Source organism: Quercus suber, unplaced genomic scaffold (assembly GCF_002906115.3).
Source record: "Quercus suber isolate HL8 unplaced genomic scaffold, Cork oak 2.0 scaffold_54, whole genome shotgun sequence".
Lineage (NCBI taxonomy): Eukaryota > Viridiplantae > Streptophyta > Magnoliopsida > Fagales > Fagaceae > Quercus > Quercus suber.
Window position 1 is genome coordinate 145,874 of NW_027069519.1, and position 72,089 is coordinate 217,962.

The following is a 72,089-nucleotide window of genomic DNA, read 5'->3' on the forward strand; positions in this document are numbered from 1 at the left end:
GCCCTGAAGAACTGAAGATTTCAATAAATAACAATGACAAACAAGAACAATGATACACTAAAAATATAGTTTACAAAGAGGAATTTAACAATCTCCCAAAGGTAAAAACAACTTCTAACATTTTCTTTTCATTAATATTATTGTTATCAAACATGCAAATTTCTTACAAAAACTTAGTACTTATATTGTAGATCCAATAGATACAAAATTCTAATGTAAAAAATTTGATACATGTAACTACAAGTCTCATTATAGCACAATTGGTGTGTTAGAAGAATTTTCATTGAGGAGTTATCATTTTATATTTGATTGTTGTTACACCAATACAATTTATTCCTTTTATTATTATATTATATAAATTTATGTTAGGACATATGTGTTTCACTTGTTAGGAACATATGTCACTATTTTATGTAATTGGCTAATCCTTTGACAAAACGCACTTTACTTGTATTTGGATAGATCTAGGATGTGTTTAATACTTCAAAAACCTTGTTTTAAGTTCAAGTGTTAAAGCCATGCAAGTTTGTCTAAGAATCAAGTGAGAAAGTGCTGAATTTTAAAACTCAATAGCTGCTCGACACCTCCTCGACACCTGGCTATCTGTCGAGCTCTTTAGCTGATTCTTATCACAATCTCGATAGCTTCTCGACAGCTGGTCGATCGATCGAGAAAGCTTCTGTCCCCCCGACACCTGCTCGACACCTCCTATCTATCAAGGTTATGGGAATTCAGATTTCTGATTTTCAGCCCATGTTGACATGTATGTGTAGGGTTTCTTTTCTCACAATCCTATACCTATATAAGGCTTATTTTAGAGGCCATCACATAAGTTAATACAAGGAGAACATGTGCAAAAGGTGACCGATGCCTTATTCTCTTTGAAAGAAGCTACTGTGTCTTTGCGCCTTAGGGTTTTGTAACCAAGTGATTCTTGATCTTCATTATTGATCAAGAATTATTGTGAAACTAGTTTTTTACTGTGAAACTAGTTTGTTTCATTGGTTTTCCTGGGTCATCATATCTTGTCTTATTTATTTTTCCGCTACATGATTTTGACATGATATTGATGTTTGTTTGTTTTAACAAGTTTTATTCATAATAAATCTAAAAAACAACTTGGGTTTAAAACTTGTTAATTCTTTCAACCGGGGTCTAAATTTCCCAACAATTTATAATAAAACCGTGCAACGCACGAGCCTTAAACTAGTATATATATATATATATATAAAGAAGCATTAACAAATAACAACACATAGAAGAAAATTGTTTAGTTTAGTTTTTTTTATTTTTAAATAAAATTTTGAATAGATTTGAGCTTTAAAAGAATATTAAGACAAGGGTCTATTTGGAATCCACTTATTTTGTTGAAACTGAAATTTTTTTACTAAAAATACTGTAGATAAAGATAAAAGTTATATGAAATAGTATAATGAGACTTATGAATAGAATCAAAAAATTCAGTGGGACCCATAAATAATAACAAAAATAAGTTAAATAGTAAAATAAGCTGACTTTTTAAGCGGGAGTTAAATGTAAACTTTGGTTACTGCTTCTTTTTTTTTTTTCTTTTTTTTTTTAAATTTTTATTTTTAAAAAGAACATATTAGAAAGAGACTTGGGCCCTTTGCCCCTGTGCCTTCGTTAAACGGCAAAAGCCTCATCTACGTTTTGGCATTATATATAAATAAATACATGAAAAATAGGAACATTGTCATTGTCATTATAAAAACGTTGAACAAAGTACAAATATAAAACAGTGAAAATGTCCAAAATTTTCTAAGTATGGTCCCCTCATATAACCTTCTGTCTTTCACTTTGATCTTATTGCATTTGTGAGCTATTATTTCATCCGTACACATGTGATGTGATTGTCATTCTATAAATATAAATACTTGTAAGGTGTAAAGAGTAAGGTGCAAAGAGTAAGGGCATCTTGAAGTCTCATCCCCCAATAGTATATACAAGTAAAACAAAAATTGAAGATTACACTTTCACCACCAACCCCTAGACTAATTCAAAATTTCAAAGCCGCCACAAGGCCCACAACTGTCTTCTTGGCACTCGCAGGCTTGAGTCAGTGACATATACATAAGGTTCTTCAATTAACATAGAAAAAATTTCATATATATATATATATATATATAAACATAGAAAAAATTTAGACCCTTCTTTTATGCAACCTTGCCACAACTCTGAGTTAACAAGTCGCGGAGAAAAAAAATGGTGAATTTATGCAACCAAAAAAAAAAAATTTAATAACAAAAACAAATTCACAATTTTTACTATAATTCTTCCTTGCGATTAATTAAAAATAGTAAAAAAAAAAAAAAAAAAGGTCGGTTAATGTAAAAGTGAGAGACAATTAATCACAATATGTCACGTAAGAAAGTTTTGGATTTACTTGTCACAAGAGCAATGCTATATCCACAACATTTTTACAACATTTTCATAACAAACCCAAATGACGGGTTATTACTGGTTGTTATTGTTGGAAACAAAAAGTAATCTCAGTAGTAGGTTTAAATTTGAATGAGTAACAACTAATTATCTATGATTTGTTGTGAAAATATTATGAAAATCTTGTGTACATACCACTTCACTAGTGACAAACAACCAGCATAGTATGCTTTATTGTGAAAAATTTTGGGTCCTAAAATTACTCAAATCCATATATTTTACCACAAGAGGTGCTACGTCTACAACATTTTCACAACAAATCATAGGTGGTTAGTTGTTATAGGTTCAAATTTGAACCTAACCGATAGGTAATTCCGTGATTTTAATAAAGTCGTCCATATTAGGCTAAAGCCGGTCCTAGTGAACTCGTCAGCCTCACTTGCACGTTCATAACCCAACAGCAATAGGATAAAGGCGACGGTTCCATTTCAAAGCTAACGACTGCACCTTGAGGTCAACCAACATTTGAATGAGATGACTAGAATATGTAGACGTGGTAAGAGGTTGACAGAAGGAGGCTGAAGAGGATAAGTGAACCCTTGACGAGGCTTACGTGGCCTCCCTTGGCCTCCACGCATAAGCATATAAGGAAATCTCTTGCGCCCCATGTTTAACTCTAATCAAGAGAGTCTTATAAGGAAAGCATCTCGTAAGATACACAAATTAAAGAACATCTCTCCCACAAGGAAAGATCTTCTAAGCCAAGGAACAAATGTCAACCCCATGCTACTATAAAAACCCCAAGACCCTCACAAACCAAAGTATGCATAATTGATCCCAACTCTAGCACTCTAAAGTTGTGAGAAGTTTTCTAACTTAACATTTGGAGGGTTTTTGGCCGGTACCACACTAGTACTCTCCTAGGGTTTTCTTTGTTTTTGTTTCACAAGTGTTGTCTCAAGCATGTGAGCACTGTGTGATTTACTGATGATTCTTAGCATCATCAGTTGGTGTTGTCTATGGGAAAACGAGTGATTAGCATATCACTTCTCCTAAGACAAAGAGTTGCATCGTCTAACGATTAATGGCTACCATCAACCAAGAGATCGAAAACCCGCCCAACACCTTGGAGAGTTGTTGGAGCAAAAGTTGGGCTAGTGGAATGAATAGTATTTGAACCATCGAAATGACGAATAGGGCAACAGCAAACGCAACAATGGCTGTCCCCCGATGGACAATCACTAAGAAAAGGACGACTAAGATGAAAGCATTTGAGTGGACCGACGAATACCAAAGAGCATTTAAGGAACTGAAGGCATACCTCGCATCTCCACCACTCCTCAATCCATCCAAACCCAATGAAGTGCTTTCCCTCTACTTGATCGTATCCCTCACGGTTGTTAGTTCAGCTCTCATCCAAAAGGAAGATCGCGTGCAATCACCCTTATGCTACACCAGTCGAGCGCTTAGGGGAGTAGAAGAAGGATATCCCTCTATGGAGAAGTTAGCCTCAGCTCAAGTATTAGCTGACTTCATCACAAAATTTATGACAAACAAGGCAGAAGGTAGGGAGGTAGCAGCCCCATGGAAGGTTTGAACGGAAGGATCATCCAACAGACATGCTAGAGGGATCGGGATAGTCCTACAATCTTTTGAAGAGGACATCATAGAGTGCACCATCCGACTCTAATTCCCAACGGCCAATAATGAAGCTAAGTATGAAGCTATACTAACGGGACTATCAATGAAGACTACAAAACCAAAGGAGAGCAAATGAAGTACCTTAGCGTTGTTAAAAGACAAACATATCCAAATTTTGTAGTAGAATTTGTAAAAGTACCAAGGGAAGAAAAGAACATGTTGATCGATTGGCCAAGGTTGCATCTACTGAACACAAGGCTATTGGTCGACACTAAGGAACTAGAAATACAAGTGATACCAGCAGGTATTGGTTGCACGATTCCAATCACCTTCTACCTTAAGAATGGGATGCTTCTAGAGGACTACAACGGATCCCGAAGGTTGAAAGTTTGAGCATCACGCGTCCCAGGGGCAGTGTACCAATGGCCTACCGTGTAAAAAGATGCCCAATCCTACGTAAAAGCATACAACAAATGCCAACACTTCTGCATGACCACATGGCTAAACACTACAAAAGGAAGCCAACAGGCACCTAATCCTCATCCCAATGGGATAGATCGACAACCAAAGGTGTTGATGATCAAGGATGCCAACGGCACCTGATTCTCATCCAAAATTAAGTCCTACCTACGGGTGGGGTGGATGTACGAACAAAGTCACCACCAAGTGCCTTGGTTAAAATTCTAAGTCTTCCGACCTACAAGTGGAAGAACGAACCAAGTCACCCACAAGTGCCTTGGTTAGAATTTTAATTTTTCCTACCTACAGGTGGGATGGATAGACGAACCAAGTCACTCACAAGTGCTTTGGTTAGAATTCTAAGTTTTTCGATCTACGGGTGGAAGGATGAACCAAGTCACCTACAAGTGCCTTGGTCAGAATTCTAAGTCTTCCTACCTACGGGTGGACGGACGAATCAAGTCACCCACAAGTACCTTAATACAAAATTTAAGTCCTACCTACTGGTGGAAGGACAAACCAAGCCACTCACGAGTGCCTTGGATAAAATTCCAAGTCTTCCTACCTACGGGTGGACAGACGAATCAAGTCAGCCACAAGTGCCTTGGTACAAAATTTAATTCCTACCTATGGGTGGAAGGATGAACCAAGCCACTTACAAATGCCTTGGACAAAATCTCCTGCCTACGGGTGGACGGACGAATCAAGTCACTCACGAGTGCCTTGGACAAAATTTTAAGTCTTCCTACCTATAGGTGGACAAACGAACCAAGTCACCCACAAGTGCCTTGGTTAAAATTCTAAGTTTTTCGACCTACGGGTGGAAGGACGAACCAAGTCACCCAAAAGTGCCTTGGTCAAAATTCTAAGTCTTTCGACCTAAGGGTGAAAGGACGAACCAAGTCACCCAGAAGTGCCTCGATCAAAATTCTAAGTCTTCCTACTAACGGGTGGACAGACGAATCAAGTCACCCATAAATGCCTTGGTAGAAAATTTAAGTCCTACCTATGGGTGGAAGGACAAACCAAGCCACTCACAAATGCCTTGGACAAAATCCTAAGCCTTCCTACCTATGGGTGGACGGACGAACCAAGTCACTCACGAGTGCCTTAGACAAAATTTTAAGTCTTCCTACCTATGGGTGGACGAACGAACCAAGTCACCCACAAGTGCCTTGTCAAATTCTAATTCTTCCTGCCTACGAGTGAATGGACGAACTAAGTCACCCATAAGTGCCTTAGTCAAAATTCTAACCTACACGTGGAAGGACGAACCAAGTCACCTAGAAGTGCCTCGATCAAAATTCTAAGTCTTCCTACCTACGAGTGGACAGGCGAACCAAGTCACTTATAAGTGCCTTGGTAAAAAGTTTTAAGTCCTACCTACAGGTTGAAGGATGAACCAAGCCACTCATGAGTGCCTTGGTCAAAATTCTAAGTCTTCTTACCTACGAGTGGAAGGACGAACCAAGCCACTCATAAGTGCCTTGGTAAAAAATTTTAAGTCTTACCTACGGGTGGATAGATGAACCAAGTTACCTATGAGTGCCTTGGTAAAAATATAAGTCTTCTACCTATGGAAGGATGAATGAACCAAGTCACTCATGAGTGCCTTGGTAAAATTTTTTTTTAAGTCCTCCTACCCACGAGTGAATGGACGAACCAAGCCACCTACAAGTGTTTTGGTAAAAAAGCTAATTCTTTCTACCTATGGGAGGATAGACGAACCAAGCCACTAATGAGTGCCTTGGTAAAAATGTAAGTCTTTTACATTCGGGTGGACGGATGAACCAAGCCACCCACGAGTGCCTTGGTCAAAAATCAAAATCTTCCTACCTACGGGTGGACAAATGAACTAAGCTACCAATGAGTGTCTTGGTCAAAAGTCTAAGTCTTCTTATCTACGGGAGGAAGGACGAACTAAGCCACTCTTGAGTGCCTTGGTCAAAAATCTAAATCCTTCTACTTAAGGGGTGGACGGACGAAACAAGCCACCTACGAGTACCTTGGTCAATAGTCCAAATCTTCCTACCTACTGGAGGACAGACAAACCAAGCCCTTCACAAGTGGCTTGGTAAAAAAATTCTTACCTACGGATGGACGGACGAACCAATCCACTAACAAGTACCTTGGTAAAAGATCCAAATCTTCCTACCTACAGGGCAATGAATGTTCCAAGTGACGAACGATCCAAGTGATCCTCCAAAGATGATTGACTCAAATAGAAATCATCCAACCAAGTCACCAAAGTGACAAACAACCCTCCAAAACTTTACCAAGTCCATGGAATGGGCGGATACAAACTATTATCCAAAAATTTACTAAATCCATAGAATGGATGGATACAAACTAGTATCCAATATTTACTAAGCCCATAGAACGGACGGATACAAACTAGTATAAAAAATTTATAAAATCCACAAAGTGGATGGATGCCAACTCATGCTATAAGTCCACAAGAAGGACGGATATATGAACTAAGTCCACAAAATAAATAGATGTGTCAAAAGGCATCCAAGTTTGTCCACAGGATGGACAGATACATTGACTAAGTCCACATGGTGGACGGATGAAAGTGATATAATAAAGTACATCTAATCCACTAGTGGACAGATACACCTGAAAAAGGTGTGAGACCTCCTTGAATGTATCCCTACTTGAATGAAGTACATATAATGAAAAATTGGTATATTAGCTTTCCAACAATTTTACAAGCTTGTGAAAGCATTATCCAGATGCTTAGGGGGCAATATGGCCATTACGTAGGCTATCATAGTGAAACAGTTTTTCATTATCTTGAAAGAGCAAAGGTAAACTCTTGAACGTGCAAGTTCGATGCCTTCAATAAAGCTTAAGGTGTGACTGTGTGTGTGTGTGTGTGGATGTTTATCTAGTTTAGCAAGAGTCCGCAAGAAGGACGGGTGAGGGATACTTGAATGTATCTACTAAATACTGGGTTCACGAGGCGGACAGATACACCCGAAAAATGTATCCACATTAACATCGTTGCTTGTTACCGTTACACATGCCATCTGGCTAGTTTGGCTTTATAGAAACTATGCATGCTTGATGCACTTTAAATGTAGTTAGTGAGTATCAAAAAAGTAACGAATGGTGCACACATTGTGCATCATTATGACATGGACGGAAAGTCTTGATTTTGTCGCGATAATTTCAGTTTATCGTACCAAGAGAAGTTTTTTTGTGGTTTGTCACTTGTGCACGTGTTTGGCTACTTTCCGGTTTCCACCGAATTCTCCAATCTCTAATCTATGGTGCCCTTTTCACGCTCAGTGATATGTTGTTGGCCATTTTCAACTCAAGTTTTGATTTGGACCACTAGGTCATCAAAATATAAAATCATTAATTTTTGGCTATGTGTTTTAATAGTTGTTGTATTATGCGAAGAGCCTTGGTCCTCCTAACATTTGAAAACAAAACATTCAACCTTTTAGGATTGAAAGCTTATCTAAAAGTGATGGGTTAACGATTCCCAAAAAAAGAAAAGAAAAAAAAAAAGAAAAAAAAGAAATGATGAACAAAGCTAAAAAAAAAAAAGGACGGATTAAATCAGTTACAAATTTTTCGTGAAATAAAAGAAAGAGGTCAAACACAAATATATAACATACAATGGCTACAATAATCTGTCACCCCATGAGTCCATTCAAGGTGAAATTGACGAATCCATGTGCTGAGGGGGCAGTTGATAACAGTAGACCTAAAAGCTAATGACATAACAAGACTGATGAATGCATTTTCGTGGGTAGACAGATCTGGAGGAAGTGAACCTTAGGCGGACAAACCCAATAAAGGGAGACGCACGATGCTCACGTGGCTCTCGTGTGGCTGGAAGTGCTCATCAAGAATTCTGATATGAAAAAGCCTTGCACTCTACACCCAACCATAATTGAGGGTCATTTACAAGGAAGACCATTCCGAAAAATCCAGAAATTTGATGGAGAGTTCTTCCCATAAGGAAATGCCTTCCTCCTCACAAAATTAAAGTCAAATCTACACCACTATATAACCCCCGAAACCCTCTCTCACAAAGGTACGCACAATTTCTCTAAAGCTCATATTCTCTAGCATTGTTGAAGCTCTCTTTTAACTTAACTTTCAGAGAGTTTTTGGCCAGTACCCCACCAGTGTTATTTGATTGGTTCTTCTCTTTTGTTCTTCAGGTGCACCCATTAACACGTGTGGACGATCAACTTACTGATAATTTTTTGTGCATCATCATTAACACTAAAATTACTTTTTTAACCCAACAATAACAACCGGTAACAATATAACACTTAGAATTTATTACAAAAATATTGTGAAGATATCACTTCTCCAAAATTATAACCTTACAACACTCATTGTGGTAAGTGTGCGTGACAGAGAAAAAGCGGTCACGTCCATGGAAGGAATATTCATGACATACCCCCGTTCTCAAATGTCATAAAACCCCACTCTCCTCGTTCAGGGCTTAACAGCTAGCAATCTCTCTCTCTCTCTCTCTCTCTCTCTCTCTCTCTAACCCATGGCCGCCGTTTTCTCAACCCCCAAGTTCTCCCCCACTCCCACAACTTCCATTTCCCCACTAACCCCATAACTCCACACTACCACCACCACCATTCTCCTCTTCATTTCTCCCCAAAACACTCATTCCCTTTCACCTTAAAAAAAACTGCCATCTCCTGTTCCCACCCCCAACAAACCCCATCAAACTCCGCACCCACACCTTCCCCCCGCCGCCACCCCAATTACATCCCCAACTGCATCTCGGACCCCAACTACGTCCGCATCTTCGACACCACTCTCCGTGACGGCGAGCAATCCCCCAGTGCCTCTCGAACCTCCAAGGAAAAACTCGACATTGCTAGGCAGCTCGCCAAGCTCAACGTCGACATCATCGAGGCCAGCTTCCCCGCCACCTCCAACGACGATTTTGAGGCCGTGAAGGCCATTGCCAAGGAGGTTGGCAATGCTGTCGATGTCGATGGGTACGTTCCGATCATCTGTGGCCTCTCTTGGTGCAAGGAGAAAGATATTCGGAGAGCCTGGGAAGCTGTCAAGTACACTAAAAGACCCAGGATTCATACCTTCATTGCCACCAATGCTATTCACATGGAATTCAAGTTGAGGAAGACCAAAGAACAGGTCATTGAGATTGCAAAGAGTATGGTGAGTTTTGCAAGGAGCTTGGGCTGCGATGACATCGAGTTTAGCCCCGAAGATGCTGGGAGGCAATAGCAGCGCCACATTCAGGTCAGGGTGTTCCCAGGAACACCCTGACTTGAAAAGAAAAAAAATTATATATAATAATTTAAATTTTTTTTATTTGTTAACCCTTAAAAAAAAAAATTAGGAACACCCTCAAGCAAAACCAGGAACACCCTCAAATAATTTTTTTTTTTTTACCCTTACAGCCATTGTTGAAGCTTTTCAACCACGGTGAGATGCTGGCAAACCATGAGCTTGCATCTCCATTTCTTCTTCTTCTTCTTTTTTTTCTTTCTCTCTCTCTCTCTCTTTCTTTCTTTCTTTCTTTTTTTTTTTCTTTTTTTTTTTTTCTGCATTTTTGCCGTTTCTGCATTTTTGCTCTTTCTGAAGTCTTTGCTATTCATTGCCCGTTTGCTGATGATGAAGACGAACTTTTTATTTTTCTATCAAGGTCTTCCACAAGTCAGTAAATGCTTGGCTGTCAAAGTGTAAAGGGTCAACACTTTCTTCTTTTACTTGTACCAGATGATTGGCTGTCAACCATTTACTTAGGCCTTGTATTAGTATTTATTATATAATTATTTTTTTTAGGGGGATTTAATTAATTTTTTAATGGGCAAATCTGCCACTCTTCCAGATTTCACACTATGTTTTTTTTTAAATTTAATAAATAGTTAACCATTTGAATGGACTTGGGCTGTTGGGCATAACTTAAGATTAATTTAAATATAGACTATATAAGTATGTGGGTCTTCTCTAAAATTAAAACAATTTCCATGATGTTATCAACTCCTTGATTAAGAAACTTTATATTTAATTCATGTTTGCTTATAATTTAGTATTTCTTATTTTTCTTATGAAAGTTATGATATAAAAAATATACTTGAAAAATAAATCTCAATATTTATTTTGACTATTTTAGTCAATTTTCCTACTTTTACTAATTAATGCATTTATTTATCTTTAAAAAAAATTCTTAAATTAATTATGATGTCATCATGGTTCATTAGTTTATTTTCTTATGAAGTTAGTTTTGACCCTTCTTGTCTCTACTGCAATAGTAGAAAGAAGTTTTTCAGCAATGAAATATACAAAGAATGAATTGTGCAATCGGATAAATGATTGCTTCGTTATGTATATTAAAAGAGATGTAGATTGTAGCATTGATAATGAGACTATTATACAACGATTTCAAAATATGAAAACCCGTAGAAGGTAATTATAAATTTTATGTATTTGCGTGTTTTTTTTATTGTTGTTGTTGTCAATATATGAATTTCTCTTTTTATTAGATTGTGTAATTTATGTTTTTTAAGGAACACCCTGATAAAAAATTCCTAGAGCTGCCACTGCTGGGAGGTTTGCTTTTCACCTTGCTTTTTCAGTTTTCTGAAATGGGTTTGTGACAAAAAGTGAGATTTTAAAATGCTAAGATATTGACTAATTGGTACTCTAGCTAAATGTGATAAAGTAGGGACTTGCTCTGCATTGCTGTAAAATTTGCAAATGGGTAACTTTTGTACTTATTTTGATGGAAATGGGAAACCATTTTCAATTAATGGTTGGTATTGGGGCAAAAAGAGTAGAACAGTATAATTGAAAAATGACTATGTTGTTTTTTCTTGGGACAGTCCTGTCAAGTTTAAGTGTTCAATCGCTTAGCTTGACTTTGTTTTCTACATACTTTCTCCACATGTTAGTTTATTGTGAATAAAAAGAAAGGTTGTACCTAGTGCACAAAACTCCCACTTTTGCATGGTCTGGGAGAGGCGATTGGTTGGCAATTGTGAATGGATTAGCTAAGAAAAAATGTTCAATGTGAATGGTTTTCATTTTGTACATGAGAGGTTTCCTGATTTCTCATTTTTTATTATTTTATTGAGAACTCTGATAGAGTTTGATGTGTTGCTATTTGTTGTGCTTTATTCTCAATAAGATTATAGACTTCTAGCAAACCAAAAAGAGAGAAAAATGAAAAAGCCTATTCTCGATGATGATTGTTCTCTATAGTTGGTCATTAGCTCATTTTTTTTATTGCCGAAATACACTGTTGGTCCTTAAATTTTAGGCTGTTTAGCCCATGATTGATTTTAGTCCCTATCAAACTTAAAGTGATTGCTTTTAGTCCCTCACAGGATGTGGCGTAACTGATGCATCATCATTCCATAAGGACTAAAAGTGATCACTTTAAGTTTGCAAAGACTAAATCCAATTACTTTAACTTTTTTAGGGACTAAAAATAATAACTTTAAATTTGTTAGGGACTAAAAGAGATTACTTTAAACTTCAAGTACTAAAATCGCTCATGAGCTAAATTTTAGGAACTAACAATGTATTTTGGCCTTTATTCTTCATTAGATTAGAAAACCTAACAATCTTTTGTTTCTTTGAATCTACCAGATCTGATAAGGAGTTCCTTTATGAAATATTGGGTGAAGTTATAAAGGCTGGTGCGACAACTCTAAACATACCTGACACTGTGGGCATTACTGTGCCAACTGAATTTGGGAAATTGATTTCTGATATAAAGGCCAATACCCCTGGAATCGAAAATGTTATTATTTCAACTCACTGCCAAAATGATCTTGGGCTTTCTACTGCTAACACTGTATCGGTATGGCCATCTTTTCTTTTGCTCTGTTGATTCATCGGGAAAAAAAAATTGCACTCATTTTTTGTTTCATCTGCTCGGGGGGCATGTGCTGGTGCGAGGCAGCTGGAAGTGACAATCAATGGCATTGGTGAAAGAGCTCGGAATGCTTCACTAGAGGAGGTAAGTACTGAATCATGTGACGTTCTGCAGAAAATGAATATCTAATTCTATGTGGCATGGATACTTGTAACAGGGAGACACATAAACTTATCCAATACTCCTAGCCAAATATATGATATTTTAGAATTGTGCATACTTAACTAGAGATTAAGATTATATCTATAACTGAATATATAAAATGGGTTCAAGATTCTTTATTTTTATTGGCAAATGATGGGCGTTGAAGCCATGACCACACCCTCAACCTTGCTCTTACAAAGGAAGGAGGTGTCATTTGAGTTAGAGTTCATTAGCTAAATTTTGACCAACTTTTAAATTAGGGGTACTTGAATGATAAAATTATTATTCCATAGAACTATAGAATATCAAACAATTTAACAAAAAATTGACATGCATATGAAACATTGTATTTATTGATTGGTGTGTCCTCTTGCCACATATGTATAATCTCTTTCCATATCCTGAATTTGTTTCTATGCTTCCTATGTGTGAATGCTATTACAAATAATTTATGAGAACATGATTCTTGTCGTATGCTAACCTAACACCAAATTATAATTGGTCATTACATGAGGTCACTTTCATTCCCATTAAAAAGGCCTTGCATATAAGCATTAGCGTCTCACATTGCAGCCTTAAGTAATTACTACCCTTCAGATGCCTCCAATATTATTATGGTGTGCCATAGAACATATGCTACTCACGTATGTCTGAAGATATTATAGGGACTTACAAGGCTTGTTTCTGATCCTGATTTCTGTATGTCCATGTTTATAAGTCTCTCTCTCTCCCCCCCTTGTTCTTCAAAAAATTCTTACTAATCAAGCATTTTGGATGCCGTTGTCAGTTAGAAATTTGATGCAGGAGATTTTAAGATCAACAAAAAAGAAAAGAAGGCCCATTAGTTCATTGTTTTTTATTTATCATTATGTCATTAGTATTTTAAAAGGTCATATGTCTTTTAATGAAGTTGGTTTGTTAGGATTAACTTGTTATATGTAAGATAAAAGGTTAGGATACTAGGGTTACTAAAGGCAATCATAAATAGCCTCTTTTGAGTCATTGTAGGAAACCTCTTCTTATCTGTGATTTGAATATTTGTTGAGCTCTCTGAGCCTATAAATTGATATTTGATTGTTCCAACTTCAATCTTATTATCTTTTTCTTTGCCTTAATCTTATTTGTTGTTGGAATTTCTCTTTGAAGCCTTCTCCTACACTAGATCTAGGTTCTCACCATCATCAAGTGGTATCAGAGCGAAATATTCCAGATCTAAGCCACATAATTTAGATTAGAGTCTAAGGTTGCAACTTTTTAACTATGGTTGGTCATGGTAGAGGTCTTGGGGGTAGACAAAATCAAGACCAACAGACGAAGATGGATGAGATAAGGCGTATGATTGAAAATTTGTCGTGAGTTGTACAAGTTCTTTGGCAATGAGAACCGGTGGGAACCAGTACAGAGATTCCAAAAGGTGACTGCAGAGACCAGAAGTTAGTCTCAAGGATGAGAACAATAATAAAAAACCAGCATCCACCAAGCAGCAACCCTGCAACTAGCAACCTTACAACCAGTAATCAAACCAGCACCAATCCAAGGAAGAGAAGGAGGGGTCAGTCACAAATGAAACTCTGACTGCATCAAGGAGGCACTAAGGGTTGCTAAAAGCCAGACATCTGTGCATGGTCTAAAGGGATAGGCTAGTGGACATGGCCTATTTTTGTAATTGGCAGACATGGCCTATTTTTTGGGTTTACTTTGATATTTTTGTAATTGGCAAACATGGCCTATTTTTTGATTTACTTTGGTTTACTTATTAATGCAGATTTGTGTATTGCAGTATATGTAGTGGTTGCAAAATTGTGAATTGCAGTATATGTTAATTGTGAATTGTAGTATATGCAGAATTGTGAATTGTGAATTGTAGTATATGCAGAACTATGAATTATGAATTGTGAACTGCAGAATTTGCATGTTTGGTAACCTGTTGTGTTGTGCATTGCAGATTTGGTAAACATAACTTGCAGATTTGGTAGTTCTGTTGTGTTGTGCGTTGTGCATTACAGATTTGGTAAACATAACTTGCAAATTTGGTAGTTTTGTTGTCTTGTGCATTGTAGATTTGGTAAACATAACTGGTGTATTGCAAAATTGGTAAACTTGGTAAACTAATTGCAGCACATAATTGGCCACAGTATGTGTATATCAATTTTGCAGGTTTGGTAAATTAACAATGATTAGCTTACCAATATTACAGATTTGGTAAATTATAATCTAATTGTAATCAAGTAAGATAATTAACAATGCCAACATTACAGACCAAATTAACACTGAACTCTGTCATTCTATATTTCATTCATTCTAAAATCAATGGGATACAACATCATCATCTACACCACTTGTCCTAACCCTGTCCTAACCCTGCCTACACCCATATTGTCTAAAACATGCTACACCATACCCCATCCATCTAACCCACCAAAGCTAGAATCACACAAAGACATATCCTACACAGTAGCAGTGCCAATATTAAACACACTGTCAAAAACTTCTCCCTCTTCTTGCATGTTGAAACCTCGGCTTGGAGTCTGAGAATTCTCTACCTCATCTCTGGGATAAGCACCTTCCCACACTCACAAATCTTATCATCAACCCATTGGAAGAACTTGCACTTCTTACCAATCTGAAATTAAACCCAAATTCTAAACAAAATGAACAAACAACAAACCCAAGTGAACAAAATGAACAAAATGAACAAACTTAACTTGCACTTCACTTACCCAGTAATTGGGACACCCATAGAACCTTTTTCCTGAATTGTTATTTGTCCAGGAAACCACTAGCATGGGCTTCTGAGGGGAGAGGCAGTAACATATGCGTGGTGCTCTCCTCCTTAAGCTTCCCTTCGATGATGCAGAGGCAGATGCAAAGCTAACTTCCATTCTTCTTCCTCCTTCTTCCTCGGTCTGATCTTGTCATTCTAGGTTTGATTTAGAAATTTTAGGAATTGGGTTGAGGAAGACGAAGTGGGGATTTTAGGGTTTTCTGTCAAATTTGGGGATTTTGTGTGTGGTGATTAAGGTATTGGAGAGTGGGGTCACGTGAGAGGTTTGGGAGGCGAGAAGCTGAGGTGGACAGGTGAGGTGTCCTTCACATGAGTGGCATGTGCGTTTTAGGGTGGGTGGGCTTGACACATAGGAATAAATATTATTATTTTAATAAGTGGGCTTGACACGTGGAGATTCGTCAGACACATAGGATTATTCTGTCGGTTGGTTGACGGCAAGGATGATTTTAAAAACGATTTTCAATTTTTAAGGATGACATTTGCAACGAAATTAATTTTGGGATCAAAATGGGACTTGATCCAAAATGTAGGGAAAAAAAGTGCATTTTCGCCTTGCTTTTACTTTAACTCATCTAAGTGTGGAACAAGAGTGAATGAAGCACAATTATCGGAACTACTCTCTAAGCCACAAGCAAGCAAGCAACAATAAATATAAAGCTTAAAGACTAAAGGAAGAGAGATGCAAATAAAAGATAACATCAAGACGTGTCATCGAAGAGGAAACTGAAGAACTCGGCGAAAAACCTCTCCACAACCCTCAAAGTCAAAATCAATCCACAAGTGAATAAGTTGGAGTATACGAATAACAAAAGACCCTTAAAGTCTAGTTTACCCAATGTACTTAATCCCTCCAAGCTCCTGCTACCAATGGATTTTTTGGAGTCTTGTCTTCACTAGCTTTTCGAATCCCACAATATCGCCTGATTGCATCTGCCAAACCTCACCGACTTCTTTTGGCAAATCTCCAAAGCAACCTAAGTTTCAAAACACTCTCTACACTCTGAATAGGTGTGGGTTGTGTTTGTGTACAAATCTCCTCTCAAGCTATGACAATGGGAGAGGGAAAGAGAAGAGATTATAATGATTTCTCACTAATGGATGAGTAGCTCTCTCTCTCTAAAATGGTGGGTGTGTTGTGTTGTAGAAACCTATCTAAGGTTTTCTCTATGAATAGTCTCCTTTACTTTTGTGAGTAATGAGGGTATATATAGTATAAGTGAAGGGTAAGAAAGTCATACTTAAAATCCTCCAGGCAGAGAGTTTCGTGGATACCTTGCTAAATGGCCTGTCTCACGAAGTACTCACGAAATATAGCCTGACAATTGACTTTTTAGCTTCCAGCATGTGCTTCTCATGTGGCCTTTTCATGGGAACCTTTACTCGCGAGCTTCTTGCGAGCTAGTTGCGAAACTGCACTGATCTTCATTTCATGCTTGATTCTTTACCAACTTAATACTAAACCCAATACAATAAAATCCCACAAAATACAAGGAAATAAATTAATGCAATTACAATACTTTTTATCATGGAATAAAGTCAACATAAAATATAGTTATAAATCATAACTTTACAACAATAATACGTAAAATTTAATAAATTATAGGAGAAGAAGATAAGAACACAATATTATATCTATTATTTTTTTTAAATCTAAAAAAAAAATGAACAAATAATGTTGCTGTTATTTTATCGTGTAGTTAAATTAATGTTATTTTATCTCGTAGTTATATAATTTAAGTAAAAAATAAATTAATAACAAAAGGATTAGATGAAGAATTTGGATTGTAATCAAATTAAATTTTTTTATCAATTTAGAAACTATAGGAGAATAAGATAAGAACCAAATATATATATATATCTAATTAAAAAAAAAAAATCTAAAAAACTTTCTACATTTTGGTGAAACCACTTGGCTTAACCATGGCTTCTAAGCCCAATTTTTATTATGTAGTATATGATGATATAATATGATGTATGATATAATACACTCGCGCGCGCACACACACACATGATGATATATTATTTATAGAAAAATTGATAGATAGATGTGGACTATGTACACACTCTTACATAGTGCAGATGTATATGTGATGATATATTATAGATAAATAGATAATTGGTAGATTGATGCCGACTACACATAAAAAGACTCTTACATAGTGCAGATGTATGTGTGATGATATATTATCTATCTATTCTACACTATTAGTAAAAGAATTCTCTATTTGGGTTTCATCATTTTGTATACTAAAATATTTTCACACAAATTCTTAAACTCTCTAAAATACCCACATCTTTTAGTTAGATAATTTTAAATTTTAGAACAAAAATTATTTAAAAGAGTAATTTATTTATTTTTTTTTTTAAATTTATAAGTTTTAGAATTTCAAACTTTTATCAACTCTCATGTAGAGAAAAATCCTAAAAATCAAGATACTATCTCTATCTCACTTTTAAATATTATTTCACTAAACCAAAAAAAAAAAAAAAAGTCTCATCACACATGTTTTAAACACAAAAAAAATAAAAAAACCTCATCATACGAGCAAAGCGTGTCTCATGTAGATAAATAGATAAATAATTGATAGATAGATGTTGACTACACGTAAAAAAAACTCTTACATAGTGCACATGTAAATGTCAATTAATAATACACAGACATTGCATATATATATATATATATATACATATATAAAGAAGCATTAACAACACGTATAAGAAAATTGTTTAGTTTAGTTTTTTATTTTTAAATAAAATTTTGAATAGATTTGAGCTTTAAAAAAATATTGAGACTTCGGCTGCTGCTTCTTTTTTTTATTAAAAAGAACAGGTTAGAAAGAGACTTGGGCCCTTTGCCCCTGCGCCTTCGTTAAATGGCAAAAGCCTCATCTACGTTTTAGCATTTTAAATAAATAAATACATGAAAAGATAGGAACATTGTCTTTTTTTTCGCTGAATAAGATAGGAACATTGTCATTGTCATTATAAAACAGTACAAATATAAAACAGTGAAAATGCCCAAAATTTTCTAAATATGGTCCCCTCATATAGCTTTCGGTCTTCCACTTTGATCTTAACTTTTGCTTTCGTTAGCTATTAATGCATCCACACATTTTTAGTGCCGATTGTTATTTCACAAATATAAATGTTTGTAGGGTACAAGAGAGTAAGTGCAATTACAAGTCTCGTCCTTGTACAATATACACAAGTAAAATAAAAATTGAAGATTAAAGTTTCACCACCAACCCCTAGACTAATTCAACGCCGCCACAAGACCCAAAACACTGTCTTCTTGGCACTCGCAGGCTTGAGTAAGTGACATATCCATAAGGTAACATAGAAAAAATTTCATATATATATATATATATATATAAAAACATAGAAAAAATTTAGACCATTTTTTTATGCAACTTTGCCACAACTCTAAGTTGGCAAGTCTAGGAGAAAAAAAAGTAGTGAATTTATGTGACAAAAAAAATCTAATAAAAAAAACAAATTCATAACTTTTCCTATAATTATTTTTTGCAATTAATTATACATAGTAGGAAAAAAAAATGATTGGTCAATGTAAAAGTAAGAGACGACTAATCACAATATGTTACGAAGGAAAGTTGTGGATTTACTAGTGATTTTAAAACTAAAATAACTCTTTGCCTAATAGTGACAAACAACCAGCATAGTATGCTCTATTGTGAAAAATTTGGGGTCCTAAAATTACTCAAAAACATACATTTTGTCACGCACTCTGAGATAAGTTGCACATTTGTAATTGGATAAAATCATCAAAATATAAGATTATAAGTTTATAACCTCGCAACATTCCGTTGTGGTAAAGTGTGACGGAAAAAAAGTGACGAAGATTCATACAAGGTATATTCATACGATACACCCCCATCCCCCAGTGTCATAAACCCCCACTCTCTCCTTCAGGGCTTAACAGCTAGCAATCTCTCTCTCTCTCTCTCTAACCCATGGCCGCCGTTTTCTCAACCCCCAAGTTCTCCCCCACACCCACAACTTCTTCCATTTCCCCACTAAACCCCATAACTCAACACCACCACCACCACCACTCTCCTCTTCATTTCTCCCCAAAACACTCATTCCCTTTCACCTTAAAAAAAACCGCCATCTCCTGTTCCCACCCCCAACAAACCCCATCAAACTCCGCACCCACACCTTCCCCCCTCCGCCGCCCCAATTACATCCCCAACCGCATCTCGGACCCCAACTACGTCCGCATCTTCGACACCACTCTCCGCGACGGCGAGCAATCCCCCGGCGCCTCTCTAACCTCCAAGGAAAAACTCGACATTGCCAGGCAGCTCGCCAAGCTCGGCGTCGACATCATCGAGGCCGGCTTCCCCGCCGCCTCCAACGACGATTTCGAGGCCGTGAAGGCCATTGCCAAGGAGGTTGGCAATGCTGTCGATGCCGATGGGTACGTTCCCGTCATCTGTGGCCTCTCTCGGTGCAATGAGAAAGATATTCGGAGAGCCTGGGAAGCTGTCAAGTACGCTAAAAGACCCAGGATTCATACCTTCATTGCCACCAGTGCTATTCACATGGAATTCAAGTTGAGGAAGACCAAAGAACAGGTCATTGAGATTGCAAGGAGTATGGTGAGTTTTGCAAGGAGCTTGGGCTGCGATGACGTCGAGTTTAGCCCCGAAGATGCTGGGAGGTTTGCTTTTCACATTGCTTTTTCAGTTTTCTGAAATGGGTTTGTGAAAAAAAAAAGTGAAATTTTAAAATGCTAAGATATTGACTAATTAGTACTGTAGCTAAATGTGATAAAGTAGGGACTTGCTCTGCATTGTTGTAAAATTTGCAAATCGGTAACTTTTGTACTTATTTTGATGGAAATGGGAAACCATTTTCAATTAATGGTTGGTATTGGGGCAAAAAGAGTAGAACAGTATAATTGAAAAATGACTATGTTGTTTTTTCTTGGGACAGGCCTGTCAAGTTTAAGTGTTCAATCGCTTAGCTTGACTTTGTTTTCTACATACTTTCTCCGCATGTTAGTTTATTGTGAATAAAAAGAAAGGTTGTACCTAGTGCACAAAACTCCCACTTTTGCATGGTCTGGGAGAGGCGATTGGTAGGCAAATGTGAATAGCCTATCTAAGAAGAAATGTTATGTGAATGTAATGGTTTTCATTTTGTACATGAGAGGTTTCCTGATTTCTCATTTTTTATTGTTTATTGAGAACTCTGATAGAGTTTGATGTGTTGCTATTTGTGCTTTATTCTCAATAAGATTATAGACTTCTAGCAAACCAAAAAGAGAGAAAAAGAATAAAGCCTATTCTCGATGATGATTGTTCTCTATAGTTGGTCATTAGCTCATTTTTTTATTGCCTAAATACACTGTTGGTCCTTAAATTTTAGGCTGTTTAGCCCATGATTGATTTTAGTCCCTATCAAACTTAAAGTGATTGCTTTTAGTCCCTCACACGATGTGGCGTAACTGATGCGTCATCATTCCATAAGGACTAAAAGTGATCACTTTAAGTTTGCAAGGACTAAATCCAATCACTTTAACTTTTTTAGGGACTAAAAATGATAACTTTAAATTTGTTAGGGACTAAAAGAGATTACTTTAAACTTCAAGCACTAAAATCGCTCATGAGCTAAATTTTAGGAACTAACAATGTATTTTGGGCTTTATTCTTCATTAGATTAGAAAACCTAACAATCTTTTGTTTCTTTGAATCTACCAGATCTGATAAGGAGTTCCTTTATGAAATATTGGGTGAAGTTATAAAGGCTGGTGCGACAACTCTAAACATACCTGACACTGTGGGCATTACTGTGCCAACTGAATTTGGGAAATTGATTTCTGATATAAAGGCCAATACCCCTGGAATCGAAAATGTTATTATTTCAACTCACTGCCAAAATGATCTTGGGCTTTCTACTGCTAACACTGTATCGGTATGGCCATCTTTTCTTTTGCTCTGTTGATTCATCGGAAAAAAAAAAAAAATTGCACTCATTTTTTGTTTCATCTGCTCAGGGGGCATGTGCTGGTGCGAGGCAGCTGGAAGTGACAATCAATGGCATTGGTGAAAGAGCTGGGAATGCTTCACTAGAGGAGGTAAGTACTGAATCATGTGACGTTCTGCAGAAAATGAATATCTAATTCTATGTGGCATGGATTTTTGTAACAGGGAGACATGTAAACTTATCCAATACTCCTAGCCAAATATATGATATTTTAGAATTGTGCATACTTAACTAGAGATTAAGATTATATCTATAACTGAATATATAAAATGGGTTCAAGATTCTTTGTTTTTATTGGCAAATGATGGGCGTTGAAGCCATGACCACACCCTCAACCTTGCTCTTACAAAGGAAGGAGGTGTCATTTGAGTTAGAGTTCATTAGCTAAAATTTGACCAACTTTTAAATTAGGGGTACTTGAATGATAAAATTATTATTCCATAGAACTATAGAATATCAAACAATTTAACAAAAAATTGACATGCATATGAAACATTGTATTTATTGATTGGTGTGTCCTCTTGCCACATATGTATAATCTCTTTCCATATCCTGAATTTGTTTCTATGCTTCCTATGTGTGAATGCTATTACAAATAATTTATGAGAACATGATTCTTGTCTTATGCTAACCTAACACCAAATTATAATTGGTCATTACATGAGGTCACTTTCATTCCCATTAAAAAGGCCTTGCATATGAGCATTAGCGTCTCCCATTGCAGCCTTAAGTAATTACTATCCTTCAGATGCCTCCAATATTATTATGGTGTGCCATAGAACATATGCTACTCACGTATGTCTGAAGATATTATAGGGACTTACAAGGCTTCCGGGCATCCATATTCACTTAGATCAATGTCATCAAAAAGTAATTCAAAATCAAATGCATCTTGTTTCTGATCCTGATTTCTGTATGTCCATGTTTATAAGTCTCTCTCTCTCTCCCCCTTGTTCTTCAAAAAATTCTTACTAATCAAGCATTTTGGATGCCGTTGTCAGTTAGAAATTTGATGCAGGAGATTTTAAGATCAACAAAAAAGAGAAGAAGGCCCATTAGTTCATTGTTTTTTATTTATCATTATGTCATTAGTATTTTAAAAGGTCATATGTCTTTTAATGAAGTTGGTTTGTCAGGATTAAGTTGTTATATGTAAGATAAAAGGTTAGGATACTGGGGTTACTAAAGGCTATCATAAATAGCCTCTTTTGAGTCATTGTAGGAAACCTCTTCTTATCTATGGTTTGAATATTTGTTGAGCTCTCTGAGCCTAGAAATTGATATTTGATTGTTCCAACTTCAATCTTATTATCTTTTTCTTTGCCTTAATCTTATTTGTTGTTGGAATTTCTCTTTGAAGCCTTCTCCTACACTAGATCTAGGTTCTCACCATCATCAAGTGGTATCAGAGCGAAATATTCCAGATCTAAGCCACATAATTTAGATTAGAGTCTAAGGTTGCAACTTTTTAACTATGGTTCGTCATGGTAGAGGTCTTGGGGGTAGACAAAATCAGGACCACGAAGATGGATGAGATAAGGCGTATGATTGAAAATTTGTCGTGAGTTGTACAAGTTCTTTGGCAATGAGAACCGGTGGGAACCAGTACAGAGATTCCAAAAGGTGACTGCACAGACCAGAAGTTAGTCTCAAGGATGAGAACAATAATAAAAAATGAAAGCTCCTTTAATGATGTTGGAACCATAGAACATTTAAAATAAATTAATAAAACTTCATTGAAGAAAAGGGAGAGTAACACAAAGAACCAACGCACACAGGCAGTGTGCTAAGGATCAGCAAAAAACAAACTACAAAACATGAAAATTACAACAATCAAGCAAATTAGCTAAAGAAACAAAAGTAAAAGGCCCTTAGGCAGTTGTCCACTCAAATAAAGTTTGGAGTAAAAGTAGCTTCAAGTTATAGATTGATCTCTCATTTCCTTCAAACGTACAAGCATTCCGTTCATGCTAGATAAGCCACGAGACAATGAGGGATCATGGCCCAAATCGCTGCAGATCTATGCTTGTTGAACTTACTAGGCCAGCTAGCTAAAAGATCCACAACCCCAGTTAAAATCCTCAAATTATCCACAGTTAAAATCCTCCCCAAAGCAGCTGACCAAAGGAAGAAACTAAGCTTTATTGGTACTTTTGGCTTCCATATGGTATTCCAAGGAAAAGAGAGTTGGGTATTAGAATGTAGGACCCTATAATAGGATCAAACATAAAAAATTTGCTTGGAAGAAGCTTTCAAATAGAGCTGATTTGCTGCATTACTTCTCATCAAACCAGAATATATCAAATCTATGAAGGTTGCAATCGATTCCAACCCCCAATCTTGTGCTGGACGAACAAAACTGACATTCTAGTGATAACTATCCCTTGAGGGAGACAACAATTATGCCACTGAAGCAACCTTGTTACAAGCAATGCTATACAATTCTGGGAAGTTATCCTTTAAATAGAAGCCCCCATACATTCTTTTCCAACTGGCCAAGCGTCTCTCCATTTTCTCAAGCACACCATTCCATTTAATAGTTGCTTTAAAAGTGGAGCCGAGAGGGAGAACCATATATGGGAGGATCAGTTAATGTGTGCACTTGAATTAAAGGATGAAACTTTTGAAGGAGTTTGTGCCGTAGATTGGGATTCTCCACTAATTTATGAAGATTATCATGAAGAGTATAATCAAGGAGACAAGATTTGGCTTCCTGAAGATAGAAGGTCTTTTTTTTTTTTCCCCTTTTTTTTTTAAGTAAAAATTTTATTAGAAAAGGACAAGGAAAGACAAAGGATATAGACTAGTCCAATTCAAAGAATAGAACTCAAAAGGAAAGAGAATCAATAAAATTAACCAAAGACATTGAGGGGGTGCTGCCTAGAGCATACATCCAATCAAACAATGTCCACAAAATGAGCTTATTGACGACATAGGCAGGACATTTGATGCCATCAAAGACCTGTCTCTTTCTTTCAAACCACATACATGACACACAAGGCTCGCCACTCCTTGGCTCCTCTATGGCATTGACACTGACCTCCGAACATTCCAACAGTCCAAACACAAAATTTGATAACTTTTCTGATCTCAGTGTAGAATGGACCTTGATATGTTTTCTGTCTCCCTGTATGCCATTTTGCATTCTTTATTAGCAAATGAAACTAAGCTGTATAAGTTTATGCAGGCTTGTTATGGTTTCTAACCAGGTCTTGTTTTTGGCATCTTTCATCCTTCTAAAATAAATAGTTTAAGCAAATGAGCTATAACTGAAGTGGAACTCCTCCCCCACCCCCCCCCCCCCCCCCCGCCTTTTATTTATTTATTTTTTATTTATTTAAGAAAGGGTTCAATTATAAGGTTGTGGCTTCATGAAAGATTTTTTCATAGTTAATTTCTTCATATTCTTCTATATTGTTTCATTGTTCTCTTTGCCATTGATTACCCTTTTGTTGTTTAAAGTGCTCTAACATACTTTTGAAATATGCAGGTTGTAATGATCTTAAAATGCCATGAAGGGATGTCTTGGGAGGTCTTTATACTGGAATTAATACACGGCACATTTATATAACAAGCAAGATGGTAATTTCTTCACTGTACAAATTACACCTATTTTTTCATTGTTGGTTGAATGCACTTTTGATGCTCAAGGCATAATTGATTAGGTTGAGGAGTACACTGGGTTGCATGTGCAGCCACACAAAGCTATTGTTGGTCCTAATGCTTTTGCTCATGAAAGTGGTATCCATCAGGTACTTATCACTTATTATCTCTGTGACTGCACCCTATCTGTTAGAGCTCATTTTGAAGAGTTGGTAGGAAGTGGCTAGAAAAGCAATCTATTATCTATCAAGGTTTGCACATGATTGGAAAAAAAAATTTTATTTAGAAATCTGAAGCACTTAACCTTTTATATTGAACAACTAAAATAGAATTTATGAGGAGGCCTCTTTATGGCTCTGTGTGTGCGTGTGTGTGTTTTTTTTATTTTTTTTTTTTTAATTTTTAAAAGGAGGGGCGTTAGAGGTTGATATAGTTACAGGAGGACTAGCTTTTGGGGGGTTAGTAGTCATACAGATGGATTTAGTTGGATAATTAAGGGATTTGAAACTCTGCTACCTGTATGGAAACCAGTAAGTAGGTAAATTAATTTTACAACTGCATACTCGGTACGGCTGTATGTGAAGTTAGTAAACTCATATTAGGTTTTTTAGGGGCTTCTGAATTTTTATTGCCGACCCTACAAGACAGGTTATCAAATTGGTTAGCCTGGTCAAACTCTCAGTCAGTCAAGTGTGTGTGTGTCTATATATATATATATATATAAATGGGTTATATTAAATTAATCTTGATGTAACTCTTTGTCAATGCTCCACCCTATAATAACCTTTTTTTTGTTGATAAGTAAGAGTAATTTATTAAAAAATTTAACAATAAGCTATAATAACTTTTTATTGGATTTATATGTTGAAAATTCAATTGTTGGATTAATGATCTGTTTATGATTAACAAGCATGCAAAATATTGTGTCAATTGGATCTTATTTACCATCCAATTGACGCTAGCTAATTTGTTGAGGATTCATAGCCAACCCAAAATTTTTGGGACTAAGGCTTTGTTGTTATTGTTGGATCTAATTTACCATCCAATCCATAAACTCATGTTTTGTGTATGATTTTAATGACAAAAAATTAAAATTTAATCTAATATATATATTTTAGATGAGATAGTTATTGATCTATGTTGATCATTTTGATATTTTGCAAGCCGAAAGATATAAGGAGACAATGTAATCCAATGGTGGATTTGACAAAAGCACATCCAACAAATGAGAAAAAGTTACGGGGTATAACATTGACAAAAGCTATACCGGCTATTTTTAGCATCTAGAATCTTTTCCTTCGTTCAAGATCCCTATTACTTTATTGGTATCAAAGAATTAATAGTTTTGTTCTGCCCAAAATAGGAATGGACTAGGGTTATGAACTTATATATTATAATCTGATGTGTGTATGCGCGCGCGTGTGTGTGTGTATATATATCAGGTTTGCATTATAAACAAATGTCATTCGTAATTTATTTTCCTCTTTTTTTTCTTTTTTCTTTTTTGGGGGGGGGGGGGGTTGTTGTAATTGAAACTTTAATTACAATAATGCCTTTTGTTTGTAGGATGGAATGCTTAAGCACAAAGGCACATATGAAATAATAGCTCCTGAAGATATTGGTTACGAGCGATCCAATGAAGCTGGTATCGTCCTTGGGAAACTTAGGTATTGCTGTGTTCATTATGGAAATTTTTTATTTGTATCAGCCATAGTTCATGTATTTCAACTTCATTAGTTCCCACTAAGAGAAAGATAATTTTGTTATGCCCACCAAATTTTGTTACCATTCTGAGACTATGGTGGATTTCTTCCTTTCAAGTGTTGTAGCAGCATAACTTATAAAAAAAAAAGTTTTATAATAGCATAAATTAGATTGGGGAACTAAACAAATATTCCAAACTGCTCATCTTTTATCTGACAAATTTGCCTCTGATCTAGTATCTGCTTTTGGATTAGCTTACCGTCAACCCTGTCTAAATAATAAGTAATTGATCCTCAACTATCAATCACTTACTCCATTAGCAGAAATAGACATTAATTCTTTATTTATTTATTTCATAATGTAGTAAAGTACTTTTATTTATGTTGGTTGTTATAGTTATGTCCATGGGTGTATCATGTATGTGAGCAAATGTTATTGAGAATTTTTATTTTTAATATGAAATGACACTATTTTAATATAAATTTTTTTGGTTCATACATTTTGCTGGCACAGTGGACGCCATGCTTGAGAAAGCGACTTGAAGAGGTACTCTGCTGTTTGCACCATTGTGCTTGGTTTTTGGTTTATAAAATTCTTTTTCTTTGCGGTTAAGCATTTACAATTCAATCTTCCTCTTGTTTCAGCTTGGTTATGAGCTTGACAATGAACAACTTGAGAATATATTTTGGCGTTTCAAAGCAGTAGCTGATCAGAAAAAGGTGAGTAAGAGAAGGTGGTCTTTATTTATTTATTTTTTAAAAGTATATTTGAGTTATGGTTTGAGCTCTGACTTTTACGCATTTCGGTTTATAACTTCTCTGACTAAAATATAAGAAATCTGAATTTGAGTCAATTTTAGAAATAATGGTAATTGATAAGAAAAATCAGCACTGCATGGTGCAGTTTCCTACATGCAATTAAGCAATTAAAGAAAAAGGGAAAAAAAAAAATTTATGTTGTTGATGAGTTAGACATGCACCCAATGAATTTTGAATTCATGACCTCACCTTCCTAGTCCATCCATTGGAAGGAGGGAGTGAAGTGCCATTTGAGTTTGAGCTCATTGGCAGAAGGATAAGAAAAGTAAAACATACTTAAACTTTTAATCGGTTAATTGGCTGATTCTAACAGAGGAAAATAGTCTGATTTCTGGTTTCCTGCATAGTAAGACAAACTTGCATACATGTTTTGTGATGAAAGGGAAATGAAACTGTTGCTATTTATCATTTAAGGACTAGATTTTAGTCATTTTACTGCACTTTTATTGACCATACTACCTGCTCTTAATTGTGGGTTGAGGCCAAGTAAAGCTGAAATGGTTCAAACATGTGGAAATGGGTGACAAGGCTTTGTGAATGAAGTAGATTCTGATATGGTTTTATTTGCAAGGCAGAAAGTTGCTGAAGTGTACAGTGTGTTGCAAAATTCTGGATTGCAACAATTTTGAAGGTTTTGGTTGTTAGATTAAGCTTAAGGCATACTGAATGCAAGGACTGATAAACAGGTTTTAAGTTCAAAATTGGTTAGAAGTTCTGTCTAAGGCTTTATTAAATTTACTGTAGAGGAATTACAAGATACATAGGCCTCAAACCTACTCGCTTAAGTATCATGGCTAATGTGAGGTTTCATGCCACAATTCCTTGGCAGCTTGGAAATTCTTTGAATTACTCTCTTTTAATTTACAGTGTGTAGGTATAGGCTTGTGGATAATTTTATTTGTAGTGGAACTGTGCCAAATGCTGAATAAGATAACTAATCACCAAACTAGGACACAAGACCCATGTCTAGATAACTTATTAATAACCAAAACTATCCATTTATTCTTCAATTTTCAAGGAGTTCCTTTTGGGCCAGAGATTTTAGAAGATTCAAATTTAAACAAAACCATCAGCATATTGAAGTAAAAAGATCCAATGTAAGATTCAAAAGTAAGTAAATTAGACTATGCTAGATACCAAGTGTGCCTCACATAGATCTTGGGTGTATGTGTGTGTACATACATATTTTGATAAATAAAAATAACTTGCTCTTCGAATTTGGATCATATTATCTGATTCTTTGGTGTTTCAATTAATAACATAGTGTTAATGGCATCCTTTATGGACTGTGGTCTTTCATGAGTCATGTTTGTGGCTTGAACCCCACCTCCCCCTCCCCTCTATCTACCTATCTTTGAAAAAATAAGAAGAAATTGATCCTTTGTTGAACCAATTGAAGTTGGCATCATGTTTAGGTAATGAGTTCTTTAATGTACTAGCTTAGGTCTGGAGTGCCTGTTATTGTGGGGTTGTCATAGAATCAAGTATTAGATGATGACAAATTATCAGGTTGTTCTCTCTGGAAATGGACAAATTTAAAAACATTAACGCTCTGTTTGTTTTGATGGAAAACCTCGTGAAAAGATAGTTTTCCATGTTTTCTAGTGTTTTGTAGCATAAAAAAAAAATGAGTTAAAGAAAAACTATCATTGGTCAACATACAAAGTATGACTTATTTTTAGAGATTGTTTTCCACTAAATTTTTTTGGAAAGCAACTTTATCTCACAAGCTAAATTTTTTGGAAAACAACTCTATCTCACAAGCTAAATAAGAGAAGTTAGGAGATTGTTTTTCAACCCTTGCTACTAAATATAGGGAAATGAGATAGTTTTATAAAAATGCTTTTCGTAAAATGACTCATTTTTAGAAAATATCATTGCTGAAATAAACAACGGGTAAGTCTTTTTATTGTTGAAACTTGAAATATAATTTGAGTTCTTTGTAGATAACTGTTTAGACATGTTTACATGTACCTGGCATCCTTGTTTCCGGTTCCTTATTTATCTGCACTCTTATTTTTTTGCCAATGTCCCAGAGAGTTACTGATGCTGACCTAAGAGCATTGGTATCTGATGAAGTTTTTCAGCCAGAAGTTGTTTGGAAACTTCATGATCTGCAGGTAAATCCAGAATTTACTTTTCAAATTTTCTGTTCATTGTCTAATTTNTGCCGCGCCGCTCTTCCCTTATATGATCTCGGTTGGCCGAGAACAGGATTGTCCTCGGCGATATTTCCTGGCAATTTGGACTTTCTTCATTCGTCTTCGGACATTTCTTCCTCCTCGGCATGGGCCTTGGGCTTAGTATAAAATGGGATGGGGTTGCCAAATTCTTTAACCCCACACTGTCCATATATATGAGCAAGATGATTGGTAGAGACCATGAAAATTGAATAACTATTTTTTATTGTATTTATTGTCAAAATTTTAGTATGAATACCAAATTCATTCTTGGTTTTTTATTTATATTGATTACATTTAGTTGGTTTACATAATACACATGTTTTAAATTATACATGAAATGTTATAAAAATTTTATGCATATCAAACACTAGAAAACATTTTTAAGCACATTTTGAAGGTTGTTACCAAACATTAGAAAATGAGATAGTTTTCCAAAAATGTTCTTTGGAAAATGAATCATTTTCAGAAAACGTTAATACTAAAACAAATAGAGTATGAATACCTTTTTATTTTATTTATTTTTTTATAGCAATTAAATGATGAATACTAGTCCAATGAACTTGCAGCCGAATAAAACCTACTTTTTTTTTAGTTAAATAATGAAATACTAGGCCAATAAACTTGTAGCCGAATAGAACCTACTTTCTCCATTGTTTTCCTTAGCGTGGATCCGTATCTAGTTTCTCCTCACAAAAAACAAATTAAACAATGCTTGTGAATGAGATCAGATACAATATCTTGTTGTCAAATAAAATTTATGAAATTCAATTTCTGCATATATCAAAAACCAATAGGTGTCGTGGTTCAACAATAAGAACAATCCTTAAGACCTACTAGTCCAATGAACTTGTAGCCGAATAAAACTTACTTTCTCCATTGTCTTCCGTGGACCCATATCTAGTTTCTCCTCACAAAAAACAAATGAAACAATACTTGTGAATAAGATGAGGTAAAGTCTCTTGTCATCAAATAAAATATTTAAAAGGCGAAAAGCACATTTTCGTCCCTACATTTTCACACGATTTTCATTTTGGTCCCTAACTTTTTTTTTTACCGCTTTTAGTCCCTATCCTGAAAAACGCCTATCGTTTTAGTCCCTACCGTTACATTAGAGACGGAAAATGCTGACGTGGCAAACGGATGGCACTGTTGGCTGACGTGGCCATTAAAATAATAATAAAAAATATTATTTGGTATTAAAAAAATTTAAAAATTAATTTATTAATTTTAACTAAGTAAAGAAAATCAAAACAAAAATAAAAATAAAAATTTATATGAATTAAGATCAAAAAGTATCTTGAAGAAGAACACTAAGAACACCAACACCAAACCACCATTTCCGGCCAAACACCAACCCAGTCTTCTAACACAACCCACACAACCTAGCCCCCTAAACACCAACCCACAACCACCCAAACACCAAACCACCATTTCCGGCCATCCAAACACAGATCCGGCCAACCCAAACACCAACCCAGCCACCTAAACGCTAACCCACAGCCACCAAAACACCATTTTCGGCCACCCAAACATAGATCCGGCCAACCCAAACACCAACCCAGCCACCTAAACATTAACCCACAGTCACCCAAACACCAAACTACCATTTCCGGCCACCCAAACACACCAACTATTTCTGGGAGTTTTGTGTAAATAAGAGACACTTCTGGGAGTGTACTCGAAATCGGGGACTTCTTTGCCGGCATCACCGAATCGAGCAGCTAGCCATTTCTCAACGTCCGATATTCGCGTCGCATCGGATCGACCATTCTTCGCTTTGCTCTCACTCGTCCCTTTTCTTTACAATCCAATCAAAAAAAATGTGGGATCTGATTCAATTAAAATATGGAAAACGAAAGAGGAAATTTGATGAAATGGATGGTGAAGAAGAGTACCTTTTGAGAGTTAGCCGGCTGAGTCGACTCCGTGAACCATTAATACGTTTTTGAGTTTTGAGTTTGAGATGTTTTTGAATGTGACTCGGTCTGAACTTTTTCTTTTTTATTAACAGAACTTTTCCTTTTTGATTTTAAAGAAATGGGAGAACGATGATGTAAATCAATTAATGTAATAGTAAAATAATAAATAAAAGGATATTTTATTTTTATTTAATAATTAAATTAAAAGGATAAATTTGGGACCAGTCACATGATATTGACTGAATGATCTGTACAAGAGCATTTGGTGTTGGTGTTCTTAGTGTTCTTCTTCAAGATACTTTTTGATCTTAATTCATATAAATTTTTATTTTTATTTTTGTTTTGATTTTTTTTACTTAGTTAAAATTAATAAATTAATTTTTAAATTTTTTTAATACCAAATAATATTTTTTATTATTATTTTAATGGCCACGTCAGCCAACAGTGCCATCCGTTTGCCACGTCAGCATTTTCCGTCTCTGATGTAACGGCAGGGACTAAAACGATAGGCGTTTTCCAGGATAGGGACTAAAAGCGGTAAAAAAAAAAGTTAGGGACCAAAATAGAAATCGTGTGAAAATGTAGGGACGAAAATGTGCTTTTCGCCTATTTAAAATTCAATTTCCGCATATATCAAAAACCGATAGGTGTCTTGGTTCAACAATAAGAACAATCATTAAAAGCGGAAATCATAGATTGAAACTCTATAAAATTAAAAAAAAAAAAAAGCATATGAACATTAATCATGAAATGCATAGAATTTAATAAAGAAAGAAATTACAATTATTTAGTAACATGAGAGAAGAATTTAAAAAGAAAAAATATGAGAGAAAAACGAGGGTTGGATGGATCATTAATGTAACTATTGAATTATTTATAAAAATAAAATGATTTAAAACACATAAAAAGAACCATCAAAAGAAATTTACAAACAAAAAACTTTAAAAAACGAAAAACAAAACATAACTTAATTAAAATTTATTTGGTATATAAGTTGATATGACAACACAATAAAAGTTCTATTATACTGTTCTATTATTAGAGACATTGTGCGTCTCTTCTTATAATAAAAAAAAAATCCACAAAAACACTTACAAAATAATAAGAATGATGAGATATATATATTTATATATATTACAAATTTTATTATATAAGATCATAAGACATTTTTTCTTTGAGAGAGTATAAGATAAATTAAAACAAAAAGAATTATAGATATTTATCATAGACCTTGTAAAAGAGCATTTATAGCAGCGTAGCTAAATAGCTATATAGCTATTTTAGCTACACCAAAACACAAAAAAGTAGGCCGCAACAGTGGAGCTATACTTAAAATTTTTTACCTTCTTGCTACAGTGCACATCTATCTATAGATGTGCACTGTAGCTGAATGCTAAAAAGAAAAAAAAAATTTTATTCTGTGTTCACACTATTTTTATTTTTTATTTTTTATTCTTTCTTTCTTCTCCTTTCTCCATGTCTCTCTCTTCATTGCCTCTCCATCCCTTCTTTCTTCCTCCAAACCCTTCTTTCTTCCTCCACAGATCCATCGCCGATCTACATGAGCCCAGCCGCGGTCGCGCATCGGGAGAAACCTCTCATTCAAACGCTATTCGAATTGGCTAGGCCCTGAGAGCAATGGCAGATATAGATCGAGAAAAATCCCATGAAGAAAAGAGTGGCGATCAACACCACCACAATTATCGCCATTGATGGATTGAACTTGGTGTACTAGTATGGGTCTGGGCTGGGCTGGGTTGCGGCCATTTGATCATCACCTTCAGACATATAAAAAGAACTCCGATCAGAGTCTAGATCGGACAGTTGGGATTAGGTTGTGCTTGTGTTTTAGTTTGGCTTTGTTGATTTTTTTGCTTTCTTTTTTTGTTCTTCTTCACTGGTTTTGATGGGCACGGCAGGGTTGTGGTTGTGCAGTGATTTTTATGGGTTTGATGGTAGATGTGGTTGTGTGTTGGTGGTAGAATGAAATATTATTTTATTGTAGTGTTTATATTATTTTATTGAGTTAAAAGTTAAAATAGCTCCACTGTTGTAGGATGTGAGAAGGTAAAATAGATAATGTGACTTTTTGTGTAGCTAAAAAGCTAAAAATTTAGCTCCACTACTGTGGATGCTCTTAGAACATTCACATTAAGAATGTTATAAAATATAGCATTTAGCATCTCAAAAAATTATTTTATCCATTTTAACAACCCACTTTATAATATACTCAACATCAAAGGTTCTATTATTTTACCTCTTCATTTAAATATTCTTTTTTTATTCTTTCTTTATGCTTTCCTTTAACTACCATGTACCTATTTGAATAAACAAATACAGAGTAATTTTTTTTTAACACCTTGCTACAGTGGGCTGTAGTTGGGCACTGGCAGCGCCAAGTGTTAATCAGGGTGGTCATAGGACCACCCTGAATTTTAAAAAAATATATATATATAACTTAATCAGGTTGTTACTGATGAATAGAAAATAATTTCAGTAGTAAGTTCAAATTAGAACTAATAAAAACTTACAACCTAGATTTTGTTGTGAAAGTGTTGCAAAAATGTTGTGGACATAATACTTCTAAAAAATTGCTTAAACAAACATATTAGCCTAAAATCTCAAATCAAACATTTAATTGTGATTTTAAATTGTGTTTCAACTAGCATATTTTAAAATTGCTACTTTTTATATATAAAAAATTGCACACTTTTCAAATAGCTAATCTCTTAGTATTTGCTTTGGTCTTTAGCCGAATTTGTTGGATTTATGTGATATATTTTTTCAAAAAGATAATGTATTTTGTTTGTATTAGTACCTATTAAGCAATATGTTAGTAATTGAATAGGAGATCAGTAGCTTAATAATTGCTTGATTGTGTATATTGAAAAAGATGTAATTGATAATACTAATAGTGAAACTATCATATCACACAACAATTTTAAAATATGAAAACTTGTGAAAGAAAATTTTAAAACTTTATATATTTGAATATGTTTTTATTTTGTGATGTTAATGTATTGAAGTTTTATTATTAATAAATTTTTAAAAATTAAATGTTTTTAATGACCACCCTGAAAAAAGTTTCTGGAGTTGCCACTGTAGCTAGGGGTGGCAAAATTGAACACGACCCGTGAACCTGACACCCGTGAACCTGACACGAAATTAGCAGGTTATGAGTTGAAACTTAATGGGTTAGTGTCATATTCAGGTTGACATGACTGACTCGTTTAATAAACAGGTTGGGTTAGTGTCCAATACATGGAACCCGTTTGACCTGTCTGACCTGTTTAATTAAATGAAAATTTACCAATATGCCCTTCAAATCCTAGGTATAAAAACTTATTAGTTGTTGTGGTTTATTTTCATTATTTGTGATATTGAGATATGCTTTAATTTTGAATGATTATTTGTGATACAGTTACTAGTTAATTCTGAATTTTATACTAAAAATATTTATTTTTTTGGTTTTTCATAACTCAATTTGGTTAATACTATTTTTTTTTTCATTTTGATAAAATCTGATAAATAGGTCGACACAATTGACCCGTTTAATAAATGGGTCATGTTAAGGTTGATGAATCTTGATCTGTTTAATGAATATGTCGAGTTAGTGTTGACTCATATAGTCAGATATTCATGAGTTAACACGACATGAACCCGACACGCGAATATGAATTGCCACGCCTAACTATAGCTGGTTGTCAAAATTTATTGCCAATAGCCTATTTAATGTAGTGTGCTTTTTTGAAATCAAATATTAAAAAATAGCATTTTTAACTTTTAAAACCTTTAATGTGAATGCTCGCAGACGAGATAGCCACTAGTTATAGACTAAATTAAAGCTCTAGCCCTTGTAAGCCCATAATCTTACTAGGGCATCGACACAAAAGAGTTGACTTCAATATAGATATGCTAGACCCCGTGACAATCAATTTAATTTGCACCATATAGAATATGCTAGTTGTGAATAACAAGACCAAGCAAAACATGAGAGAGGAGGCCGAGTAGTTAGGCCACAGATGGTGCATCACCCTCAACCTCCAACCATGACATGAATAATATATTCACATCGGTTTGGGCTTTTCTCTTCTTGCCTCAATTTTTAAAATAATAATAATAATAGCAAAACTAACTTCTTTTGAAAATAAACTACTTTTTTTTTTTCATCATATATTTATTTATTATAAAGCTACCAAAAATTATATTTTTTGTCTTATATTTATGTTTTGCTTTGTTACCAAACGGATACTCATCTCTTAAAGCACATAACTTGGCTTGGGCTTATCGCAATTCTAATAGAACGACAGTGCCTTTTTATCCGGGGGATTGAACTATGCAATTCACCTTAAATTAAGTTGTGAGAGAAGTTAACAAAATAAGTGAAAAAGTAAAATAGTAAAAAATTAAAAGTTAACATATTTTTTTATTCAAGAGTTGAGAATAAAAATGATATTTGAAACTTTCAATTTTAACGTTTGATTTGCAATTGTACAGTGCAGTAGCCCTAACTATTGCACTAGATCTCAATTCTTATCGAGGACCCAACTAGGAAGTGGTACATTCTCAAAAAAAAAAGAAAAAAAAGAAAAAGAAAAAAAAACTAGGAAGTGGTTTTTGTCATTTAACTATATCATTGGATTTCTTTGCTTTGTGTTCTTCACTTTTTCGTTTTCGGAACACTATGCATATACTCTTTCTCTATTTCTTATGTAGAATTATACTAAGATTCGATATAAAGACATAGTGCACAGATTGATTATCACACACTGTCGTATAGTCTTCCAAGCTTTGTATCTTCAGTGATAGCATATCTATAAAATGCAATATAGATTATCCATATTCCATAATAAAATAAAATAACACACACTTGTATCTTCAAGCTTTATTAAATTGGCAAGTGATTTGGCTAGTGACGCTGTTCTATATTAAATTAGCAAATAGCATGTGAAGCTGTCCCTACCGATCGATGAGGGAAAAAAGAAAAAAGAAAAATGTAGGCCTGTCAGTCGTGGTAGCATTTGCCTTTGTTTCCCTTTGAAATTTTGATTAATTAACTATGGTTGTGGTTTGTGTCATTGGAATGCATGATGTGTAGGAGATATAGCTGTAAACTTAAATATGTCAAGAAAATAAAGAAAGAAAAGTAAATATGTCATTCTGTAAACTTAAATATGCATGGATAACCAACAATGATGCTATAATAATAGCTAGCTGAAACTTGTTATGCAGCTGTGTAGGAGATATAGCTCCAGATTCTTCTGTAAGTTCCTCACATTCCTTTGAAAATCATGCTGCCATAAACGAGAGAAACCGGCTAAATGCTTTTAATTTGTTTTTAAAATTTTATTTAAAAAAAAAGAAAAGAAAAAGAGAAAGGAAAGTACTGAAAAATATTTCGGAATGTTTGAAGAAATTAATACAATAACAAAATAGTCTTTCCTTTCAATATGTAATGGCTATCAGCCTATTTGGGCTCTGTTAGATTGTAGAAATAGTATGAGATAGAAACGGTCAAATTCTCTGAAAATGAGAAAAAAAAAAAAAAAAGAATTCCAAGAAGCATAGACATGAACATGACATGACACGAACATGGTAGGGGATACAACAGATAATAATTACTATATCTTCCCCCTTAGAAAATCTATGAAGCATGCACATGTATGAATATAATATATTCTTGAAAACATAAGACACAACAAATAAATCATTAGTATATATCTATATATATATATATATTTTTTGGGCATAATCTATGTTTCTTTTAGGTTTTAAATATACGCAACAAGTAACAATCATCAAAATGTTTGAAAAACATATCTAAAATTAATTTAAAAACAATAATAGATTGTAAAGAAGTATATTGATACCTATAAAATAGTGTTTAAAATACAAACTAAGAGTTCAAATAAACTACAATCAATATCAAACTAAGAAAAAAGAAAAGTCTTCGTGATGATCCAATAATGACAACATGATCGATCCCCTTCATTACTGTTAGGTTACCAATTATCTCCATTAACATCGCCATCACTATACGATACCACTATCGAAAAGGCTGTTCTTCATCCTCAATTCATCTAGGTAGCCAAGTTTCTTCAAATGGTTCATCTAAAGTATCACTTGTAATATCCCACTTCTGAGATATTCTTTTATTGTAATCTTCCTTATCTCTTGAAATAAGTCAAATATTAATATGCACATATACTAAACATTCAGCATCATTAGGAGTAATTTGTCATTCTTCTTTAATGAATTAATAAAGGAGAAGGTATTTCGATTCCTTTAACAACATGATAACAAATTATATAAACGTCACATTTCACAACTATGGCGGATTATTGCTTTTCATAATTGTTTCACAATCGTGATAATTAGAGTGGTTTAGAAATCGATTCAGGATCAAATTGGTTAAACTAATCAATTTGGTTTTTAAAACCATGGTTAGTGATGAAATAGATGATTGTATATATGCTAACTTTCATTTATGCATAAAAGTCAAGGATAGGGCTCTTACATTATTCCTAAAGGAGTGTTCTTTAAATACAAAGGAATTTATAAAGTTTTATTTATTTATTGTATTTTGGAAGCTAAGAAATTTATAATGACAGAGCATTCAATTTGTTTTCTTTGATATTGTGTGGAGTTTAGTTTATAAGGGCACGTTTAGTAGATTGTAATATATACTGTAATATAATAGATATTCTTATGGTATAACTATTCGGTCGTTTGGTTATGTTTTTATTACAATGAATAGTTATTCTTTATGAATAGCTATTTTTCAAAATGAGGAATAACTATTTCTTATCACAAGTACTAAATTTCTATTCCTTCACCTTATGTAACAACTTTTTTTAAAAAAATTCCTAAAAAGCTATTAGTTGCCACATTTTCAAAAGAAAAGAAAATAAATTTTTCTTCTTGTTAATTATTAAATCTATTTTGAACACCCTAAAATAAGTGTATTTTAAGAAATTTGACTTAAAAATGATTTAATTACACTTTCTTTTTATATTTTACTAAATTGCAGATGTATATTTAGGATTCTATTCTTAAATGATCACCAAACTAATGAATAGTAATATTTATTCTTATTTCTATGTAATAATTATTACAGTGTACCAAGCGTGACTAAATTTTTATGAAATTTATGGTACATTATTAAGGGTGAGGTAATGGTTGTTATTGTTGGCAAGAATCATGTGAACACAATTTTTTTTTTTTCCACGTACGCTAGCATTGACTAGACTTTGGGAGTTGCCAAGTTGAGTACTTCCTTCGTTGACATTCTTGTAGTTTCTCAAGCTGGATTAGACTCTGATGATGAATCAGATCAAACCTGTATATATAAACTGAGTCATGTGTATCTTAACATTGAGGTTTGACTTGGGGAGGGCTACTTCTGTCTACGTGTTTTTCTAACGTATGCACGTTAATTAATAAACTATTTTAAGAAATGTTAGATTTGGAACAAATTTCACAACTTTTCTTTTGTCACAACTTGCGATCGGTGAAAAAATAAAAATGATGGCTTATATTTTCACCGCTCACAATTCATTATGTGATAAATTGTTGTCGTTTTAATATTGTTTTTGAATGATTGAATTCATGCAATTCATAATACTGCTAAGTGCCAGCACATATTTACATATTTTAAATTGGGTCAAAGAGAATTAAACTTAGAAAAATTAGGCTTTGTTTTTCATAAAGGTGTGATATTTCGTCATGCATTAATATAATTTCTCCTTCGCCGCCTTGATTTGACCCAATTTTTGAGTACCGTAGCCAGTTCTTAGCTCTCTCTCTCTCTCTCTCTCAAACACACTTTGCTATAAAACACTTTTTCTGATTTTATATCTAACCACTCGATGGAGACTTTGCAATATTGGATCCCAAACGAAGTTATTATTCGGTCTCTTTCCAATGAATGACACGCACATTAGTGTTTGTACTTTGTATTTTGTGTTGGGGGGGGGGGGGGGGGGGGGGGGGGGGGGTGGGGAGGGTGGGGTGTGTGGTTAATGAAAGTAGTAAAAAAAAAGGGTATGCGAGGTCAAAGCATCTGGGGATTAAAGATTCGGACCAAAATCACTATAAAAATCACAAATTGTGGGTGAGGAAGTTTTTATATATTCCAATTAGTGGGTTTGTCTACTAAAGTATGACAAGTTAGATTATGGTTCAAGATATGTGTTCATCTGGGGGAGATTCCTGCTGGGTTGATGGATTAATAGGCAAAGCTGGAAAATACTTTGATATACATCCCTCTCATTTTTTTGGTTCAGTGTAGAAACTAGAAAGTGATGGAGACAGTAACCAACTAAAGAGGATCTGATCCCATCCTTGAAAGTGAAACTATCACCTACTATCTACTTTCCCTAACCCCAAAATAGAACAAAGGGTAAAAGACCACGTTCCCATTTGGCCATTTCTCACAAGCTCCACGCTTGAAGGTTTGTTAAAGTGTCTTTACTCTTTACATTACATTAATGTTAGCTTCCCAATCAGTTCCCACTGAGAACAAAAATTTTCCCCCAAATGAATATAGAAGTATGTTTTTATTTTAAACCTCATAGTCATTGGAATGCATGATGTTTATTTTAATCAAAAGGTGTTGTTAATAATGCTGCTCGAATGAGTAAGGACTAAGGATAAAGGTTTTTATTTTATGGGAAATGTTAACGGATGTTATAAGGGTATTAGTTTAGGAACTATTTTTAGAAATATTTTATGAAAAAAATGATAAAACTATTAATTTTCCTGACACATTTTTATATTTTCCATGAAAATGATGTTAAAATTTTCTTGATATAATTTATTAACCATTATCCAAATGGGGCGTTTGGTTCGCCGTGATGTTACATTTCCCATAAAAATGATGTTAAAACTTTCTTAATATAGTTTATTAACCATTATCTTAAGGGGATAATGGTGCTCGAAGGAGTGGGTAAGGACTAAGGATTATGGTTTTTATTTTATGAGAAATGTTAATGGATGTCCTAAGGACATTGGTTAATAAACTATTTTTAGAAATATTTTATGAAAAAATGATAAAAAAAATTAATTTTTTTGACACCTTTTTTTATATTTTTCATGAAAGTTGTATGGGCACATTTTGCTCCACAGCCCAAAAAATGGATAGATAATGGCCCAATGAGACCAAAACAATGAATTTGTTGGAGAGTGGGCTTAAGACTGAATATTTAATGAGTTAGGAAGATATTGGTCACAATAAATTAGTTATTAGTGGAATGAACAAACAGTTTGAACAAAAAAGACTCTCCTCGGTCAAATCCGAGGAAGGTATGTTCTTATATATTTCTCTTAAACTTATACAAAAATTACTGTTCGTCGTTACACAATGATGTTTTCTCTAGTTTTTCTCATGATCCCCTTTGTGAGGGAGTTCATCCCTTTTATACGTCCTTTCTTTCTTTCATCTTAGCCCTCCACGTGTAGATCAGACTACTAATCTTCTTGATACTTGTCCCATCAGCACATTCTTGAAGTCTTTGGAGGTAGCTGTAAGGTTAAAAGTTACTGTTCAGGCATCATTTCCACATTAATGCGGTTAAGGGGTTAGATGTAGAGCATTCAATGCAGTGGTAGCAGTTTTCTTCTAAGATATTTCTCACTTCTCTTTTGTCTTATATCTTTTTGACGCTTATCCATCAAAGCACGATTGCCTGCTGCCAAGTACTTGATGGGTAGTCGGACTTTAGGCCTTCGTATTGTTGGCCAAGGTGGCATTGCTCCTCGGACAACATCACCTACTCATTATGTCCTGACCTCTTCCTTGGCCTAATATCTATCTGCCTTCATTTGCACTAGTCTATCCTTGAGCTATTTGATGTCCTCGGGCGCGGCCCACGACCCAATATTCGCATCTGAGCCCTTCATCCCTACAAAAGTGATGTTAAAACTTTTCTAATATAATTTATTAACTATTATCCTAAGGGGGTATTTAGTTTGCCGTGATGTTAAATTTCTCATGAAAGTAATGTTAAAACTTTCCTAATAAAAAAATGATAATCAATACCTATTAATAACTACCAAAATTGTCAAATTTCATATTTAATAATTTATATACAAACATAGTCATAATATATGTTTATAAATAGCTATCATAATTATCAAATTCATATTTATACACCAAGTAAAAAGAAAATGTTTAGGACATATTTTACGTAATTGACTAATTTTTTGACAAAATGCACTTTTTGTAATTGGATAGACTAGGATGTGTTTAGTACTTCAAGAAATAAGAGTTCAAGTGAAGTATTAAAGTCATGAAGATTGGACCAAGAAACAAGTGAAGAAAAAATGTTCATTAAAGCTCGACAGATACCTTGACAGAAACAGTATCTATTGAGATTTAAGAACGAAACTCGACAGAAGCTGGATCTGTCGAGATCTACAAAATCAGAATTTCCAAATCTGATTTTTGGCCCTCGCTGACATGTATGTGTAAGGTTTCTTTTCTTACAACCCTTGACATATATAAGGCTAATTTTAAAGGCCGTTATAGATGGAGAACACATGCAGAAAGTGACCTAGTACCTTATTCTCTTTGTAAGAAGTTACTACGTCTTTTGCACCTTAAGGTTTTGTAACTAAGTACTTCTTGATCTTCATTGTTAATGAAGTGAAGAACTTTGCAGCCAAAAATATCTTCAAGTTACTGGAGTTAGTCACATATTGGAATCCGTATAAAAGGGTGGCATTCATATATTGAAGAGTTCAAAGGTTCTGAAGCGGTAGAAGGTTTCTGTTGTAAGTTCATCTACGGGAATTGCAGAATCTAGGGACAAAAATTTTGTACTAGGTTTGAAACTTATCTTTACTATAGTGAATTTCTTTTCGGAAAGATTTCCTCCCAGGTTTTTTACTGTGAAATTAGTTTGTTTCATTAGTTTTCCTAGGTCATCATATCTTGTCTTATTTACTATTCCACTGTGCATGATATTGATGTTTGTTTGTTTTAACAAGGTTTATTCATAATTAATTTAATTAACAACTTGAGTTTAAAACTTGTTAATTCTACCAACCGATGTCTAAATTTCCCAACAAGTGGTATCAGAGCAAGTACACTCTGATTGGATTAATTTCCTGAATGTGATCCTTGACCCTCGTTGTCATTGATCCTGAATTTGATTCTTCCTTTGTTTGATAGTACTAACTATGCGTACTGGAAAGTTCATATGAAAACTTTTTTTGCAAGCTCTTGATGAAAAAGGTAAGCTATTGAAGTCGGCTGGGTTAAGTCAAAGGAAGCGTTGGTGGATTGAGATGAAGTAAAGATCAAAGCGAAAAATTTTAACAGTAGGGTTTTGAATGCTCTGTTTAGTGGTGTGACCAATGAGGAATTCAAGAAAATACCATCCACAAAAATTGCTAAGGAAGCATGGATTATTCTTGAGACCACCTATGAAGGTACCAAGGCAATGAAGATCGTTAAGTTTCAAAGACTTACCAGTAGTTTTGAAAAAATAAGGATGGAGGAGGATAAGGCTTTTGATGAGTTCTATGCTAAACTCAAGGATATCATGAATTCTGCCTTCAATCTTGAAGAATCTATTACAGAACCCAAAATTGTTAGGAAAATCCTTAGGTCCCTACCTGAAAGATTCCATGCCAAGATCACTATCATTGAAGAAGTGAAGGACATTGGTCAAATTCCTTTGACTGAGCTTGTAGAAAACCTTCAAACCTATGAGATAGGATTAGGTAAAATGGGAAAAGGTAGAAAGAGTAGGAACATGGCTTTTAAAGGTATAGAGGAAGAGAATGATGACTCTGAAGATGAAGATGAGGATGAGGATGAGGACTTGGACTTAACCTTCATAGCTAATGAGATTATCAAACTTCTCCAATATAGGAAAAATGATAAGAACAAAGCCCCTAGGAAATCTGAATCCTTTAGGAAGGGCAAAAATGAGAAACTCCTCATCCAGTGCCATGAGTGAAAATGTTTTGGTCATATAAAGATAAACCGCCCAAACTATTTTATGAAGGAAAAGACCAAGAATTCAAAAGGTAAAGTGTTAGTTGCTACCTTGAGTGATTCTGAGAGTGATCTTTCTAATGAATATAAGGATGAATATTGTCATTATATGGCTTTTGCTGCCATAACCGATAAGGTGATTGTGGAAAGTGCTAGTGACAATGAGGATTCTTTTGATGATGTAGTACCCAAGAAGTTGACCATTTAGGAAGCCTATAATAAGCTATGCACTGAATTTATAAAATCTGAAAAGACTTCCTATCTTTGTAAAAAAGAGCTTAATGAAGTAAAAATTGAAAAAGCTGAATTGTTAGTCAAACTAGATGAGACTACAAGGTCAGTTGAGACTCTTGTTGTGGAGAACACCTCATTGGAAGAGAAGGTCAAGAATCTCGAGGTTGAGCTAAGTCAAGCTAGAACTTTAATAGAGAGGATGTCTAGTGCAAAGTTTGACGAGGTATTAAGTGCTCAAAAGCCTAGTTTTATAAGATTGGCTTAAATTATGTTGTTTCCTTCGGCCTCTCATCTTCCACGGCTTCTGGATTGAAGACTATCTTTGTGTCCCAATCTGAGAAAGGTGATAAAGGTATGAAATCTAAAACTGATTAGGCTAATTGTAAATCCTTTGTTAGAACTCTAGGAAGTTTAGTAGTTTAAAAACTACTCATGTTTGTCACCATTGTGGTGTTTCTGGACACATTCGTCCCAATTGCTTTAAGTTGTATCCTCATAAGCAAGTGTCCAAACAATTATAGGTTCCCTCTCAAGGTTCAATACCTTTGTTTGAAGAGTTATTAAAAGCTTTGAGCTTTTTAACTTAATTTTAGGAGAATTCTAATTCTTCTAAGTCTTTTGGGAAACATACTAGAACACATGCCTTTTCATCTTCACGGCCAAAGACTTGTGCTGTATGGGTTAAAAAGGAGCTTAAGACTTAATCGTCTTTTCTATCTATCCTCTACTTTAATTCTTTCTATCTAAAGTATGACTTTCTTGCTTGTTTTCTTATCTGTTTTTGGAATTATGCTTTCATGCATCTGCATCTATCTTCATACTTTCATGTTGTTTATCTGTTTTTGTTTAGTTTTTATTTTGTTTTGTTTTCAAAATAAATTAAAAAAAAAGAAGAAAAAATCAGAAAAATACAAAAACAATGTGTGTTTGTGTATGTTGGTAGTTGTGTACCTTTGATGGCTATTGAAACAAAATTTCTTAACATTGTATCTCTTGTAACTTAGATGAGCATCTCAATGCATAACTAAGCAAGTGAATTTGGTGGCTCGTGGTTGTGATGAGTATGATTAAGATTGTCTCTTATATCTCATATTCATATCACTCTTTTTGATGGGAAGGACTAGAAAATTTTAAGAGAGAGGCATAAATAACCATCTCACCACTAAAGCCCGCCAATCATGTGTAACATCTGTGTGCTTCGGCATGGTAAAATTATGATATTTTGGCTTACATAATTTGGTATTATTTTTCTCTCTTATATGCCCATGCATGCTATGCTTAAAAGAAAAATATGTAAAGAAAAATAAAAACAAAAAGAATCAAAATGCTTTTAATATGGTTGCAAGCGTGGAGATGTGGAAGTTATAGAATGTACCTCAAAGGTGATAGTCTTCATCAAATAGTTATGATTGTGTGTGAGTGTATTTGATTTTTTCATGTCTCAAATCTTCATAATATGAGACATTTATGCACTTTTACTTTGTTTCACACACAACACATAAATTATTTGCTACTCTTGATACATGTGCAGGTACAATGTGATTTGGTCATCACAAAGGATACATGTGTTAATATATGCTTACTAAATTGTCTTAACTTATTTTTGAAAAATAAAATTGGTTAGACTTGTTTAGTATGTATGTGTGTCTTTTGATCCAGAAATGTTTTACATCCAGATTTGAGCTATGTTTGAGTGCTTAATATGTTGCTTGGATGCTTGTTTGAGTAGCTATCTTGTTGCATTCATCTTGTGTGTTTTTCCTCCCTTAGAAAACCTAGCTTCTGTCTTCTCGACAGCTGCTTGATACTTTTTCGACGGCATCTCGACACAAGTTTCTTCTATCGAGATTTCTGGATTTGACCTCGATAGCTTCTCGACGAGCCAAATTTTTGTGCTCTCTGTCTGCTTGATACATTCTCAACAGATTCTCGATTCATCGAGATTTCTAGGTAGCTTCTCGATAGATTCTCGACACATATCTCAATTTATCGAGGTAATTTTTTTGTGCTCCCTACCAACTCGATAGAATCTCGACAGATTCTCGATCTGTCGAGACCCTTTTGCATGCATTGTTTTTCATATATTTTGCATATTTCTATTATCTTGTCATCCATAGCATCTTGTTTCATTACATTCATGCATTTATATGGATTCCTTGTGTCCCTTGATCATATTAGATCATCTTTATGTTTCTCGAATAAAGTTTTATAACTTCTTGTACCCTTTATCAATAATGACAAAAAGGGAGATAAAATGTGATTTCTTTTTAAGATTCTACATGTTAGGGGGAGAAATACATGCCTTTATAAGGGGAAGTTGTGTTTCATCTTGTTAGTGAGAGTGAGCTTCTTTTAGCTTCTTGTACATCGGTCTTGTGACCATTTTTACATACTTATGTGTGTGTATATATATATATGATGTATGTCTTTTTCATCTATCTTTATATGCATGTTTTTTTATGTATGCAATTTTTATTTTTGTTTCTTTATGTACTGGGATTCGTGTAAAAGGGTGGCACTCATATATTGAAGAGTTTAGAGGTTCTGAAGCAGTAAAAGATTTTTGTTGTAAGTTTATCTACGAGAATTGTAGAGTCTAGGGACAGATGTTTTGTACTAGATCTGAAACTTCTCTTTACTATTGTAAATTGTTTTTTGAGAAGGTTTCCTCCCATATTTTTTACTGTGAAACTAGTTTATTTCATTGGTTTTCTTGGGTCATCATATCTTGTCTTATTTACTATTCTGATGTGCATGATATTGACATGATATTGATGTTTGTTTGTTTTAACAAGGTTTATTCATAATAAATCTAATTAACAAGTTGAGTTTAGAACTTGTTAATTCTATCAATCGAGGTCTAAATTTCTCAAAAGAAATAAAATCATTTTCTTTAAGATAAAATCACATTTTAATAAGAAATTTTTTTTACCAATTAAGCTAACCAGAACAATAAGTATTTGTTTGGAACAACTTATTTAGTTGAAACTGAAAATTTTTTGTTGAAAGTATTGTAAATAAAATAAAAGTTAGCTGAATAGTATAGTAAAACTTATTAATAATATAAAAAAGTATAGTAAAATTCATAAATAATAAAACAAATAAGCTGAAATAAATCAAAACGCAAGCTAAAATAAAATAGAAAGGATATCATATAAAGGCAGTTGATAACAAAGGTAGACCAGCCCACACTCGAAAACAGCCATCCCCTTTTAAGAGCCTTCCTTTCTCCAAGCTCTTGAAACCAACCACCACACACGCGCGCGCACACACACACCCTAATGAAAGAAAGGAACAAAACACAAAAAAATTGTTATAACTTCAAACCACTCTACTCATCTTCAATCAACAACAACAACAACAACAAAAACTCTGAAATCATTCATGCAAATCCCTCCAATATAAAAACCCAAAATTTTCTCTCTCTCTCAGACTCCAAATCAACAAAATTGATTTGAATAGAGTGAGAGAGAATTGGGTATGTGAAAGAGAGAGAAGTAGAGTTGATTTTTTTGGTTGTGGGCGTGAAGTGGTGGGTGGGGTTGGGATATGGTAAATAGAGATGGGACGAGACGGGTACGTGGTGCCGGCGGACCCGGGTGCCGGTGCAGCCATGATAAGCGCGAGTGCGAATGTGAATGTGAATTTGAAGAAGAAAAACCAGTCTGCGAGGAGTTGGATACTGTTAGACTCCAGAGGAGAAGGGACCAATCTAGATGTGGACAAGTACGCTATAATGCACCGCGTTCACATCCACGCTCGTGATCTCCGTATTCTCGATCCCTTGTTGTCTTACCCTTCCACCATTCTTGGCCGTGACAAAGCCATCGTTCTCAACTTAGAGGTCACTTTACTCTTTTTTTTTTTTTTTTTCGTTGCTTTCGTTTCATATTGATGGTTTTTTTTTTTGGTTTCAATTTCTGGGTGTTCAGCATATCAAGGCAATTATCACTGCTGAAGAGGTTTGTCTTCTCTCTCTTTTGTCTTTTTTTAAATAGGAGACAGTTTTAGTTATGTTCAAAAATAGAGATTGTGGTTTTTTTGGTACTTTACTTCACCCAACTCAACTATCAAGTCCCGTTGACTTCTTCAGCTTTTGTTTCAAGGTCTGAGATTTTTTGTTTGTTAAAAAACGAAAAAGAAATTTGAAGAAAAACCCAGTTTCAATTTCATCACTTTCATTTTGTTTATTATAGCTTTGGTGTTTGATCATCAAAAAGTGATGGGTTAATCATACTTTATCCACTGTGGCTTCAACTAGTAAAGAATATTGTCCTTGGATAAGGGAAAATGCTTATCAGTGTTTATCACCATGGAGCGTATGTTATAGGATTCAAATCCTATTGTAATTATAAAAATTAAAAAGAAAAAAAAAAAAAAAACTTTATTAGCTTTTTCGTCAGGTGCAGCCATAAAAAAATGCACATGTGAATTGTATGCCTTGATAGAAAGGTCAAACTTGACCTTAGGAGCACACTAGAGATCATTATTCCCAATTTGATGATAAGCTTAAGAAGTAGACAAAAAAAAAAAAAAATGAAGAGAAGTGAAAAAAAGAAAAGAAAAAGCAATGATCTGAAAATTATAATTTTTAGATGCACTAAGCAAATGGTGGGGATTAAAAAATTTGTACTTTTCTGGTGTTTTGGATGACTAAGGATTGACTTTTGGTGGATCAAGAGTGCCTCTGAGTTAAGATTTATTGGTTGATTGGTGTTTATTTAACAATTAACTCAATAATTAGAAAACAACTGTGAGTTTGAGTTGTTTTTGCAATTTGTGATTGTTAATTTTATTGAATGATAGGTATTGCTTCGGGATCCATCAGATGAAAATGTTATCCCTGTTGTTGAGGAGCTACAAAGGCGATTGCCTCCTGCAAATGCCATTCCTCAAGGTCTAGGTGATGGGAAAGAGTACCCAGGGGGCCAATATGACATTGATGCGGGTGAAGAAGATGGTAAGCAATATTAATTTAATGGTTAAAAATTGAATCAAAACAATCTTGATTAGTGAAGAGTTCAGACTGTTATTGCTGTTTTGGAAATGTGCATTATTTTTCATCTTTTGTATTTTCTCAATATTAGAATGAACCTTGTCGGTCCTTTTTTATTTCTTGTTATATGAATGATCTAAATTATGCAATGTAGAGTCTCCATTTGAATTCCGGGCCCTGGAGGTAGCGTTGGAAGCTATTTGTAGTTTCCTTGCTGCACGCACAACAGAATTGGAGACTGATGCTTATCCTGCATTAGATGAGCTTACGTCTAAGGTGAGTACTTATGTGTTTCCTCTTTCTTTAACTGGTCCATTGTCTTGCTGTTTTTGTAGTTGCCCCCACTTTCAACTACCTCACACACCACCCACCCCAAAACAACAACCACCCCCCCCCCCCCCCCAAAAGAAAAAAAAAAGGAAAAGACTCTCGGTTAGTGGTTTAGTTAAGGAAATGGGTAGACTGCTTATATAAGCTCATAAGACTTATTGTCTACTTTTGGATGTTTAGTAGGAGTTCAAGGGGAGAATTATTAAGGGTGTGGTACTGACTCATGGCACTGGACAGTTCATGATCCTTCATGTTAGATTTAAAATTCTTGGGAGTGCTTTTTTATTGTATTATTTTATTTATTTATTTATTTTTTTAAATTTTGGATTCATTTTAATGCTATATACATCCGACCTCCTTGGCTCTTTTATTCTTCATCACTCTTTCCTGCTTTGCACACTTGTAATGCTGTTCAGCCTCTTGTAGTGTTTCATTATTGTCAATCTTTTCTGAACAATTATTCTTTACAGATTAGTAGCCGTAACTTGGATAGGGTTCGTAAATTGAAGAGTGCAATGACAAGGTTAACTGCTCGGGTTCAAAAGGTATGCACTTTTGTTGTGATGTGAGAAAGGATGTATTTCTGCTTACCAAAAGAAAATTTTTGTTATCAAACCCGTTCTTTTTAGTGTGTTTGTTTGATGAGCTTGTTTAGCTTATTTTGTTGCAAATATAATTTTTTTTGAAGGAAAGCTGTATCTTTAAAAGGTGATGCTTTAAAAAACTCTACAATAGCTGGTAGTGAAATAAGCTGGCATTTTAGGCCAAGACAAACAGACCATTAGTGTGTTATCCTGTTAGAAAATTTTATGATACGCATTATGGACATTATATGTAAGAAACATTGTTGACTAACCTACTAAATTTTGCTCCTTTTTTTTTTTTTTTTTTTTTTTTTTTTTTTGTGTGTGTGATGGCTGGATTCCTAATATTTTCTTTAGTTGAAACATAGCTTTTGTTCTCCCAATTTTTGTTCTTATAGGGGGAAAAAAAATCCTATTTTGAAGTATACTGATCAAAACGAATGTATAGATTTTTATTTGCTAAAATATTGTCTCCATTGCTAAAGTTGGCATGAATTTTGCTTTTTGTCCCTAAAGTTTAGAAAATTCTTTATTCCTCCCAAAAATTTTTAAAGACATTTTGTTAATAGTTTAGGGATGAAAAATGGACTTTTTTCAATAGCTTGGATTGAATTTGAAGATTGATAAGTGTAACATTTTCAATATTTTAGGGACAAAAAAGGAAATTCATGCAAATTTTAGGAACAAAACAATATTTTAGCCTTTCTATTTTAACAAATTTATGTTTTAACATTTAAATTTTCATTATAAGTTTCTTTAATTTATGGGAAAAAGGATATCTGTAAATATGGTTAATAACTTACTATACACATTTGGGTTTAGATAATAATTAACAAACAGTCATGGGGGATTTTGTCGATTTTTTTTTTTTTGATAGGTAAGTTTACACATGCACTCAATGGGTTTTGAACCCATAGCATCATCCTCCACCCTTCCTTATGGAGGGAGGAGGTGCTGTTTGAGCTAGAGGTCATTGGAAAAATTTTCAATTCAGGCTAAACCCTTGTATTTAGTTTTTATTGGTTTGCATTTCAATCATTATTTTAAACAATCTACTTGCAACGAAGCCGAAAAATATGAAGTCTGGGTTATCCACCATTAAAAAATTTCTATCTATTCCAGAAAATAAGAGAAGTTCCTCTTCTACAATATTACTTAGAAGAAGGATCTGTAATTAGCTCACACAATAGAAAGTGAATTTTATAGATTTGACAAGGTTGTTACCTATAACTTGATCTATAGAATGTGGTGTACATAGTTATGGCTTTGGATTCTGCGCGTAACTGGCCATATAGGTTTGGGTCAGCAAAAATTTGGAGCTGATATGATATCTATATGAAAATTTGGAGCAACAAATCTGTTGACTTCATGTTATGCACCGTCTAGGTTACTGTTGATTGTCTCAATTATATGGTTTTAGGAAAATGGAAATGGATCAAACAATCTACTGATGATAAAAGAAATCTCGAAACTTTGACAGAAAGCATTTATTGCTCTAAGTGTGCAATGCCACATCAGTGCAAGTCGTTGGTTGAGAAATGTATTTGCAGTTCGGCTTTTTCTTCTGTTTTCGTAAGCAGTATCATCCCCACTAGATCATGTTACATATAAGTGTAAACTGTGTAATCCAATAGGAAACTATATGGACCACTGCCACTCTGAATTTGTGATGTGGATTTGATAATAAGTTACTTGACCAGGCTACAATGAAAGAAATATGTTTACCTTCCTTTAATTCCTTAAAATCATAGTTTTATCCACTTCTGATTACTAAATTGCAGGTTAGAGATGAACTTGAACAACTACTTGATGATGATGATGATATGGCTGACCTTTACTTGTCAAGAAAGTTGGCTGGTACGTCTTCACCAGTTAGTGGCTCTGGCGCTGCCAATTGGTTTGCTGCCTCCCCTACTATTGGCTCAAAGATATCCAGAGCGAGTAGAGCAAGTGTGGTAACAGTTCGTGGGGATGAGAATGACGTGGAGGAGCTTGAAATGTTACTGGAGGTTAGAACATTGATGTACTTCTCATTTGTCATGTTTATCTGCAGTGAAGTCTGAATTGTGCAGTAATTTATTTTGCAGGCTTACTTTATGCAAATTGATGGCACATTGAACAAATTAACCACAGTACGTGCTATTTTGGATATTATTTCTTTATCTTTTATTTTTTGGTTGGTACTTATCAATATGACTTATCATGTGCATGCATATTTCACTGGTTAAAGCAAACTTTAGACACGTGATGCTTGTAAAAGATCATGTAGGGCTGATGCTAGCAATCGGTGACTAGTGAGGAGTCATTTTTGAATTGGACTAGTGGAGAGCAGAGTTGGATGGATTTTGACTTTTTTATTTTTGGGACTAGGTTTCTGGTGTGTCTTGATCAAATTGAAGTTAGGCTAAACCAACTTTAGTACTATATGGTTTTTTGCAGATTATGAGACTTATTATTTTACTTAAAAATCTGTTTCTCTTATATTTAATGATATTTTGACTTGAAAGTTTCTTATCATTGTGTTTTGGTTCTTATATGCAAAGTGGGAGAATTATTTTCAGGTTTCTTTTAATTTAAGGTTGAATAGCCGCCAACCCCCCCCCCCCCCCCCCCCAACAAAACCTCTCTGCTCTCTCTCTCTCTCTTTGTTTTCTTTCTTTTTTACAATTGTTTTTCTAGTTGTTCTGGCTCTTTTCACAGTGTGCAACCCAGACTTAATTATTTGCTAAATTATGCTTGAGAGTGTAGAAGAAGATTCATATTTTAGTGAAAAAAGAAAATTTTATGCTGCTATGGCCAAGAGCCTTGTAGCTCAACTATGTTTCCAACAGAATTGTCCCAGGTTCAATCCCCTATCCCCCATTGTAACTATCGAATTAAAAAAAAAAAAAAAAAAACCTGTTAGCTGTTATGGAAAGGGTAAGATTATATCATTTAAATTTCCTTGATCTTAATGTAATTCAAATCTTCATAGTTCATGTATTAGGTTGTCCAAAGAACATTTCATGCCACTGGTTCAATTTGGTATGCAAACTAGATATATATAAAGATTTTTACTTTCTGATATCCACTATTGTTTCTTTGTAGTTTGTTAGCTTCTTGAATTTAGAAAACTGAAAAGAAAAGCAATGGGGGGAAGAGCTTTTCATAAACCTGATTAGAAAATTGAAGCACTATGCAATGGCCTGATGGGCCTGTATTACCAGGTTAAAAATTTGGTCCTGGGTTTCATAACCATTTCCAGTCTCAGTACGGATGCTATTTTCTTTGGGAGTTAAATATATTTCTTTGTACACAATAGACTGGTTTCTGTTTAACATTTACAGAAACTCTGGTGCTAAATGTCATTTGCATACCGTGGAAGTTGTCAGCAAATTCTGGGATGGAATAACCCCACCCCTTTGGGAAAGGCGGGCTTAATAATCATGATAAACTAAAATGAGGCACCTTTTATTGAGCTGTGTTGCTTTATTCTTCCACTTGCATGATTCCTTTATACTAACTTTCAATTCTGCATCTCGTGCTGTATGTTAGGTTTTGTAAAAAGTAGCTAAATCTTTTGATGTTTGATAAGATCTATACACACTCTTTGTGTTACATATTATGCTTTTCTAATTGCTTTCTTGAACTTCTGCAGCTTCGAGAATACATTGATGATACGGAAGATTACATCAATATTCAGGTAACCTAATCTCTAAATTTGTTGTGCCAGATTCCTGGGTTGCATATCAATATTGTTTGATCTGAATAAAACTTTGTTTTCGCAGCTTGACAATCATCGAAATCAGCTGATTCAGGTGCTCCAATCTTCCTGTGTTGTGTATTACTTATATCAGTGCATTTTTCTCTTTTCCTGATGATATTTCCAAGTCCTGGAATGTTTTTGTTTTTGTTTTTTACATTATCTTCTGCTCAATGGCTGCAGTTGGAGCTCTTTCTAAGTTCAGGAACCGTTTGTTTATCCATCTATTCTTTAGTTGCTGGAATATTTGGAATGAATATCCCATATACCTGGAATAACAATCATGGTTACATGTTTAAATGGGTAAGAAGTTATTTCTGCTGGTAAATTTGGCTGTAGGTTTCTGGATGAAATTCTCTTAAAACATTGAATTATCTTCCCGTTTGGGCTGGCAGGTGATCATTGTCTCAGGAGCAATCTGTGCCTCTCTCTTTATACTGATTATTTCTTACGCACGCTACAAGGGATTGGTTGGATCTTGAATTTACACTCATGCACCAAATATTGTTGCTGGAAAGGACTTCCAAGCTTGAACCTTATGGCACCTACTATCATGTGCAGCATAATAAATTTGGTTCCTCTCTCTTTCTGTTGGAAGTTTCGACCAGGATTTGCATATGGCACCAGTGTTTTAATCCCAAGGGAACATTAGTTCACTAAATTGTCAACTAGATGTTGGTTTGAGGCACCAACTCATATCAATTCATTTTATTGCCTCTAATATATATGTAAAGGCGGAAGCTCGGCAACTGTCAGGTGTGTAGCATCTTTTAAGCAGAATTGTATAATAGGAACTGTGTGCCATATTGACAGCCTATACCCACAATTATGACATTTTTCAATCACATTTATTATTCGCTTTTTTGTTACGGCAATTTGTTAGTCAGTTTCAACATTTATTATCTCTGCGCAATTTCAATTATAGATTTTACTGGCTTGAATCATAGAAACGTTATTTTTCATTTGTAAACACTTGCAGGTAACCACTGATATCCTCCTGCGAAGTCTGAATTTCTGTCGATTAACTTGGGTTGAATAACATTTTTTGATAATTGGGAGTGAGGAGAATTTCAACTCTAGATGTTTTGGTTAGAAACTCTTTAAGGTTCTAATCATTTGAGTTACAAGATCCTTGGCAAACTTGAGTTGAAGAGTTGATTAACATAATTTAAAAGGTGAAAAAAATTTAGAGCATGGAAGAAGAGGGGGGAGGTGGAGGGTGGGGGGTGATTGAGAATGCAGTGAACTTGCATGTGTACTATTGAGATTTGGTTGTTGAATGAAAAGGATCAAATAGTAGTTAGATTAAAGAGAGTTATAGAATGACTTTATATATATATATATATATATATATAAAGTTTGAGAAAAATTTAATTAGATTTTCAATTGGAGTTTAATTTTGTGTCACGTGTCCTGTGTAATTTTTTTTAATTTTTGTACTGAGTTAATTCAATATAAAATACGAGGAGTCTAATATAAATGAACCACAAAAAAAAATCCAATTATATATCTAATTCTATATCTAAATGAGAAGAATAGAGAGTTTGAAAGATTTTGCTTTCCAATGTCATTTTTTTTGTTTAGCTAAAAATAATTCAAATTTATTAACTTATCAAAAAGAAACTTATACATCTGATATGATATGGTGTGTGTGTGTGTGTGCAGTTTTTTTTTTTTTTTTTAATAAATATTTATTTATTTATTTAATTATTGTGAGGTGTTATTAAAAAAAAAAAAAAAAAAACAAACAAAAAAAAAAAAAGAAAAAAGAAAAGAAGAAGCTCTATGTGAGATTAGATATGAGGCTTTATATAGCAAGCAAGGGATGAAGGATGGAAGAAAAAAAATTTGTACTTTCTAAGACAAGGGAAATGAAAATAAGATACTTGAGATGTGTCAAGTGCATTAAGGATGAATAGGGTATTACTAAAGGAAGAAGAGATTAAAGAAAGGTGGAAGAGTTATTTTGATAAACTGTTTAATGGAAGTCATATAAGAAATTGGAGCAAACTAAGTAATTCAATTGAGGATAGAAATCGTAAGTTTGTTTGAGCAGAAAAGGATGTGGTTGAAAAGGATAAAAACGATAATATATTATCATAGGTATGATGAAATCTATATTGAAGTTTTGGAAGTGTTTTGATGATGTGGCCGTAGAACGGTTTACAAACTTTTTCAATAAGACCATGGTAGGAGTACTATTATTCCAAGCATAGATGAATATCCTACCACCACCACCTTTACCTCCGACACCATCACTTCTACCCCCATCACCACAACCACCATTATCACTATCACCATCACATCATTTCTCAACATTGACACCTTCTAGTAACTAGATACTCTATGCGTGCATGTGCGTGTGTTTATTGTGCTTGTTGTATACAGGTGTATAAGTACTTGGAGAATCTAAATGATTTTTTTTATCATCTATTTTGCAGTTGGTAGTAACTAAATAACTAATCCATTTAATTAACACACTAATAACAATTTTCTTTTGGTGAAACAATTTAGGGGTTTCAATTGGGCTGGATTTCTAATTCTAATATTTTGGGAGCCTTTTTGGAGACGAGAGAACGAATGCAAAACTTATTAATATAATTTTCTCTTAAGAAATCTTTATTATCATCCTACAAGGCTACAACTTTTCTTTGGGTATAAATTTAGGGATTTTTTTTTCTTCAATAGGGAGCCTTGGGATCTTTTTATAACATTTTGAGGTAGGGGCCTTTGTCCTAAGTGGCCTACGGCTTAGAGTTAGCATCACTCCTCATCATTAAGAAAATTTATCATGTATCGGATACATGTATCTACCCTCTCACATGTAATATCACATTCCTTATAACTAATTCAACTAAGGATACATGTATCTACCCTCTCACATGTAATATCACATTTTTTATAACTAATTCAACTAATGTAACGACACAACATTTTTTTTTTAGAAAACTAATAATTAATAATTTAATTAATTAAACAACCCAACAACAAGAAGCAGCCAAAATCCTTCTCCCAAAAACTCCTATACACCATGGTTTCACCACCAAGAATCCACATATCGTCGAAGCCAGCCAAGAAATCCCCAAGTTAGGCAATAATTGATGAACATTCCTTTTGCTTCGCCTTGAAGATAAGGGGATTCTTCGATTTTTGTGCTGAAATCTATGAGTTTCCATGGGAGCCGCGGCATTGAAAAGAGAAGAATTATCACTATGCTCTAATTTCCTCGTCAGATGCTGACCGATTTTACCTTTTTTGTTTCCGAATTATCAAGAGAGAAGATTTTGATCGTGAAGGGCTTGGATCTCTATTGAAAAAAAATAATATAAAGAGCTTCAATTTTTGAACTTTCTTTTGAGTTTAAGGAGAATGATCTCTCCGTTTTTAATCTTGTGAATTTCCTCCATTTCATGGTTGAGATAGATTTTACATATTTAAAGGTGTGTAAAACTTAAAACTTAAGAAGTCATTTAAAATTTTAAATGATATGTGTCTGTCTATACAATGTTAGATAAAAAAAATAAAATTTGGATCATGAAGCCACTACAAAAAACACAGGTTATATCAATGTTTTTTCCCAGGCGGTTTTTAAAATCCCTGCTATAGGTCACTGACTGCAGCACTTTTTAGTAACCCTTGTTGTACACCCAGCCTATAGCGGTGCATTCGTAAACACCACAATAGGTACAATAGGTATGGCCAATCTTAGCGACCGTTTTTTAAAGGATAATGTTTTATTACAAATTTGATTGTGGTCAATGACTATAATCTCACTTAATATTATTCTATTTGCAAAATTTTCAAAAGATCAAAAATCAATATCTATGTTATCAATCAAATATTTAAATTTTGAGTTTTTATAGTCTAAAATTATGCATAAAAAAAATAAGTTTATGGATCAAATAGTAAATAAGATTCACACGAAATTTGACATGCGTATTAAGAATATAAGAATATGCAATCTAACGGTTAAATTTTCAAAATATGTAATTATGTTAATATTTTTAGTGAAAGTTGTAATCATTGGAGAGAATCATATTCCTAACCTAGGAGCTAGCCATGAAAAAGAAATGGATGGTAAAGACAAAACGCTATAGGAAGTCTGCCTATACTGGTTTTTTGGGGATTGTCTGGCAACCAGTTTTTCTTTTTCTTTTATTTTAAATTTATAAAATTTAAAAATACATTTCAAAAAACATATTTTCTATTTTTTGTTGAGAATATTTCTGGAAAAAGGAATATTTCATTTTGGCTCTTAGGGCCCGTTTGGATACACCTTATTTTGCTGAAAACTGAAAATACTATAACAAAATAATTTTTAAATGTGTCAATAGTACCGTGAGACCTATTTTTAATGAAAAAAAAGTTACTGAGAAGTGAGGTTTGTGGGTCTCATGAACAGTGCATGGGACCCACTAGTGTTGCTGAAAAGTCAAATAATACTGCTAAAAAAAAAAAGAGAAACGCAGATGCTGGATGCGCAAACGCGCAATCCAAATGCTGCCTTAATATTGTTTAGTCAAGAGGGAGGTTAAGGGAGCTGAGTGTCAAATTAGTTTGATAATTTGGAGAAGCAATGTCATTTTTTGAAAATTGGGTATAGCAAGTCTAATTCCGCTATTTATCTCGAGGGTATTGGTGTAATTTATCTTGAAAAATTATATTAAGAAATAAAAATTAAATATATAAATAGGTTGAAAAAATGCATTACATTGTTCAATCTAAGTTGATTAAAAATGGGTTAGTTGTTTAAAAATGTCCATTTTGAAAAATCAAAATCAAAATCAAAACGTAGTGCATCTTGAAACATGATTATAAAAAACACATTTGAGGGTTAGTAAAATCTGAGAAAAACTGCGGTGAAAAAAAAAAAAAAAAGTTTTTCATTTTAAAGTGATATTTCGAAAAAGCATTTATTGAGTTGAAATTTAAAAACGCACTTTTTGACCGTTTTAAAAATCAAAGCCAAGTGTCAACTTTTCCACGTTATCATTTGGAATTGTCTATTTGCCCACGAAATTATAAAGCCAAACGCGCTTTTTTTTTTTTTTTTTTTGAAGCAAAAAATGGGAGTTTTTATGGCTATATTTTTACTCTCGGGCAGGAAGCCAGGTGGCAGTGGGGTGGATAAGGCGAGGACATCGCAGGCAGACCACGCCATACCAGCCTGTGTGAGAGTCACCTCACATTTGTGAGTACACCCCCACCAAGTTTACTCACCAACAGAATCCTGCTGGTAGCGGAATTCGAACCTAAGTGTGTTGTACGAAGCGTCCGAACCTTGAAAATACAACAATACAACAATCAAGAATGAAAATTTTGCATATTCTAATAACAGATTTACTTTATGGTTTTTTCAGGAGTTCGTAAAAGTTTTAAAATGAATTGATAGTATTAAACTTAGGTAAGAAGGTTTAATATGTATTTAAGTGAATATTCTTAAATGCGCGGTTGCATATATAAGGGTTACAGATTAGCTTAGTTGAAAGTAAAGTGAAATTATTGTCATTATCTATGAGAAAGAAAATTAATATTTAGGAGAAATTTCTTTTAATATTAGTCACCAGAATATCACACGTAGCATGCAATTCACACGTGTCACTTCATTAAAAAAAAAAAAAAAAACGTATACTCACGTAGCTTACTTAAATCCTTTTTTAAAGGGCGAAAGAAGAAGAACAAAGAGTTAAAGATGCATGAAGACCGAACACAAAAAAAGAGAGAGGGGCGGAGCACAGTGACATATCAATCTAAGGTTTGATTCAACATCAGGTACTCCGTTCTCTGTTTATCTCTTATTCAATTTTATGCATGAAGTTTCGCATAGCACAGAAATATGCGAAACTAGTGATAATGAAGTAAAAAATTTCATCTTTCTGTAACTTTGTAAAATGTTTATGAGTCTAATTAATTTTGGAAGAAGCATAGCCACAAAAGGAATTATTATTATTTTTTTTTCAAAATTGGTAAACAAATTGATGTTAAAATTAATTAATGTTGATGTGTATGATAATTCTTCTTCTTCTTCTTTTTTTGTTTTTTTAAATTCATTCTTAGTTTGTTGCTCACAATCTCAATTACTGTATTCCAATCAAGGTTAAGGCTATGTTTGGCTCAATATAGAGTATTTTCTGAGTGTAAAAATTTTTTAGGTGAAAATATTTTTTAGAAAGGAAAATATTTTTGTTTAATTGTGTTCTAGAAAATATGCTGAAAAATAATTTCTAGTGTTTGGTTTGCACGTAAAATGATTACTAGAAAATATATATAATCTGGCAAATATGACCATCTCTGTGTGTTAGGGTGGGGAGTGAGGTGTAAAATGGTTGAAGGTAAACTAAAAGTGTAAAACAATTTACACTCCCACCCCCTCTATTTTACAGTTAAACAGGAATTGATTTTAGTTTGATTGTATTTTCCAGTCCACCCAAACATCCTGTTTGGTGTAAAATATTTTCCATATATGTTTTTCAATTGAAACAAACATAGCCTAAATACACTTTATCTCAACTAAAAGGCTAGCAAGGTAAAATACTTGATGTTAAGAAAAGATCATTTGTGGGAAGATTGGTTAGAGATTTCTTGTAAAATCTTTAGCCTTTTGTTCCAATAATTATCTCTCTCTCTATTTCTCTATTTTATTTATTTATTTATGCATCAATTGTATGCATTCTTCCTTTTAAAATATGTGGACCTCACAGTTATATAGGACATATATATTGTGAAAGATGATACATCTATGCAATACATAACTTTCTAAAAAAAAAATATATGTAATACATAAAATATCTTATTTTTAGATTCATTAAGAAATTATTTCAATATGTTTTATTTTATATATTTTTCTTATTATTATGCACAAAAAAATAAAGGTGGAGCCATACAATAAAAAAAATCTCATGTATCATTTTGGAACGAAATTAATGTATATTTTTAAGGTTAGAGAGGAGGATTTTCCTCAAATAAAATAAAAAAAAGGTTAGAGATTGGGATGATACTCAAATTATTTTTATTTTGATGTATGGGTCATTATGATAATTGTAAGATCCTTGCTATGATGTCTGGTCTCAATTTTTTTCTGCTTTATTTTTATTTTCTTTTTTATATCTGCTATATATAAAAATTATATAATTTTAGTGCAAAGACATGCATTATTTCTTGTTAGCGTGAAAGCTGCTATATGCAACCGAAGAGTTTCATCCTCACCGAACCATGCATGAGTCTGACAGTGACCTGCCACTTGGAAGCACGTTCATAAATGCATAGGCTTCTACGCACAACCAAACCGTCTTTCCTTTGTTGCTTTGTTTCAATCTCATTGAGTGTCTTTTTAGCCACCAATCTTTGTCGTTAACTGGGTTCGCTGACAATCAAATAATAATAAAATACTAGGTAAAGATATATTAGCGAGTGTAATATACCCAAGTTCAAAAATATTTGGCGTAAATACACTTTTGGTCCCTACATTTTGGATCAATTTTTATTTTGGTCCTTATTTTTCTATTTTACCGTTTTTAGTCCCTAAAATGAAAAACGCGTTCTATTTTGGTCCTTACCGTCATCTCACTAACAGAAATTGCTGATGTGGCAAACGGAGTGCACTGTTGGCACAATAAATGCTGACGTGGTCATTAAAATAATAATAAAAAATTTATTTGGTATTTAAAATATTCCATTTCAGCATTTTAATTTAAAATTTTAAAAACAAAGAATTTCTAATTTATCAATTTTAATTTAAATTGAAAAAAAAAATAAAAAAAACAAAAAAAAAATAACTTTTGAATTTTAAAGATTGAGATATTTTTTGATTAACTTTCTCGATCTCCAAGCTCTCTCTCTCTCTGGGAAAATCTCAAGCTCTTACTCCAAGCTATTTCTCTGTTCAAAAGTCTCCAAGCTCAAGGTGAAGGTGGAGGTGATTGAAGGTGGGTTTCGGGTGGAGGAGGAGGTGGCGGTTCTCGCCAGCGATGCGATTTTTGACTTCGCTTTCGAGTACATAGCGGTGTCTATGGTGGGTGTGCCGTCGGCGAAGTAATTGGAGTCGTCGGAGAGCTCGCGAGGTCGATTGGGACAAAAGGACTTGTTGTAAGCGAAGTGATTGATATATGTTCTGAGGGACTTTCCGATGTGGGTTTGGAACACCTTGAGTTTATCCATTTACACAAAATGGCAGCGTTGCTTGAAGCTGTAGTGGTTTTAGGAGCAATTCTAGGAGGTGGGTCTCGTGAAGAGGTTGAAAAAGATCAGCTATCTGGGTTTGATCCAAAGAAGGTTGCGCTGTTGATTGCTTTGGCTAATTACATTGCTAATCAGCAAAACTAGTCTTATTATATGTATAACAATTGTTGTTTAGGTGAAATGGATAGTTATGTTTGAGGAAAGGTTGAAAGATTTTGCTGTAGCAGAAGAGCTTGTATCAAATCTTGGAATATTCTTCTACATGGATGAATCAATTATGTTAAGAAAGTGGTGGAGATGAAGAGGAGTGGCTTAGTAGATTTGGGTTTAGTTTGAATTTGGGATTTGGCTTCTTTGGCTGAGTCAGAGAAAACAAAAGATGAACCACTGAGACAAAGATGAAGAAAACAAAAAGGACAAAAGATTCAGACGTGTTTTTTTTACTTTTTCAGTTTTTGTGTTGGTTGTTGTTGTTGGTATGCCTAAGGGATTGAGCTGGGTTTGTTAGAATTTGTGGGTATTTTGTTCATGATGTATTGTGTTCTTGTGTTTGACTTTCTGGGTTTATACTCGGGTGTTCTTGGTGAAGAGAGGACGTTAGATCTGAATTCAAGTGTTTGTTGATTTTTAATTCTGTTTTTTCATTTTTTTTATTTTTTAAAAATTTTAATCTGATGTGGCGTTTATTTATTGCCAAATAATTTTTTTATTATTATTTTAATGGCCATGTCAGCATTTATTGTGATAGTACTATATACTGTTTGCCACATCAGCAATTTCCGTTAAGTAAGTAACGGTAGGGACAAAAATGGAACGCATTTTTCATTTTAGGGACTATAAGCGGTAAAATAAAAAAGTAGGGACCAAAATAAAAATAGATCCAAAATGTAGGGACTAAAAGTGCATTTACGCCAATATATTTTGTACGCAACTCAAGCCTCTTACTAATATTAAAAGTTTATTAATTATTTTTAATATATATATATATTTAATTTAGGGCCTAACTTATAGAATTGTAATTCACTTTTACATAATAAAAATGTAGCACTAAACCACAATAATATGTTGCTTTATTTTATGCTTGTGCTTTGGCATCTATTTTAGTATACTCAATATGGTATTAGAGCTAACATTTAGCAATCAAAGCTTAAATATATATATATATATATAAGGTAATAAACTAGCTTTGGGGTTTAATGGAGTCAAGTCTGGTGGGTTAGAAAACATTAACCAAAAAAAAAAAAAACCATTCTGATGCATGTTTCGTGGATAAGTGGTAGTAGAGGGAGGGGAGGGGTGATTCAAAATCAGGTTTTTTTCTCTTCTTACAATAAGTGGGGGAGAGATGATTCCATCTCAAGTTCTTATGAGAAACACCAAACAATTAAGCAACTGAATCAGTTGGTTAGTAAGGGTAAAATTTTCTGATGGCCATAATCTTTGTAAAATTTTTAACTTGAGACCCAATTTGATGCTAAAATAAAATGTACTAGATTGTATCATGCTCATTAATTTGATGAAAAAGAGATTTGTTTCAAAAGGTACTGTTCATCAGTTTAGTTGTGTTTCTACACCATCGGAAAACTATGTTGTCAAAAGAAAGCAACAAACATATCTTAACAGCAGCAAGAGCTCTCAAATTTCAATCTAATATATCCTTGCTCTATTGGAGTGATTGTGTTTTGACTGCCGACTATTTGATTAATAGGTTGCCTTGTCCTATTTTAATTTAGGTAACAAGAGTCCTCATGAAATGTTATATCATACACCTCCTTCCTTTAGTCATCTTAAGGTGTTTGGTTGCTTTATGTTTTGTCTCTACACTCACTCACAATATGTCCAAATTAATTTGATCCTAGAGCAAAGTCATGTGTATTCCTTGACCTTCGCTCTAAAACTATTTTCATTTCCAAAGTAGTGGTTTTCATGAATCCATTTTTCCTTGCCAACCTTACAATGTCAACCTTACTCAGCTTGCACCCTCTGATACAATCTTTCCTTCTGCCAACTTATTTCCTTCTGTTTTCTCAGAATCCTCCTCTACAGCTCCACTTGTTCTCCCTCAACTAGTTCTGGATCCTACTTCTATTCCTTCTATTTCACATGATCTTGACCATGCAGATTCTTCTTAGTCTCTTGGTCTTGCTCTGGCAGAATATATATCTTACTTCTCCTTCCCCAATTCCTTCTTGTATAGTGGATCATACTGCACACATCCACTTAATTATAAGGTCTGTCAAGGTACACGAACCTCAAAATCTTCATGATTACCATTGTAATTTAGCTTCCAATTCTACCGCACCTGATCTAGTCTCTCTTCCTGTTGCTAGTCCTCTTCCAGGTTAGCCTTATCCTCTCTCACATACTTAATCTTATTCTAAATTGTCTTCCAAGCACAACGCCTTCAGCATTGCTCCCTTCCAATGTTGAACCTTAATTCTATCACTAGACATCAACATTCTCATTGGAGAGATGCCACAACTACTAAAACAGTAGCAGCCTTGGAAGCAAATAATTCTTGGAATCTCACTTCTTTACCTGTTGGAAAGCAGCCCATTGGTTGTTAATGGGTTTACAAAATTAGATACGAAGTTGATGGAAGTATTGAGAGGTATAAAGCTTGTTTACTTTGAAACCTTTTCCCCAGTAGCCAAATTTGCACAATGGTGTCTCCTTGCAGTATCTGCTATTAATCATTGGCATCTCATCCAACGTGATGTTAATAATGCCTTTCTCCATGAGGAAGCATGAAGCTTCCACCTGGATTTGGCAGCAAAAGGGAGCATATTAAGGTGAGTAATTTGAATAAATCATTGTATGATTTACAAAATTTTCATCTACTATCCTAAACCAAGGATTTGTTCAATCTAGTGCTAATCACTTATTATTCACAAGGTCTCAAGGTACATCATTAATCATTGTTCTAGTTTATGTGGATTGTGGATGACATTTTAATAACTAGTAATGACGTACCTGTTTTTAATCGTTTCAAAACATATTTGTGTGACCAATTCAAACTCATGGACCTTGGCCCTTGAAGTAACTAGGTTCTCCAAATTAAGGAATATCACTAGGTCAATGCAAGTATACACTAGAAAACTGGATTGCTTGGGTCTAATTCTGTGAAATCTCATGGAACAAAACTTAAATATTACAAGTGACGATGGTGAGCTTCTAAAGGGTCCTCCCCTATATAGTAGATTAATTGGTAGGTTAATTAACCTTATCCTGACTAAACCAGATTTGAGTTAAGGTGTTCATAAATTATGCCAATTTATGGCTAACCAAGAGTCCCTCATCTTCCTCGGGTGCTGCAATAGTTGAAGGAATGTCTAGATCAGGGGCTATTCTTCCCATCCTTTTCATCCTTACATTTAAAGGCCTTTACAAATTTAGATTGGGTACTTTATCTTGATACTGGAAGGTCTTTAATAAACTACTGTGTATTCATTGGTGAATCCTTGGTCTCTTGGACAACAAAGAAGCTATAAACTGTGTCACAATCGTCAATTAAAGCAGTGTACAAGGCTATAGGTTCCAATGTGATACCCCAAATTATGTGAATTTGATTGTTTTAGTGTGCGCTCTATATGGGCACGTGTTGAGTCTCACATTGAGTGTTTACTAGGTGAATCTTAGATTTATAAGTGATGATGAGGAGCTCCAATTGTAACTCAGACCAGTCTTTTTGGGGGTTTAGGTATAGATGTGACTAGTGCTTTTATCAAGTCATTATAAATGGTATTAGTGCAAACCTAGTAATGCCATGTGTTTTGAGGGCACGAGGATGAGATTGTGATACCCCAAATTGTGTGAATTAGATTAAATTATTTGGATGTATATTGTGTGGGCATAGTTTCATTGTTCCACGATCTCGAAGTATCACATCCTCAAGCAAAGCTCTTATTTTGTGATAATCAAGCTGTTTTACACAAGATACAGGCTGGTTTAATTTGCACATTCCATGTTCTTCTCAACACTTTCTTCATTGCTCGACAACACATAGATGCTACAAGATATAGAAATTAAGTTAATTATTGATACACACTTCTTATGAAAATATATTTTGAGAACACAATTTCAATTATAATTTCACAATAGTGAAATCGTGCTTTTGACAATTGAAAACATCATTTTAGTTGACGTGGTATTGTGTGTTCCATACAAACAATATGTAATTATCACCATTTGAGAAAATATGGTATTTGACCAGTCATTTAAATGGACAATATTATACAATACGCCGTTTATACCAGGCTACACTAATAAATGACTGTCGTATTGGTTCAGTCAACTCGAGCTACAAGTTCTGTTAGTACCATCTTGATCTTGTATCTAATAGTTTAAGTATTAGACGTGTAGCTGTATACTGTGAGATTTTTAGTCAGTTTTGATTAGTTTTCCTTCTCCACATGCTCTATTTCGTGTACATAAGAACAAATGTTATGTGAACAAATGTCATGTAATTATACCAGTAACTTAAAGGAAAATTCTTAATTTATATTGTACTAATAATGTAAGATTTGCATTGCCTAAGTTTAATAGGAGATTACAGAGTTTTTTTTTTCTTTTTTAGTTGCTAATTTGATTGTTAAGGAGGGAGATTTGAACTTTAAATATTTTTATTGGACTCTAAAAAGGCCCAGTTAAGTTATAAACATCTTGGTAGAGATTATTGAGTTTTCAATCTCTCTTAATTTATTTTTGATTATTTTTTTTGAAACTATTCTTTTTATAATTTGATAGTTATAATAAGGGTAGGAAGAATTGAACCTATAAGTTTTTGTTTGTTTGAAACACCTAAAACTAAAAGTATTCTTCAACCATGTGTGATTGAGTTTTCAAAAGCTTTATTGTGATCCCTGGCAATAATAAATACAAAAATATAAGTGATAGTTGACAGTTGTCCCCCGCAAATCCTCTCCTTAATAACTCAGATTGAATCCGGTATCTCTTTGGTAATCCCGGAAACTTTGTTATTTTTCTGCATTTTCTTTTCTTTACATACAAAGATAAATGATACATTTATAACATTTTTACAATAAATAAATTATAATTTCAATTTCACGTGTGTTTCAGATGTAAACTGTGCATGACACATATCTTTGACCATAAAGATACGATTTTCACTCTCACGGTACTCACTCAAAACATATGTATAGACACACACGCAAACTGCATGGGCTACCCATCTTCATTTCAGTTCACAATCTCTCTGTCTCTGCACTTTCACCTGCATATAAAACCACCCAACAATTAACACACAAACAAACACATCCCAAGTGAGACAAAATCAGAGCCGTCGATGCACAGCAATCATGAACATTGTGGGTGTGGGATCCACACACTATCCCAAGTTCTTGATTTTAGATCCCACCATCCCACTTGGCACATTCAATCCTCTTTGACTTTGCGAAAAATTCCCAAACACACTGATCACGTGACCAGCACATGTTCTCCGCTAATGTGCGCAGCCTGCTAAAAAAACAAAGGGTAAATTCTATTCACCTTTTTTGAGATAATGTTAATTAAGTTCAAAAGATTTTGAAACTGACTAATTTAGTCCTTTAAGACCTAAACCCAATTTAGCTCTTAAACAATAAACACTGTTAGACTTTTTTTTTTTCTCTCTCTCTGAAGGACCAAATTAGTTGGTTTTAAAAATTTTTAAACCAATTTGGTATTAACCCAATCTTTAGGTTAATGGGATTTACCAAAACAAAAAACAAACCCTCGTTAAAAACACACTGGTCAGTGGCACACAGGGAAAAAAAAAAAACTGAAAACTTGGGGTTAAAGGGTGCGCAGGTTGACACTAAATCACCCATCAGCGCACTGTAGTCCCAATCCCTTTACATATATATATATATATATATCTCTCGCTCCCGAACTCACTTTTGTACTTCTCGTAACTCTCACACACAACACGCACAGAAAACATATAAACTATTTTTCATGCTGTTTGGGTGGGTGAATATGGTTTCGAACTATTGAACCTCGAACTGATCAATGATCAACCCCTTTGCTGTTGTCCAAATCGTACAAGACCCACGTCGAATACTCCAAAATCTCACTCTTTCTCTCTTCTTTTCCTTGTCGTTAAGAAAACGAAACAGAGTCACCCAAAATTACCAATCATTGTGTTGTTGCACGATTGATTATTCTTCGTGATTGCCGTGGTCTTTCTCGTCAAGAACCACGGCAAAATAGTTCAAGATTTGTAGCGTATTGGTGACATGCACCATGTGGGTACGTGAACAAGAAAGCTGCTTGATTAATTAATTGTGTTCCTTTTGTTTGTTTTTCTCTGTGGGCGTGTCAGTGTCGGAGGAAGAACAAGAACAAGAAGAAGAGCAAGAAGAAGAAGAAGATGAAGAAGAAGATGATGACAAGCGAGAGAGAAGTAGCGAAGGTGCAGAGAGAGAAGCTAGCGGCATGCATGACTTGTCCTTTATGCAATAAGCTTTTCATTGACGCCACCACCATATCTGAGTGCCTCCACACCTGTGAGTGCTTCTCTCCCTCTCAATCTCTCTCTGTTTCTCACGCTGTGTCCCTCCAATTTCTGATTTTCTGTATGTGATTTTACGTGGTGTATTCGTTCCTTTCGTCTCGGTTCTTTGTAGTTTACGTTCTCTGTGTTCTTTTGTGATCTGGGTATTTTGTAATTTTCGTTTTTATGAACTGGGTCTGCCTCAATTTGCATTTTTGTCATGTTGGTTTATTGTTATCAATTTGAATAATGCTCTTCATGTTAGTAATCCTAGTAAATTATTAGACTCTAGCTTTGAGATATAATCCTTTGTATACTAAAACAAGGGGCAATTTTGATAATTTGATGCGTTTATATTATTTTGATGAATAGTATGATTTGCATTATAACCATAAAGTTTGTTCGCTACGTTCTATTTTTGGAAAAATTTGGTGTTTTTAAATAGTTTGGTCTTATGAATGGAAGTGCTTCAAAGCAATACACTTCCTATGGCTGGATTGTTTGCGGCTGTGTAACATAAGAAATTTTATTGAGACTTCTCAAAAAATTAAATTTCTAGTTCTTGCATGTAACAAAAATAATTTCCTTATTTTCCATCTAATTAATTTTTGTTTCCTTGAAAAAAAATTTGATTGACGCATATAGACTGCATCAAAGACTGTATTTCCTTTCAGTATCATGTGCATTGCAAGTTGCATGAATGCTTATGAAGTATCCATTATCAAACAAAATATAATTATTGTTATTTATAAATTTGAAAACAGTTTGCAGGGGATGCATATATGAGAAGTTAACAGATGAGGAAGTGAACTCCTGTCCAGTGTGCAAAATAGATTTAGGTTGCTCTCCACTAGAGAAACTAAGGTATTTCATCATCATTGCTCCTATGATTTTGGAAATTTACAAATTTCAGACTTGCTTTATAAATATGGTAACTCTACGGATGCCAAAGTGATATTTTTTCTTATCATTCCAGCATTATATGTGATTCACATTTTGCTCAACCACTAGCAAGGAACTCAACCTTTAATTTACTTACTAGCGACTATTGGGCATATTTAACATGGAATGAGTGAACTGATGATTGTCATATCTATAACTTCTTTCAGTTATTTTTTAGTGTTTATTGTGTTACATGTGTCCAAAAGATGTGATAGATTGTATGCTTAAAGTTGTAATTAAATTTTTGCTTAATGTAAGAATATTGCATAGATACGTTTTAGTTGGAAGCATCAAAATGCACGATTCATGTTCCCTCTGGGTAAAACTTATAGGAAACTACATGATACCTCCATGTGGTTTAGGCATATTTCGGCTGTGGAATGTTGCAATTACATAGTTCATTAATGTAAAATTGTTATGTAAACAAAATATATTTCAGATATTTGAATGAGAATTCTCTTTGCTATTCAAACATTTAAACTCAGTTCGACCATAAATTTGACCCTCTTTATATTTCTTTCCACCAATAGATGTGGAAAAGATGAATTTAACTTGCATACTCTGTTAAAATTATGCCATCTTTGCTAAAGCAAAGAATTATTTGGCTCTTTTAATAAAATGTGTTTCATGGAATTAACTCCTTCCTTTCGTTTCTGTGCTTGCCAAGCCAGAAGAATTGTAGACAGCAATTGCAAAGCCAAAGGAATGGTACATTTTGATTCAATGACACACCACGTTGTTGTGATTTATAAGGTTGCTTGTTTATTTTATGTTTCTGTGTGGAGGATGTAGTAATTCCAGTGGGGAAAGTTTTTTGGTCTACTCTAAATGACATATTACTGTAGTAGGAAACATGCTTTTATGTTAGAAAGGAAAAATTAGTCACTTTTGGAAGTTGGGCAGGCTATTCAACTGTTGATCAATTAGTTTGGTAGAGCTAATTTGTCCAAATGTAATTCCATTCACAGGATGGTTGGTGGTATAGCCCATTTCAGTTATTTTTGGATTGTATGAACCAGTAGTCCCATTTTGATTACCTTAAGGAATTGTTTTCATTTAATTTGAATTTGTTTGATGTATTGTTGCATAAAGTACTGCCATGATTTTACAAAATTCATGGTCTTCTTGGGGGCTATTCTGATGCATAATCGTTTAACTTTTAAATTAAAAATAAAGTTATATATAGCAGCAATCATAGATCTTAATGATTGCAATTTTGATGATCATGAGACCAAGACTAGCCTGAATAGTCCCCCTCCCCCACTTAATGCAGGGTCTTTGGTTTCTCAACTCTGTGTGTGCATGTTTGTGTGTGCATGGGTACTGCATGTAGCCCCTTCTATGCCAGAGGATGTTGTTCAGTTTCCTGACTTACAATGTCACATTTAAAAAGTGATTTTTGATAAATTATATCTTTTTAAATTAAAAGAAACAATAAAAATTAAAGGTGTATTCATAAAATTGACTGGAGAAGTTGTTTAATTTTGTTTTAAGTTGCTTCAATTTTGTGCTAAACTACAGGGCAGACCACAATGTGCAAGATTTAAGGGCTAAACTCTTCCCTTTAAAAATAAAAAAGGCCGTGGCACCTGAAGCTGTGCCCTTAGTTCCATTGCTAGGCAAAAGGAAAGAGAGATCTCTGTCTTCATTGGGGGTCAGTACACCAAGCGTATCAGCCCAGTCTGGTCTGTCTGGAAGAAGAATGAAAAGTGCTGCAAGAAAGCGTCATTCTCTACAGGAATCCCCTCATTCTGTTGACAGGCCTGTTAATGAAGTGGAAGATGATAAGACAATGGAGGATTCCCCTGTAAATTTAAGCTCACTTGAGACTCTATGTGAAATTCCACAAAATGGAAAGCAGGTAAAGGATCAAAGCTTTTTTTTACTTGAGCTTACTCAAATTTATTTATTTTTTCCCTATATATTTTATTAAAAAGGAAAAAGGAAAATTTCCGATAGTTTGGTTGTCTGTATATTATTATGGACATTAGTATGCCTTTAATTTATAGCAATTTCCTTGATAATTATCTATGTGGTGCAGAATTCTTCTAATACTGAGTCTAAGCAACATATGTCTAATAAAGATACAGAGGACCATGCTAAACCATGTGAAGGGAAAACTGACATGTGGAAACCCTTGAATGACCTGGTGGAAGCTGCAAGCAAAACAAGGCCTATTAAGTTGACCAGGCATGGGCCCATGGACAAACCAGTGCTGTCTGATGGCCATGACAATGAAGCGCACGTACCTAAAACCAAAATTAAGGAACATGGTAATAAATTAAAAGGCCATGGAGATGAAAATGGCTCGACTCCTACACCGTCAGGTTCAAGGAAACCTAGAAAGGTGCAAGGTGTTCGACAAAGAAGAGCTGTCTCTAAGGGATTGAAGTTGCCAGCACAAACCATGGTTAAAGCAAATAGTAAACGTGACAGAAGATTTAGTCCAATTTGGTTCTCATTAGTCACTTCTAATGATCAGTGAGCTTTTTATTCTTTGGTGTAATAAAATAATTCACCATCAAAGAGTTATTCTATCCTATCTCAATTACTGAGTTCTGATTTTGTGCTTAATGATTTCAGGGGACAAGATGCACCATTGCCACAGATATCCTCTTGCTACTTGAGGGTTAAGTGAGTTTCATTAACCCCACTTCCTGCTGTCCACTTTTATTATTGGTTTGTTTATTCTTGTCCATTTTAGTTATGACAAATAAAAAAATTTGTGGTTGAAGTCATTCTCTACACCATGTTTGTCCGTTTTGGTATAAGTTCAGAGGTATTTTGGTATTTATGAAATATTAGAATGTTATTGTTATGTTACTCTTAATATGCTCTAGTCCAAGTTGATGACGCCTTATTTGGAGCATGGGGTGTGTCTTATCATTTTTCTTAATTTTTTTTTCGGTTGATTGATAGGTGCAAGGTTTTGACTGACTACTTTTTTGTCACATTCTTTTAAAAACTTAATACAGTGCAAATGAAGATTTATTTAGGGAAAAATGTCAGATTAGAAAATGA

General features: G+C 34.3%; 4 protein-coding genes across 4 annotated transcripts in view; all 4 read left to right on the plus strand.

Annotated features, from left to right (window-relative positions):
- Positions 1–8,990: 8,990 nt before the first annotated feature.
- Positions 8,991–12,541, plus strand: LOC112006909 (2-isopropylmalate synthase 1, chloroplastic-like). The gene is given in 4 exon segments (XM_065772166.1): positions 8,991–9,077; positions 9,080–9,731; positions 12,109–12,321; positions 12,400–12,541. Coding segments are annotated over 4 exon segments (1,044 nt in total). The 5' UTR covers positions 8,991–9,025; the 3' UTR covers positions 12,527–12,541.
- Positions 12,542–19,161: 6,620 nt separating this feature from the next.
- Positions 19,162–43,531, plus strand: LOC112006907 (2-isopropylmalate synthase A). Its single transcript, XM_065772147.1, is given in 12 exon segments — positions 19,162–20,010; positions 21,053–21,266; positions 21,349–21,429; positions 24,829–24,852; positions 24,855–24,920; positions 25,004–25,090; positions 26,508–26,608; positions 27,159–27,169; positions 27,172–27,191; positions 27,290–27,364; positions 29,500–29,681; positions 42,913–43,531. Coding segments are annotated over 12 exon segments (2,190 nt in total). The 5' UTR covers positions 19,162–19,300.
- Positions 43,532–47,029: 3,498 nt separating this feature from the next.
- On the plus strand, positions 47,030–54,330 carry LOC112032182 (magnesium transporter MRS2-I-like). Its single transcript, XM_065772121.1, has 11 exons — positions 47,030–47,647; positions 47,736–47,765; positions 48,610–48,763; positions 48,954–49,075; positions 49,600–49,674; positions 51,495–51,722; positions 51,801–51,845; positions 53,351–53,395; positions 53,481–53,510; positions 53,639–53,758; positions 53,851–54,330. The coding sequence occupies exons 1-11, from the start codon at positions 47,366–47,368 to the stop codon at positions 53,935–53,937; spliced, it is 1,218 nt and encodes a 405-aa protein (XP_065628193.1). The 5' UTR covers positions 47,030–47,365; the 3' UTR covers positions 53,938–54,330.
- A 13,196-nt stretch (positions 54,331–67,526) lies between these two features.
- The window catches only part of LOC112004742 (E3 ubiquitin protein ligase DRIP2), a 7,866-nt gene continuing 3,303 nt past the window's right edge, over positions 67,527–72,089 (plus strand). The window contains exons 1-5 of the mRNA XM_065772123.1: positions 67,527–68,139; positions 68,891–68,990; positions 70,590–70,929; positions 71,110–71,549; positions 71,652–71,702. Coding sequence (XP_065628195.1) covers positions 68,004–68,139; positions 68,891–68,990; positions 70,590–70,929; positions 71,110–71,549; positions 71,652–71,702 — 1,067 coding nt within the window. The 5' untranslated portion in view covers positions 67,527–68,003. The remainder of the gene's footprint in view (positions 68,140–68,890; positions 68,991–70,589; positions 70,930–71,109; positions 71,550–71,651; positions 71,703–72,089) is intronic.

What these genes read in the sequence shown, in the direction of transcription:
- LOC112032182 (XM_065772121.1), top strand. Translation starts at nt 47,366, where the DNA reads ATGGGACGAGACGGGTACGTGGTGCCGGCGGACCCGGGTGCCGGTGCA. An exon ending in TGATGCGGGTGAAGAAGATG is followed by an intron (nt 48,764 to 48,953) that starts GTAAGCAATATT and finishes TATGCAATGTAG; the next exon opens with AGTCTCCATTTGAATTCCGG. An exon ending in TAACTGCTCGGGTTCAAAAG is followed by an intron (nt 49,675 to 51,494) that starts GTATGCACTTTT and finishes ACTAAATTGCAG; the next exon opens with GTTAGAGATGAACTTGAACA.